This window comes from Cibotium barometz, chromosome 58 (assembly GCF_041138505.1).
Source record: "Cibotium barometz isolate CiBa-2024 chromosome 58, ASM4113850v1, whole genome shotgun sequence".
In the NCBI taxonomy this organism is placed as follows: domain Eukaryota; kingdom Viridiplantae; phylum Streptophyta; class Polypodiopsida; order Cyatheales; family Cibotiaceae; genus Cibotium; species Cibotium barometz.
This window is the reverse complement of record NC_141103.1, coordinates 27,942,175-28,014,263: the sequence shown is the minus strand read 5'-3', so window position 1 is coordinate 28,014,263 and position 72,089 is coordinate 27,942,175. Positions and strand designations below refer to the sequence as shown.

Sequence of the window (72,089 nt, the reverse complement as noted above, 5' to 3'; positions counted from 1 at the left end):
CGAGAGCCAGAAAAAAAGAAAGCTTGAGAGCTTGAATGCACCGAGCAAGAGGCAGGAGAGGCTGGTGGTGAGGTTGCTACAGGAATGCTGCTCAAAGTAAGCTCCATTGTAGGAACAAGGACACAGCCAATGCAAGGCCTGCACCCACCATATTTATAGGGCGCCGCGTGTGGGCGATTCACACGGGGGCGCTCTCCCCCTCTCTGCCTAATGGCCGGGCAGTGTTACGTGTGTACAATACTCTCACACTCTATCAACACAGCTAGCATGATAGCGAGTGACGTGACTCCAGCTAGTTTTCAACTTCTAAAATTCAAAATTACCTTTCAGCGTGAAGGCTGAATTCAAAGCTGGCACGTTCATATCCTCAAATTCAGTGAGGATTCCTTGCATTTTCTATTTACGCAGATTTTTCATTACTTGAGCAGTGCTAGAAAAAACCAGCGCATTTTTCCCATTTGAAATTGAGAAATCTCGGTTGAAATTGCACTTTATCGTTATTTTACAGTGATAGTATTTACGTTATTTAGTTGTTCTTTCTTTTTTTTTTCAAACTGAAGATTGTCCTATTTTAACCTACGCACATTTCACGGAGCCTTATCCAATTAAGATTTCCTAGGTCCAAGGTTTCTTTCGCTAACCTTTTTTCTACATCCTTGCTAGGTACAAGGGAGCCTTATCAAATTAAGATTTCCTTGTTGCTAGGTCCAAGGTTTCTTTCGCTAAACTTTTTTCTACATCCTTGCTACGTACAAGGTTGCTTTTTTCTAACTTTTTTTTTGGGGTCGTAAGTATATTCGTAGAATATTTAAATGTCGAATAAAAAAACCCTAAAAAGACTAAAAACGACTGGTATTTAGGAATCTCCGTCATTTTTGATGTAAAGGTGGGTTGGTAGATATTGAAAAGCTAGAAACTAGAGTGTTGAGTGCACTATAATTTCTAGGGCTAGGTTTCACAATCGACCAGGTAGATAGTAGAGGTGTGGGTCACCTGGCCGTAAGCAGGGTCCTATTAGGTTTCTTTTTTATGGGCCCATTTTTAGGATGTGAATGAATGTGATGTGATGAGATGTGGATATGGGTAGATACGAGTGGATGAGATTTGATGAGGATAAATTGAGAAAAGATGTGATGAGATAAAAATGATGTGATTGGATGAGAATAGGAATACTTATGAAATGGTTGTGGAATTAAATAATGTGGAGTAATGTGGAAAGACGAGAGTTTGTTATAGAAACTATATTCATCATCATAAAAAAATATGTCATGGCCATAAAATACAAACACTTATTTTGAGTGACGGTCAAAAAATAACTTAAATTATGAAAAAAACGGGCCTTATTTATAGGAAACTCGTCATTTTGAAGGGTGGCCCAACTTGTCAAAAATTATCCTTGGTCCTATTGAGCCATGGGGGTGGACAAAGCACATGTCCATGCTCTCCCTAACTAGTAACCATATGATATTCATATGTCGCAAACATCCAGTGTTTGAGAAAGGATAGCCTAAGCTTATCCTTCGCCCAGTTAAGGATTCAAAATCACTACTTAAGAGTTTCTCTAAAGGAATTGAGTCGGTTTTAGAAATTGTGATACTAGCAAAATTTTCCCAAAAGTAACTCTGCTTTTGTCAAATTTTTGGCTACATGAAAAATCGAGGGAATTGTTTATGTTTCCTAACACAAAGTTTCACGAACACTACCATGTCCTATCAGTGCTTTTAAAAAAATGGGTTTTCAACCAAATAAAGTAAAGGTGATGCTTCAAAGTAATTGAGATTTAGCATTGAAAATTGGACAAATACTACTAAAATGTATAATTTTTTAAAGCTTTAAAAACAAGGCAATGCCAAATTCCAATCAAGATTTTTAAATTTCAAACAAGAAAAATATAGTACAAATCGGATTTTTCAAGCATTGTGACCCACTTCAAGAATAGGTGGGGGAGAAAAAGCTTGATGCCAAGCAGAGTAGTTATCAGAGCTTGTGATTAGATGTCGACATTCCAACCATCATCAAGCGGGTTTAAGACAATACTTATTAAAATACCAAACCTAGATATAAGGTCGACAACCAAGTTGGACTTTTGTGTGGGCTATTTGTCCCCTTTATGAATGGTAAGGTGCCCACACATTTGCCTCACGTAATCACAAATGAGGGATCCTTAATCACAAATGAGGGATCCTTAACCACACCAAGTGTAAATTTACTTATGCAAATTTTCATTTTATTTACTTATGAATCTTTTTTAGACCTCAATACATTCTTGTTTTATCTACCATAGGTGAGTTGCAGTCCTTTACAAAAACAGTGGGATTAAGGACTCCTCCTTAAATCGTAGGGGCTTTACAAATCAAGGGCATACCCAAATTTTTGTATGCTTGACCCAATTTCGAGTTGTTTTTCGGATGAGGTTTAAAAATATTCGAACGATCTTCCCCACTCATTCTCGTGGACAGGGAGCAAGCTATTTGATTAGCATCAACATAGTTACTTTTTTTATGCCTATCAAGATGGTTGTGATGCCCGTTATTTAGCATTTTGGTCATAAAATACTTGAAAAATATACAAAAAAAACTTGCTATATTTTACCAGACCAGTCAATTTTGAAGGGCAAGGGTGCCTGTCAAAAATCAAGCTTGGGCATCGAGCACATTTAAAGGATGTTTTGTCCCTATTTTACTAGCACTATTAGAAAATGAATGTTAAAAATCAAGCTTGACGGGGATACTTCGATGTCCATCCCTTGCCCACCCGAGAAATACAAGGATAGCCCGAGATTTTTAGGATAGCCCGAGATTTCCTACTACATATGTGAAAAGCCTCTTAGTTTCTCTTCGCTATTAAGGAGCTTTACACACATGATGCTGATTGGCAATTGCTACATATGTGTAAAGCCTCTTAGTTTCTAAAGCCCCTTAGTTTCTCTTCATAATTCCGCCGGAGTACATTGTAGAGTAGACATCTCTTTTAACACGGTTCTACAAATATCAACGCCGCGTTTCCTTTGAAGTCTACATAGTATTGCGACTCTCCCAAAGTGACTAAAACTCTTCTCCTCGTGATGCACGACAGCAAATGAAAAAGCTCATGGTTTCACATGATGCTTACGATTTGAGCTTTTCCAATGGACCACCGCCACACTCCACAGCCCACTGTTTTCTTTGTTTTCTTTTTTTTTTTTCAAGCAAGAAAAGCACCACGTGATGCCCTTCCGCTGCTAAAATTCTTTTGTGAAGTCTTGCCCCACTACTCAACACCCCTTTAGCGAGTAAGTTGTGAGTTTCTATTAATTCAACTCTCATGGGCCATAGAACTCCTCCTCCTCGTTCCTTTTTTTCCCTTTTAAATATGCAATATCTAACATTTTTCCCCCTTTTAAATATGCAATATCTAACATTTTTCCCCCTTTCAAATATGCAATATCTAATAGCACACTCACATGGGAGTCACTTAGTACTAGGGATCTAGCCTCCAGGGTACTTCAAAATTGAAACATTACAATAGAAAAATGTGTTTATTCGAATGAATCATTTGCTACTATTATAGTATACTACTACTACCACTCTTCTTCTTCTTCTTTTTTGGGACCAATATAGATATGTATTAATATACCAAAAGGCAGTTACATCTCAAATAACAACTTAACAACAGTCACACAAACCCCATTCAACATGCTAAAAATCATATCCCATCTTTCATCTTCAAATACAAAAGAGGAGTTTTCCCAAGAAATCTGAAACCACTATTACTACCACTCTTCTTCTGTACTATACTACTATTACTACTACCACCACTCTTCCTTTATATTTTGTACTACTACTCCTCCTCCTCTTCTTATATAGAATATATACTGGGGCTTCACTCCTCTAATGCCACGTGGGACTTCTATAGGGCTATATGCATGAATAGGTGGTACACTAGCTACCAGATTATTTCAGGGTTGGGAGCTGGGAGGTAGCTCAATTGTTGGTAGCCATAGGAATGTTGGGAATTTTAAAAGACTTCAATAAGTTTTTTAATTTATTCAATTCAGGGTGCAGCAAAATCAAAGGAGTGGGGGCACTACCTTTGCACCACTCGCAACCATCATGAGGAGTTTCCGTCGGTTGTAGCAGCAGGGGCCCTCGTCTGGGGGGAAGCTTGTCACCAGCAGAGCAGCAGCTAGAAATGCTAGAAGCTTGAGAGCAACAAGAAAGCAGTCGAGAGGGAGGCCAGCCAGGAAATCTTCTCCAGAGCCATCCCCAGCCAGGAAATCTTCTCCAGAGCCATCCCCAGCCAGGAAATCTCGCAGGGTGCTAGCTTCCTCCTCTCCTTCCTCAACTGCACCAAAGGCCAAAGGAGCTATAAGAAAGGGGCATTATCCTCTTACACCCAAATCACCTACTACACCAAGCAAGAAGTTCAACATGCAGCTGGGCTCAGATGCCATTCCAAGCACAAAGGTGAGCATCTTTACACATGTTGTTGTGTAGCCAATTTTTGTTCAGGTGCCTGGCTTGTGTAAATTTTTCTAGAGGTGTGTTGCACATGCATGCTAGGGTATTACCATGCTGTTCCAGGGGGTAATGGAGTGAGTGTGCTCACAATGTCATCCATGAAACAATGTCCCTATTGAATACCTTACAAAACAAATTTTTTGCTTCAATGAAGACTCCTCACTTGTCATGTATTGTAATAAGTGTGTTGCATACCAAAACATCCTTTGAAAAATTCAATTTGTGGGCAATAGTGCTTTATTGAGTTTTAGTGACACTACATTGCATATTGCATGCTGACAACACACTGGAGAACACATTTTCTACACCTTTTATACTACCACACTTTCTATACATGCGCACAAGCATTGTTAACATAAGGGCCCCTAAGCAAAAGCCTGCTAGTTAAGCTGTGGCATGCCAAGAGCTTCCAATTTCTAGAGATGTTGACTTGGTTGATTCTTCTCCTCCTTTATTAGCAAGAACACCACATGCTTGAGGAGAAAATACAAACATTAGATGGTCTAACGTTGCTTCTTCTCTATGCATTTGCCTAAATGATTGCATTGCCTTGCTTGCTAGGCCTTTATCAACATATGTCCCAAGCGTAGCATTTCATACTATAGCCTTGTGTTTGAGGTGTGTTGCACATGCATGTTAGGGTATTACCATGCTGTTCCAGGGGGTAATGGAGTGAGTGTGCTCACAATGTCATCCCTGAAACAATGTCCCTATCGAATACCTTACAAAACAAATTTTTTGCTTCAATGATGACTCCTCACTTGTCGTGTATTGTAATAAGTGTGTTGCATACCAAAACATCCCTTGAAAAATTCAAGTTGTGGGCAATAGTGCTTTATTGAGTTTTAGTGACACTACATTATTGCATATTGCATGCTAACAGCACAAAGGAGAACACATTTTCTACACCTTTGATACTCCCACACTTTCTATACATGCGCACAAGCATTGTTAACATAAGCATACTTGTAGCCTCATGCATATATATGGAAGGTGCATGTCCAAAGCAAGCAGATCATATATGAAAATATGTTAGTATAAATGTGTTGGATTGATTCTGGTTGTGCTATGGAATGTTGCAAGGAAAATCGCATTGGTACCCTCCATATGTCCAGTTTGAAAGAAAGTCAGTTTTCTGTATGACCAAAGCCCAAGCACATGAAGTCTACGGTCTTTCAAATTCTGGAGTGGATGCGTGAACATTGGGTGAGGCTAATTTTATAGATGCAGATTGGCTATCATGTTTTGATGAGGTGCCAAGAAGGGGCAGTAAAGTAAAATGCAAGACTTTGAAGCTAGAATTATGGCCCAGGTTTTACACCCTTTTTACTTCGGTATATCAGGAACCTCCTAGCAACTATGGGATGGAGGTGACCAAGGCATTTGCAAGAGGTTTTCTGCATGAGTGTACAAAAGGGTCAGTCGATTGGGCTTTATTTTCTGAGCGCATGATAGCGGCTATGGATGCAAAGAAGCTACAAGCAAAGAAGCACCGATGGTCTATTTTCCATGCTTCCTTTGCACCGCATACCTTTAGGTTTGAAAAGGTGAAGCCTCTTGAGCAATCGGAGACAGTACAAAATATGCATGTGGACTGAGAGGCAATTGCTGTGTTGGACGGAAAGGAAATATGCTCATGCCTTGTCATCAGAGCTCAACGAAGCTACGAGAAAATTTGACAAGTACAAAGCGGATATGCATCGAGATGAAGGGGCACAGCTCCTGGTTAGTAGTTTGAAAAGACAGTTGGAAGATGCGCAATCTGAGTTGCAAAAGGTTGAAAATGCATCAAACCCAGCAGATGCTGGGGAAGTTATAGGAGCTGAGGATGAAAGTGGACAAATTGTCGCTGACCATCTAAACTATGGATGGAGTTGTTATGGGTATTGTTCCTGCTAGTGCGGGCTGTAAAAGTTAAGAGTTTCTAGAAAATGCAAAACAAATAGAGATGCATGTGCGTGCTTAGGTGGATTTTGTGAAAGACATATAGGCAAGAAGGAACAAAGTGTTCCTATCCTTGCCAACACCTAAATGACCACATGCAGATCTGGGCTTATCGGATGCGCACAATATTTGTTTTGCTTGTGGATTGGTCATGTATAATGCAGATGGTCTTTGCATGTTTATACTTCCTTGTGGTCATGCTTATCATATTTATTGTTTTGCTCACCTTGCTACAAGCAAAGAGATTTGCATGGGATGCACGCAAATGATCTCGCCTGCTACAAGGTCTTTGGTGATGCTTGGCGACATTAATGCCCCCGGTTATGCAAGGGACTCACGAAGCATAGTACCCTCCATGCTTCCAAACACTACTGCCAAATCGTGCTTTTCCCACAGTACGTACCATACTATTATACTCTCTAACCCTTGTCTTCATTACTGGTTTTTTTTGTGTACCTTTTTGTAAGGTGGGCGAGGGTAAGATGCCTGTGGATAAATGGTACCACCTAGAGTTGTCATCAGTAGCATGGCAGCTGATTCTAGTAGCAAGGTAGCTATCTTATGTTGCTTGGGAGCTACATTGATGGGCTGGTAGCTAGATTGTGAGCCTAGAAGCTACCACAAATAAGAGTACATGTACAGGTCTATTCCTTTGGTGACGTAACTGCTTATTTGGTAGTTGTGAGTGCCTACCTGGACTGGTAGATACCAGTGTGGCTGGTAGCTTTTACTTTGAAAACTAGTAATAACCCTTGGAAACTTGATAGCTACCTGTTAGCTAGTTTTGAAGCTTGTCAGCCACCTTTAAGAGCCTAATAGCTACCCTAGGAAGCTTGGTATTTTCTTGCTACCTACCCTTGAAGCTTGTCAGCTATCCTTAATAGTGTGAGAGCTACCCCATTGAAGCCTGGTAGGTACCTGGGATCTACCCTTAAAATCCTAGTAGCTACCAAGACTTTGCTGCCAGCTACTAAGGCAAGGCTATAAGCTTTGAATGAAAGCATGGAAACTACCAAGTAGAGCCTAGAAGCTACCAAGGCAAGCCTGAAAGCTTTCAAGTATAGCATGGAAGCTACCAAGGGAATCTTGGTAGCTGCCAATAGAGTCATGGTAGCTACCAATAGAGTCCTGGTAGCTCCCAATGTAGTCATGGAAATTACCATTTGATGCATAGTAGCTACACTTTAAAGATTGCTATTAGCCCTTGGAAGCCTGGTGGCTATCTGGTAAGCCTATCAGCTACCCTTATAAGCTTGAAATCCTGGTAGTTACTTGGTAGCTACCTATGAAATCTTGAGAGCTACTCCATTGAAGCCTGGTGGCTACTTGGTATCAACCCTTAAAAGCCTGACAGCTACCCTTGGAAACCTAGTAGCTGCCTATGAACCTTGTAACTACCAAGACGAGCTTGAAAGCGTTGAATGAAAGCATGGAAACGAATGAAAGCATGGAAACGACCAAGTAAGACCTGGAAGCTACCAAGGCAAGCCTGAAAGCTTTCAAGGATAGCATGGAAGCTACCAAGGGAATCTAGAAGCTGCTAAAATAGAGTCATGGTAGCCACCACTATAGTCCTGGTAGCTAGCAGTGTAGTTAGTTAGGAATTTACCCTTTGATGCCTGATAGGTAGGTTGACCCCTGATGGTCTACTATCCACTTAGCCCAAAGCTCCTCCCCCTATATTTCCCCAACCAACACCCACTCCACCAGCCATGGCAGGGCTACCCCTGAAATGTTAAGGATAGCCCTGGAAGGGGGGTAGCTGCTGTGCTGGCATCACGACCCTAGCACTGGCTCAACCAGTACAAGGACCCAGACAAGAGCGACACAAACCCGCTAAGATCTCTAAACTAATCACTATGTTCGATGGGACTGGAGACCCCATACCACACTTAGAGATGTTTAACCAAATCTGTGAAGCCTTTAGCCCTGACCAAGTCAAGGTGAGTGACTTTAGCCTTACCCTAGATGGCAAAGTCAGTCAATGGTTTAGTTCTTTGAAAATAGAAGACAAGGACACCTTCAAAGCCTTGAAAGAGGCCTTCAAGGTTGGATATTCTCGTCAAGGAACCAGACGGAGTCCCCTTAAATAGTTACATAATGTCAAACACAAGGATGGTGAAACCATCTTGGATTACATCAAGAGGGTAAGGAGATTTTTGGATGGCCTAGATGATGTACCCCTACACAATTCTTTGTATGCCTTGGTCTGTACCTCCGTCAAACAATGTTACAAGAGTGCTATGGACCTCGAGGATAACTTTAAGGGAAAACATTCCCGAAAACTCCACGACCACCAACACTAGATCTGAAGGAAAACGCAAGGAGTCCACCTTGAGACAACGGGTCAAGCAGCTAGCCACCCACTGCATTAATGTAGTAAATGACCCAACATTGGAGAATCGAGATGAGGTTGGTCAACCCCAAATCTACCCCAAGAGGGAGCTAATATGGTGCCCAATTTCTCAAGCTAAACATACTAGCATGGAGTGTCCACATTTGTGACCCCATCCCACCCTCTATTGCACATACTGTCAAAGATGGGGCAATCATGAAATCACAAATTACTATCATCAAAGGGCTGCTCAAGCCTGCGCCCTACCTTAAGCCTTGCCAGCAAACCCAAGGCAACTGCTGGTCTTGCTAGCACTTGCACCTCACAACGTACCTCAACCAAGCTAGAAAGTGGCCCAAAGAGGAATCCTTAGCTTACTAGAGATTCCCTTTCCAGCTAACCCTGACAAAAAAATTTGAACAAGGGAACGAGGCGGAAGTTGCTGAAGGTCCCACCTACAAGCCTCTAGATCCAAACAGTCCACCCTCCCAGGTTTTAAGCCACTACGTGATGGAGGATGACCAAATGTTCCCTATATACTTAGGTGCCTCAATTCCATGGGGTCGGGACATGAATACTATGGCTAAATGACCACCCATGCAATGTTACTATTTTGTAGGACCTCACCAAGTAGCTGAGTGTCCAATCAAAAAAGGGATGGCAAGTACCTCTATAGGCACCCTCTATGCGTTGGGTGCGGGATAGATCACATGTATAAGGATTTTTCGCTGAGATTAGGGGCAACAAGAAAAGCTCATGAAGCTCATCCCAACACCAACATTGACTTGCTGATGGCTTTATCCATATTGTCTCTCTCAATGTGGACCAGATTACAGAATAGACAAAGGGCACAGTAGATGCATTGACCTCACAAAACCAGGGATACGCAAAGGTTTTATCTTCAAAGAATGTCTCAGAAGAACAAGCATGAGCAACTAGATGCTCAAGAAAGAAAACCACGAAAATCAGCAAAGAGGATAGTCCGGTAGTTATTAAAAGAGGTTCAAAAGATGGCACAACCACCCATGCATCAACTTCTTGGTAAGAGGAACATCTTCTACATTCAGCCACCTGAGCTAGGCAACCTATTGAGGCTAACCCACTCCCTAAAAAGCTAGCCAAATACCCTAATCCCATCGAGGAAAAGGAAAGGCTCTTGGCAGCCCAAGAATTGGTCCAAGACTGCCACCAAGCTCAGATAGAAGATGAGACTCCAACTGTTTACCTAGAGAAATGTATCTCGTTCTCCAAAATGCGACCTACCAAAGAGGCTTAGGTATATAATAGAGAGCTCCCAAATCGATCACCCCATAATAGACTAACATAAGCAGCAGCATCCATTGCAACAACTATCCCCCATCAGGGAAATTGGGTAGCTGAATATTGCAAAAACCTGGGGGATGACCATCTCAAAAGAACAAACACAGAGGTCCCAATCCAAGTACCCTATACGAATAAGAGCTTGAGGACAAGCCAAGGTGACCTTCCTCAAGGAACAACCTCTACTCCCCTCGAGACATTACAGGTTTCTCTTCCTTCCTCTCTTCTAAAATCCAAATCCCCATTGGCACCTTGCTTTAAGGTAGCCCAAGCTTATGGAAGTATCTGAAAGATTGGATGGAGGGATGCCTATGGGTAGGAATGACGGAATTTGTGGATCTATATAGCTCTAATGAGACAGAGGAAGATGAACTCATTGAATCCCAATGAGATCACTGGCATCCTCACATTTTGAGTCAATAAACTCAGACAATATTTTGAAGGCAATGAGCTCAATGTTGCATTGCCATAACATTCAATGGCCTCTAGGTCACTACAATCCTAGATGGGGGCCAGGAGTGAGCATTTTTACCAATTAATGCTGGAAAAAAGGGGGGTTGACACGACAAACTAGTAACGTAGCCACCCCGCTAGACCCATTAGTCTATTGAAGGATTAAAAAAAAAAGATCCTTGGAACCACCTTCTGCCACACCTTTGTGGTGTGGCAGAAGGATTAAAAAAAAAGATCCTTAGAACCACCTTCTGCCACACCTTTGTGGTGATGAACTTTGGCCGATAGCCAATTTCATATGACTACATCCTTGCACGACCCTTAATGAGAGAAACAAAAATGATCCACAACTGGGATACCGACCATATCTACATTCGGAGGAAATATCAGATAGTTAAGATCAACCTCCGCATGTGGAAGCTTCATCCCATAAGCAGCCGACCCTTTCCAAAGGACTCATTAACAACTACTAGATCCACTACAGTCCAACATGCCATTAACAACAACCAGATCCACTACAGTCCAATGTGCCATAAAAAAATAGATGAGGAAAAGAATAGCAAGGAATGTGCACCTCTTCCGAAGCCAAAAGACTTTGAGAATTGGATGCATATCCTTGCTACCTTGGACATACTTCCAAGGCACATAGGAACCAGGTTTGTAATAGCCCCCAACAGGTAGGAGATCACATCTCTCTACACATGCTTAGCACTATATACTTACCTGATGTTGCCACTCATGAACCCAAAAGGCTAATAAGTTAGAACCATCATCACGGGGAACACACTCACATAGAACTCACAAACTTGATGGATTCCCTGGGCAAGAACGCTATGTTTTCCCAATCGATTTCAGGTACCACTCGCTAAAATATGTAGGGGCAGTTGAAGCACATGAACATTTCAACAACCAAATATGGCAAAAGGAGTTTACAAATAACCCCCTCTTGGTCCACATGACCACCCCCAAGCCAATGGAACCCATTGACCCCCAACCTAAACCCTAAAAGCTTTGTAGCTCTATGCGTAAAGCATGCAATAAGAAGTTAGCGCTGGAAGAAAAAGAAGCCAAAAAACTGATAGAAAAAGAAAGCGCTAGGGAAGAAGAGACTAAAATTCCCAAACACTTGAAAACCTTCCATATGGCCCGATAGATTTTTACAATATGACTTGGCCCAAAGGTCCCACCAAACAGACAACTAGGGACGTCATACGACGGTCCAGCCAAGGTGAAGGAAATTAACCTGGCAAGCCCGGGCGAAAACCCAAGGTCGATATACATTTGGGATGACCTATCTACCAAGGAAGAGACCAAACTCATCACTCTACTCAAAGACTTCAAGGATTGCTTCGCCTAGAAGTACAAGAATATGAAGTGTGTACGTCCTCAAGAAGTCAAAAATACCATTCTTATGGTCGAGGGAGCAATACCGATCAAGCAAAGGGCTTACCCTATGAATCCAAAGTACTCCAAGATGGTCCGGAGAGAAATAGATTGACTCATTGATGTCAGATTCATCTACGAAATTGAGAACACATAATGGGTATCATCCATAGTGATAGTACCCAAAAATAATGGGAAGGCACGAGTGTGTGTGGACCTCAAAAAAGGTCAATGCCGCCACTATACAGGATCAGTATCCCTTACCCTTCATAGAGCATGTGCTCAAATGAGTCATATGAAAGGAAGCCTACAACTTCCTGGATGAATTCTCTGGCTACAATCAGGTGTTGATTGACCCCAAGGATTAACAAAAAATGGCCTTTAGTACTGAATGAGGAACTTACATATATTGTGTCATGCCTTTTGGGTGACCAATGCCCCCACAACATCTAATGTGTACAACCTAGAAGGATTATCTTTGAAAATTCCTTGAGGTCTTTATGGATGACCTCTGTCAATTCCATGTGGAAAGAACACCTTGAATCACTACTACATGTTAGCCTAATACCGGGGCTTATACCGGCGCTATTTAACGGGGTCTAAAAAAGCCTCGTCATCGGTATAAGCGCCGGTATAAGTGCCGGAACAGTAGCGTCGGTATAAGCGTCGGGTGGTAATACCGACGCCTATACCGGTTAATATACCGACGCTCACCGGGGGTAATACTGACGCATAAACCGACGTCTATACCGCTGCATATACCGTGTTATATACCGGGGTCAATACCGGGGTGTATACCGACTTTAATACCGAGAAAAATACCACTGTATATACCGACGTCAGTACCGGGGTATATACCGACGCTGTAGAGCAGAATTTTTTTTTTTGGACAGAATAGTGCTGCCTGGCTGTTGCCTAGCTGCCTGCAATGAGCAGGATCAACAACAGCAAACAGACAGCACCATTCTGTCTAAAATAGAGCACAAAAACAACCGTGCTCGTTTGCATATTTTTCTGATCGACAAACAAGAAATTAAATTAAACATTAATACTCAAGAATGTTTTGATCATATTTCATTAGTTTGAAGGTCATCTTACATCATGGTAATGCCTCCCAATTTACGGTCTCTCCTTCTTCTTCAAGCATCTCAAACAAGGCCACAAGGCCATGTTTGTGAGCATACTTCTCCTCTCGCCTACTTGGTGGGCGATTCATGGCCAACTCCTGCACACACGATTAACAATTATAACTTTTAGAAATCAACATTTAGCCCACATACATACATCTAAATAAATAAAATTGCTACAAACACTTACGAATTCATGGCGCATGGTTTCGTAACCACCACTCCCGAGATGAGAAGCCCCTACTGTTTGGAGTCTTGCCCTTGCCGCCTCTCTTTGTTGTTGAAACCTATCTGGTGTCTCGGTGAGCTCCTGAGCAATGGCTGCCCACTCCCTGTCATCTAGCCAAACAAGTTTCTCCTTCCCCTCTCTAAATGCGTCCCTCGCCTCTGACCTACGATGCCCCATCAAAATGCGAGCTGTATACTGTATCCACTCATTAGAGACGACATTCATAGGGTCAGATGGCTGGAACTCTTGCTTTATCTTTGTGTTTATATAATTTTTCTTCCCCTTGTCTTGCTGATCCCATTTAGTCATGACAGAGTCATGAAACTGTATAGTGCACAATTGTCGAATGCGTGTCTTCATTGCCTTCCCTGCACTATCCATTATTGGTGCCCCATCCCTAATTGTGTAAATCTTGCTGTTGTCATGGTCATGTGCACCCCAGGGAGTGGAAGGTGACCCTATGGGTGTGCTATCAACAGATGAGAGCGAAGGACGACGCTCACGTGGTGGTGGTGTCACAGCATTTGTGGCACTACCACCACAACAACCTCCCCCTGAAGACCTACTACGTGAGCGCCGTCTATGTGAAGAGGTGGTAGATCGAGCTGTAAGAGGAGTGGAAGGCTGTGTGGTATGAGGTGTGGGAGCTGCTGTCGTACCCACGGGTGTGGGAACTGGCGTCGGGAAGCCAGATGGTGAGGCAGATGTCCCTGCTCCAGAACCCCAATAACTCTGAGCCATGGCTCTCTGCTCTGGAGTCATGGACGAAAGAAAACCATATAACTGCTGGGGACTCATGCCCTGCGGTGTAGGATTAAATGAGAAATCTGGACTGTAGTCGTAGGGCGGTGAGTCACCCATGGCCTGTTGGACAAAAAACATATGACAAACTTGTGCGAAATGAAAATTACACGGTAAACAATGAATGAAAGAACCATAAGACAAACATTAACAATGATAAACAACATTGGTAAAACTATATCAACTTGCTCCTACAGTAGTGATTATGATGGTAAACATTAACAATGGTAAACAATGAAAGGACCTTCAATGTCATAAAACCATTACAAATATGTCATAACTATTTGCATAATCATTAAGATACATCATTTTAAAAATCATTATCTATTCTATCATCCTCATTAAGATCAGTAGCCCCAAAGAGATCTATGTCTATGTACATTTCAGCATCCTCATCATTAAAAGTCCCTTGATGAAGGATGTCTTCATCATCTATGTCTTCTTCCTCAACTTGTTTTTCAGCTTCCTTGGTTTGCACCTCTTCATTTGGATCTTGCTCTAGTTGCTCCTCTTCATTTGCTTGCTCCTCTTCATTGTTGATATCGGCTTGTTCTTGCTGCTCTCCATTACCCTGTGCATCCACATCACCTTGTTGTAGCTCAAATTCTTCAAAAATTTGCTTACTGCGGGGGGCGACTTGAACCACAAACAGCCAGCGTGGATCTTTTGGATCCGCTTTAAAGACAACCTGCTCACAATGCTCTGGGCGCACAAAAGTATCTTGCTGATCGGTCCATTCCTTTGTGGAGTCCACTTGGATGAGGCCACTCTTGTCTCTACGTACAGTTGCATGTGGCCCATTCATGATTACCTTGAACCACTTCACATCAAAGATAAACAACTCAAAACTTCTGAAGCCAACCTTTAATATATCTTGAATGGTTCCAAAGTAATCAAGCATTCCAGTAATTGTGTTATCATCACTTGCACTTGCACGACTTTCTTGAACAAACTGTGCTGTGACACCACAATCTTCTTTGGTCTATTCGTTCTACTCGAAAATGACGTCCATGTGACCAAAACGCCCCATATTTGTGATACTACAAATAGCACAAAAAGTTTGTTGATGGAGAATCAAACACTGAGACATGTAGAGAAAAAAAAGAGAGACATGTAGAACTTAAACACTTACATGCCAATTGCATCCTTTTGTAAGCTCCTCCTCCTCCTCTGTTATAGGTAAACCAGCACGTTTGGCTTCTAAAATTGTAGCTTCTAGCCATCTACCTGTAGGAAAGTCCGGAAGAGCTTGCATACCTTCTGGATATGGGAGATTTCTTGTAGTGCGATTCCTTCTGAAACTTAAACGATCTTGTACTCGCCGCTGTCGCTTGAGAGCTTCATATGTCTCAATCCACTTCTCCATTACATGAGAGTTCAAGATGCAAAATTTGTTGATTTTTTCCCTCAAAGTGTTATCCATCTTTCTCTTAATGCCTTGGCCTTGAGGTTCCTCACCAATGACTCGCCTGTTGGACTCTTGAGACCATAGTCGAGGTATGTCTGGATCTGAGGAACTTAAATATTCAGTGATGTAAACAAGGGACTCTTGTATCAGCCACCCTTCTGACATACTACCCTCTGGGCGAGCCAGTTGGCAAACAAATCCCTTTAATGTCTTCATAAACCTCTCCAAAAAGAACATCCATCTTGAATGGACTGTTCCAGCAACTGCAACCTCATCTACAACATGAACTAGCAGATGCATCTCGATTGTTAATAAACTTGTAGGGAAAAACTTCTCTACCATGCAGACTGCCTCTATGGAGTTTAAACGCGCTGTCTCCAAAGTGTCTCTCTTTATCTCTTTTGAAGAAATCCAGCGCACCAATGTGCCAATCTTATAGATAGTAGCTCTAATGTCTTCAGTGAGGCAATCTTTTATTGCTATGGGTAGCACAAATTGTAGAAACTTGTGCCAATCATGACTCTTGAGACCACTAAGATCATCATCCTTTGTAAATGCACTTTTCAAGCAATGCATACAACCTGTAGGAGTCCGAAACTCTGAAATTGTGCTCTTGAAGAGGCAACAATCATTGCGACAAGCATGAATATTATTGTAATCCATGCCTATGGATTTCAATAACTTCTTCGCATCTGCACGAGATGGAGGCATCTCGTTGCCAGGGGGCAATATCTGATCTTTCAAAAGCCTGCAAGTATGGCAATATCTGATCGTTACTATTAAGATTTTCTCAAATACAAGTTGATAATATATTTATCATTTCAACAGTAGGTGTAATCTCCAAAAAAAGACCTTACTTGAATAGTTCAGTGACACTTGTATTAGACCATCCAAAAATTGACTGCAAATTTAGCATCGTAAGAGATGCACGCAATACAGATATGTTGGCACCATTGTATAATGGAAGACGTGCAAGTTTACGCATGGCCTCTTCCTCTGGTTCATAATTTGACCGTTGAGAATGTCGTGGTTGATGATCTTCATGTTCATGCTCCTCGAAGAGAGCTTCTTGTTGCTCGATGAAGGCATCCAACATTTCTTCCATTGGACCTTCTTCCATTTCCTGACCTTCTTCCATTCCCTCGGGTGCTGTTAATTGAGCTCCATCTGTCACTCCCTCCTGCGATATCCTCATCCTTTGTTGGGGACGAGAATTCACAGGCGCAATGTTATCAAGATGCGGCTGCACACTTGCTTGGTTGTACGATTGAAACCGTAAATTTTGCAAGCGCTCCATTGGAAATATGCCAGCGTCATGAACATGCTCGTTGCAAATCCTTCGTTTTCGAAAGATTTGGTACTTACATCGCATGCATGGACACGCTATTCTCTCTTCAAGATTGAGAGGCTCCATCTAGCAGGATAACATGTATATGCAGCTCATTAAACACAAATCATTATGCATTACACAAAGCACTATGTAAACCATAAAACAGGGCTTCTTTTTCCCAGCCGCGAGGGAGATTTTAAAAAATAACATTTAAAGCGTCAAACGGGCTTCTTTTCCCCAGCCGTTGAGGGAGACTTGACAAATATTTAAAAAAGCTTATCTCCTCTCCATACAAAATTAAATAGAATTTGAACAAGGATGGAGAGAGAAGCTATCTCTATTCATAAATAGCTATTTATAAAGGCCTTATGCAATAATCTAAATGCATAGTATAAGTATAAGCTTGCATAATAAGGCTGCAAGACTTATGCATAAGCTCTATGCATAAGTCTTATGCATAAGCCATATGCATAAGCTCTATGCATAAGCCATATGCAGAAGTCTTATGCACACGCTCTATGCATAAGTCTTATGCATAAGCCATATGCACACGCTCTATGCATAAGTCTTATGCATAAGCCATAAGCTCTATGCATAAACCCTAAACCCTCATTCAAGATGCCCTTGCCTTTTCTTTGCTCATAGTCACCATAATTCCCATGCTTTTCTTGTGCTTGAGACTTCCCAAACTTGTCCTCCATCACACCAATCCGTGAGGATAATGTTTCAAAATGAGAATCAAGCTTGGAGTCTAAGGTCTCCAACCGTTGTACAAGCATTTGCATGAGGTTGTCATGGTTAACCGCCGCTTGTGTCCCTTGAGAAATTTGATTACGTACATTGCTCCCATTGTCTTCATTGATGAATGCATCCCTTGCATCCATATTACCTTCCATGTCCTCATCACCAATGATCATTTCTTGCACAACATCCCCACCCTTGCGTGGTCTTCCCTTCGGCATAGTGAAGAAATGCAAGATGTTGGTAGAATGCCCAAATGATGTCGGAATTGGACAAAAGAAGGTTCTATGGGTAGGTAATGGTGTCTACTATCCTCCCAAATGAACACAGTAAGAATTAGGTGTGGGCAAGTACTCTCTGTTTTAGGGTTTGTGCGGGACAGCTGAAAGTAGTAATTTGGCTCTAAAACGCAAAATATATGTCGGAATTAGGATTTTGACGGCTCTATAGAAAGCTAACGGAAGATAGAACCTACCCCTAAAAGCATTTTCATTCAGTCAAAGTGGAAGTATATTCTGTTTGACTTTGACCAAAAAGTCAACATGACTACTTTGACCGAGATTGTGATATCCAATTAAGGGGTTCTATGGCTCATTTGAAAACTCTCAAGGAGTAGAATAGAGTCGTGTAATCACTCGGACCTAATCCCAAAAACCCTAGGACTGAATTAGGGTTTTGTAAAATCCTAGAAATTCCCAAAATTCGGTCCCAAAGCTCAATCCGGCTACAAATGATTGGTGTTTCTCCCCTTGGTAGTTGTGAATAACTCTTCAAGTGTATCCATGGGGTAAATCTCCAATCAATAAGCTTGTTTGGCTCCCTTGTTGGAAAAATTCCGCCAGAGTCTCCTTTGTAATTGGAACCAAATCTCAAATGAAAATGCAACTTCTCAAATCACAATGCAATACTCTTTGTATCCCACAATGTCATGAAAGATCATATGCACTCTTTGTCCATCAAAGCATTTGCAATATCCACACAATATGACGGAAAAGGGGCCCCATTGCCCAAATGCATCCACAAAGTCGATGGTGAGGATTGTTGAGGACGCGCGTTGAAGCTTGCCGATCTCCCGGCCAAGCTCTTCTCACCCCTTCACCGAGTTTTCCTCCAAGGTGAAGGTTGAGGCCATTTCTTCACACCGGTGTACCTAATCCCCCTTTGTACCGCTTTACCAAGCAATCACGGCACAAAGAGTTCAAGCCATTCTCCCCTTGGCCTCTCCAACCAATGCCAAGGTACCCTCACACATTGCTAGATTCTATAGAAACTTGAAGTGGTAGCAATGGTGAGTGTAGGTACAAAATGATGTGGATAATATCAAATGATAGAACAAGTTTGTTGGCTTACAAGTATTGAGCATGACTCATGCCCTTTTACAATTTAGAACTCATTAATAAAGCATGGACTCATGCCTCAATCCATCATCCAAAAGCTCCAACACAAACCAACAATTCACAATGCCCTCACCATGGCATTTGCATAAGCATTTGTTAACCACAATCAAGGCATTTGCAATTGCATTCCAACAATCCCTTTCACATAAGCCTTATGCACACGCTCTATGCAATTACGCTCTATGCATAAGCCTTATGCACACGCTCTATGCATAAGCCATATGCACACGCTCTATGCATAAGCCTTATGAATAAGCTCTATGCATAAGCCATATGCATAAGTCTTATGCATAAGCCATATGCATAAGTCTTATGCGTACGCTCTATGCATAAGCCATATGCATAAGCTCTATGCATAAGCCATATGCATAAGTCTTATGCATACGCTCTATGCATAAGTCTTATGCATACGCTCTATGCAAGACTTATGCATAAGCTCTATGCATAAGCTCTATGCTATATGCCTTATGCACTATGCTAACCCTTAATCCCATCACCCAATGGTGTAATAAACATGATCTTGTTTTACATGGATAATAGATCTTACCTTGATAACATATATAAACTCTATGAATAAAGAGAATACCTTATGCATAGAAAAACAGAGCATAAGACTTATATGTTATATGTATAAGAGAGTAAAAACATTCAAAAAGCTTTCAACAAGAAGGCTACGCAAGCTCTATGTACAATGTCCATGCAAGCTTTCAAGAAACCTATGCATAGAGATTTTATAAGCTTGTAAGAAACCTATGCATAGAGATTTTATAAGCTTGCAAACTCTATGCATAAAGCCTATGCATAGAGCTTATGCATAGAGATTTCACAAGCTCACAAGCTCTATGAATAGAGCTTATGCATAACGCTTGCAAGAAGGCTATGCATAGAGATTGCAAGCTTATTATAGGTTTTATGCATAGATATTAAATTAATCCTATGTGTAAGCTTACAAGAACCCAAAACTAACCCTAAACCATAAAACAGGGATGCAATAATTCATAGAAAATACCATAAACAAGAAAAATCGAAAGAGGATCTACCTCTTTTTTGCAAAGCTGAAGGAGAGGATTGGTGAAAGATTGGTGAGGTGAAAGAGCTGCAAACAAAATATTAAACAAACTAATTAGTAAATTAAACACAAGAAAAAGAACTAATACAAAACCCTAAAATCTCTATGCATGCATTAGGAGATCTATGCATACATAGAGAGCTCTCAACATGCATAGAGAGCCAAAAAAACACAAAACCCTAAACGTCCTAATTCTTAAATTAAAAAGTAAACACAATTGCAAGAACATATTAGGAGAAGGAGAAGAGGAGAAAAGAAGAAAGAAGGAGAAAAGAGGAGAGAGGAAAAAAGAGGAGAGCGAGAGAAAGAGAAGAGGGAGAGAAAGAGACCTTCTTGACCTGTAACGCGCCTTCTCTGCGAAAAAACCAGAAAATAGGCTCTCGGCTTTGAAAAACTTACGAGCGCCGGTATATGCTACGGAATATGCGTTGAAATATACGTCGGTATATGCTACGGAATGTGCGTCGGTATATACGTCGGTATAGGCGTCGGTATACGCGACGGGACACGAAAATTTGAAAAAACCCCGCCCTACTTGTCTCCTCCAACATTACGACGGACATACCGACGTTCGACATTTGCGTCGGTATTTTAGCGTCGGTATGCCCTCAAGCTCTTGTAGTGAATGTTTACGAAAGGTGCTAGAATGATGTAGGTTGTACTGTATTTCATTAAACCTGTAAGATCCCTGTCCCCACCGCACAACGGATTCGGGGTGCTAGTAGCGGAAGTAGCATATCTTGCACGGGGCAGGGTCCCACACTCGGGGCCTCGCCCACGGATTTCTGGACAGGTGACTAATTCCTCGATTCTTCCAAACCGAACTCGGAAAAACTTCACTTGCTCGGAAAGCACGGGCGATTCCACCAGGATAACTTTTCCCTAACGTAGTCAAAAGCCTTAACTAACTGAGCTCATCTAATCGAACCCGTAAGTCCCATAGTCAGATCAGGGAAAAAGACTGTACTTGGATCATAGAGATCAATGCTTTTTTCCTCATTGAGAGGCACAGCCGTTGATTCTTTTCCATAGAATAATTTTTGTTCGGGATTTTCATCTATCGAACTAAACAAAAATTCAGTCTCGATTTACAGATCCATCAGTCCAGCCTAACCCCATCCAGTCCCATGGGTTAGCCAACCGCCCAACCACTGTAGTGATGGGATCCAATTAGGAATTTGGTTAGGTTTTGTCCCGGGTACCAGGGAAAAGAGTTCCCAGGCCCCCTAGCCGAATTTTCAAGGAAATTTAACTCCATTCATACCACTTACACACCCAATATGAAATTGCCTTTTTCCTAGATTCAAATGTATTTAATTCAGTCATTTAATGAAATCATAGTGTTCACTACAAGAATGGTCTATACATAGCGACCTTCATATAAATATGAAGAAAATAGCGGGGGTCGCTTTCGTGGATGCTTATGCGACCTTTAAAATGCAGTTGTATATGCCACCGTAGTAGCGACCATAGCAAACTGGAAATGAGTGGCATAAGCATCGAACTTGCGATGCATAACGCACGTTTTTTTTTGGGTCATTTATGAGACCAAATCTTTAAAAAAACTTCAACGTGTATTCAATTTCCTTTCGCATTTCACGTGCACTGTAGCAGCTTCAAACATTCACTTCCTCTCACAATCCCAAGCTCATGACGGCCATCACAGGTAACGTGTGTGTGTGTGTGTTGGGGTATCGATGCTCTGTGTGGTGTGTGTGTGTGTGTGTGTGTGGTGTGTGTGGTGTGTGTGTAGTGAGGGGCGAGCTAAGAAGCGGGCAGGCGACCAGCGATGGGGAAAAAAAGGAACGAGCTAAAGGAGGGGACACGCAGGGCAGGCGGAGAGCACTGGGGCGGACAGAAGCGGGCAGCCAAAAGGGCGTGTAGGCAGGGCGCACAGGCAGGGTGCACAGGCAGGGCAGCAGCGGCAACCAGAAGGGCGTAGGCAGGGCGCACAGGCAGGTAGCGGGCAGCAGCAGCTCCAACTCTCCAATTCATGGATAAAGGCTGCTTTTCAAAATCTTTCTTTCAAGGGTTACATGCTTCCAGGGAGGAAGACCTCTTGCCTCAGAGTCTGTAAACTAGATGGTGAATGGACTCGGTCTTTCTCAGAGCTCCAACATGAATGCTTTTCTTATTTTCAGAAACTGTTTGTACCCCCTGCTACCACTTCTTTACACGAATTACAAGCTCGGGATACTCTTTTACAGCATGTTCTTCCCATTCTTAACCCATAGGAAGCTCTCAAACTTGATATGCCTTTCACTGATGTGGAGCTTGATGATGCCTTGTCCCATCTCAGCACTGGTAAGACACCAGGGTATGATGGCCTCACGGTGGAATTTTTCTTACACTTTTGGGAAGACCTTAAAGGTGTTATCCTGCAAATGATTAATGAGGCTTGGCATACAGGAGTACTCCCCCAATCATGGAAGCATGGCATAGTTAAACTCATCCCCAAGCGGAATTTGTGTGAGCATCTCATGGATTGGAGGCCCATCACATTGATGCTTGTTGTTTACAAACTCTTTGCTAAAATGCTGGTGCACCGTCTTCACCAAGTGCTTTATGAGGGTCTGCATCCCTTGCAATATGGCTTTGTTCCTAGGCGGCAGATCCATGATAATATTGGCAATGCTCTCATGGCTATTGAATATGCAAAATATTCTGACCAGGATGTTTTTATTATGCAAGTGGATTTTGCTAAAGCTTTTGACACGGTCAACTGGGATTTTATCTCACAGATAATGGCTCAGATGGGATTCGGGCCAAAAATGGCTAATGTCATCTACTGCTTGTATGTGACTCTACAGCCCAATGCATCCTTGGCAATCATCTTTCTCAATCTTGGTCCTTGGGTCGTTCGGTCAGACAAGGGTGTCCACTTAGTACCCTCTTATATGCCATTGCCACTCACCCACTTCTCAGATACTTAGATCATCTTATCGCGCGGGACCTTCTCATTGGTCTTCAGACTCCTGGAGCCCCTCGCTTTATGGCTCAGGCATATGCAGATGACTCCTTCTTTATGCAGCATAATTCTCCACAGCAGTTGAAGACTCTTATGGACACTCTCTCTATATATAGCATGGCTGCTGCCCTGCATGTCAATTTTGACAAATCCATCCTCATACCTCTGCATTTATATGATTGGCATGTTCTTTTATGGCCCGGACACATTATGCAGCCCTAGGATGTGGTCTGCCATCTTGGTTACCCTATTGGCTGGTACATCACTAGGAAACAACAGTTAAAGTGGATTTGTGACAAACTTCATGCCAAGCTCCACTACTGGAAGCTCTCCACTTGGCCACTCCATGTTAGGCTCCGGATTGTCCAGTCGATTATCATGGCCTATGTTCCGTACTATTTGCCTTTGATACATTGGACCTCTCAGGACACTTTTCTTTCATGTCTCAGGCTGTGGAGCTGTTATGGAAAACAAAGTCTTCTGCTAAAGCCTTAAGACTTATGCGGATGGCAAAAGTTTGTTCCCCGAGGATGCATGGCGGATTGAATGTGCTGAATATTGCGCATCATGTCTTGGCAAGGAAAATTCCTCTCCTACTCACCTTTTTTCGTCAGACGCAGCCATGGACTCATATGCTTGCAACCATGTGCATGGCCTTACACACTTCTGCACATGGTGCATGGATCACTGATCACTGGGAGGTCATTTTGGGCAGTTCTGTAGGTTCTATCCCGAGCTGCCCTTTTGCCACTTCACGTATTTGCGATTGGAAACAGGCCCTTTCGCATGCTCATTGGGCACCCTTCTTTTTGTCTCATGCCAACTCCCTTCGATAGGAAAGCATTTACTGGAGTGCTGTTTTTGATTCTCCATTGGCCCTGCAAGAGCCGATTCGGGCATACAATCTCAGCAAATTGGGGATTAGGTGCATAAATGATGTTGTTGATGCTACTGGTCAAATGCTTTCCTTCCCTCAGGCTATGGCTTCCTATCCCCACTAACCATGCATCACAGGTTCATTTGGGGGAAAATTGCTGACTTGCTGCAGCCTTTTCTTCCCATCCCTCCTTTATCTAACAGGGACAGATTACAGGATTGGCAGTTACACCCGGTGGGCTCAAATTCTTGTCCTGTTATTCTTTCTGACCTAACGGTTAGGACGACATACTCTTTCCTCCAGCCATCACCATGGATTCATTCACATGCTAATTCTCTTAGGCATATGACAAAATCACTTGCTTGGTGGCGAAAGAATCTTCGCAATTTGTGAAGGAGTAAATTGCCTCTCAAGCAAAAGCTTTTCCTATGGCGTTGTCTTACAAGTTCCTTATCTGTGGGGGTCACTCTTGCTAAACAAAGGGTTGCATCTGCTTCTTGTCTTCGATGCATGGCCCCTTCTGAAACGGTGCCTCATTTGTTTTGGACGTGCTCCAGCACTAAGGCCTTCATCCGTAAAATTTCCATGTTACTTCGCCTTCGTTTCCCTAACTCTTTTTTTGGGAAACACTTTTGGCTTTTTGGCAGACTCCCTACAACCACGGTCCATTACTCTTTACTTTTGTACTGGGTCAGATATTGGGCTTTCTGGACCATATGGTAGGATCACAACATGAGATATTTTGGGAAACCGTTTTTGCAATCTTATCAGTATTTTAGAAGCTCCTTATGGCAATCTGTTTATGATGCTTGCCACCAAGGAGATCTTCATCAGTCATGCCTGGAAATAGTTTCTCTTTGCTTCTGATTTCCCGTTGAGGCTCTCTGTTTTGGAGACTCTCATGTAAATTTTATTGATAATATACTGTTCATGGATTTACCAAAAAAAAAAAGTGTGTGTGTGTAATTTTTTGCCCTTTCCTTGTTCATCCCCTGCTGGTCCTTTGCCCGTTGCTCTGTGTGTGTGTTGCGAGTGTTATTTCCTGTTTTATACCCCTTGCCTTCCTTTTCTTGTTCTCTTCTCCCTCATCATGGATTCAGATGCAACCTTGTTAACCTCTTATGTGCGCAAGGAGCGCACTCAGGAGGTCAAAAGACGATGTGCTGATTTGATTTCAGATGCAAGTATGGATGCAGAGGCTCAATATGTTTTTGATACTCTGAAAGAGGACTTCCATCAATCTCGCCAGGATTGGAGCAAGCCTGTTTCTCAGGTTACTTATAAATTGTAGCTACCATCTCTGGTACAACCGCTTAAGAAGCTTGCACAAACTGCGGTCATTATCTTCTTTTCGGGAAAGATACCATCTGCCAATGATGTTGCGCAATGGATTCAGTCTATCCTTGGTGGCTCTTTTGTGGAGGGGGTGTACTTTACCTCCCGTGGGTTTTTTGAAGTTCACCTCACCGATGCCTTACAGAAGCAGCATGTGCTTGAATTTTCTCCTTTATTTTATGGCAGGCAAATGGTACATGCTATGCCATGGTCCCCCAATAAGGACTATCAAAGTCTCATACGATATCATTGTCCTGTCTGGGTGAGGTGGTTAATTTCCCAAACTATATGCGAGAAGAATTGCCAGGATTGGCCGCTGCATTGGGCCAAGTTATCTGCCCCCCTCACCTTGCTGGGAATCGTAATAGATTTTGTATTTTGTGGGACATAGATACCCCTACCCTCCCCTCCATTGCAGTCGAGGTTGAAGGTTTGCCAATGGGCCAAAAGTACTTTGAATTGAAATGGGGAATTTTTGCAAGTGCTTGTTTTTCATGCCATAAGTACGGGCATCTGGCCTCTGAGTGCCCTATTGTCTTGCATCCTCCTCCAGCCCCACTGCTATACCTTCTCCCCTGGTTCAGCCCACTCATAAGCAAGAGACTTTTGGGTCCAAGAATTTGGATAAAAATGCCTCCAAAGTTGGGAAAGTGGCTTCGCAAATGCTAGACATAGCTAAAGGCAAGGACAAAGGTAAAGAGAAAGAGAAGGCCCCTGATAATGATGGTTTTTTATAGCCCAAGAGGGTGTTGAGGCAAAGACCCCTTCAATCTCGCCACTAGGATACATCTACTCCTACTCCAGGCCAAGCCTCTACCTCAGCCACTCCCCCGGTTCTTCTCAATTGGGTTGGAGTTCTCAAAAAACACATTCCTGTTTGTGAGTCTGAGGAAGGGCTATACTTTGACCCAGGGAAGGAAGGGCTACAGCCCATGATGGCTGATGCTTAAGCACTCTTTGGTTGTATATTCTTGGTCTCCTCCTTTGTATATATCCTCATGCTTGACAAACTCCATTGTGTCACTCTTAATGTACATGGCCTCTGCAATCCTTCTAAGTGGAGGCTTGTGTGGAATTATGTTTTAACCAGGCAGCCGGACATTCTCTGTTTGCAAGAACATAACCAACATTCTATGGCTGGCTAGGCTGGCTATTTTGGGGGCTATGATATCCACTTTGCAGGTACTAAGCATTTCTCGGGTCTTTGCATATTGGTTAGACATGAACTGCAGCCCCAGCTTGCCTTCAATGATTGTGATGGCACATGGATGGTGATTCAATGTGATGTCAATGGTGATATTTGGGAATTTGCCTCTGTTTATGCCTCACAAACTTCTGCTTCCAGAGCTTCGATGTGGCATGCCATTGCTTCTTACCCATGGCGATCTTGTGCTCTTCTTGGCGGAGACTTTAATAACTCTCCCATGCCATCAGACAACACTACTCATAGATCTCATATGATCCCTTCTGAAAAGCGATCATGGGAGGAGTTACTTACCACGACACATGCACAAGATTTATGGACAGCCATGCACACTGGAATAGTGGGCTACACCTATCATCATAATGCCTTACTAACTACTGGGCTCGCTTGGATAGATGGTATTTACTGCATGCTCAACAATATACAGATTTCAGTCTTCATATTGAGGTTGATCACTCTCTTGGTCTCTCTGACCATGCTCCTTTATGGCTGAATATTCAGTTTGGTCAGCCCTAGGATGACATGCCTTTACATTCCATTCAGATGAAACATATCAATAAAGGATACATGCAGCATGCACAATTTCAACAATTGATCCGATATGCCATAATTCCTCTTACAGCCCATGTCCATTATGACTGTAATTTTGCATGGCAACGCCTTGTGGATAGGCTTCAGCGTGCTATTCATAAATATGGGAGTAATTTCATGCCTGACTGGAGAGCTAAAGTTCAGCATGCCAAAGCAGTAGTTCAGTCCTTGACTGCACATTCCCAATTGCAGCCCCTCTCCTCTCAACAAATGGACACTCTCTCTCAGTCAACAGCTCTCTTGCAAGCTAATGACCGACGAAAATTGGCCAAGTGGCAGGTTTGGGCAAGGATGACTCAATTCATGGATAAAGGCTGCTCTTCAAAATCTTTCTTTCAAGGGTTACATGCTTCTAGGAGGAAGACCTCTTGCCTCAGAGTCTGTAAACTGGATGGTGAATGGACTCGGTCTTTCTCAGAGCTCCAACATGAATGCTTTTCTTATTTTCAGAAACTGTTTGCACCCCCTGCTACCACTTCTTTGCACGAATTACAAGCTCGGGATACTCTTTTACAGCATGTTCTTCCCATTCTCAACCCACAGGAAGCTCTCATAATTGATATGCCTTTCACTGATGTGGAGCTTGATGATGCCTTGTCCCATCTCAGCACTGGTAAGGCACCAGGGTATGATGGCCTCACGGTGGAATTTTTCTTACACTTTTGGGAAGACCTTAAAGGTGTTATCCTGCAAATGATTAATGAGGCTTGGCATACAGAAGTACTCCCCCAATCATGGAAGCATGGCATAGCTAAACTCATCCCCAAGCGGAATTTGTGTGAGCATCTTATGGATTGGAGGCCCATCACATTGATGCTTGTTGCAAGTGCTTTATGCGGGTCTGCATCCCTTGCAATATGGCTTTGTTCCTAGGTGGCATATCCATGATAATATTGGCAATGCTCTCATGGCTATTGAATATGCAAAATATTCTGACCAAGATGTTTTTATTATGCAAGTGGACTTTGCTAAAGCTTTTGACATGGTCAACTGGGATTTTATCTCACAGACAATGGCTCAGATTGGATTCGAGCCATAAATGGCTAATGTCATCTGCTTGTATGCTGACTCTACAGCCCAATGCATCCTTGGCAATCATCTTTCTCAATCTTGGTCCTTGGGTCGTTCGGTCAGACAAGGGTGTCCACTCATCAGTGCCCTCTTATATGCCATTGCCACTCACCCACTTCTCAGATACTTGGATCATCTTACCGTGCAAGACTTTCTCATTGGTCTTCAGATTCCTGGAGCCCCTCGCTTTATGGCTCAGGCATATGCAGATGACTCCTTCTTTATGCAGCATAATTCTCCAGAGCAGTTGAAGACTCTTATGGAAACTCTCTCTATATATGGCATGGCTGCTGGCCTGCATGTCAATTTTGACAAATCCAGCCTCATACCTCTGCATTTATATGATTGGCATGTTCTTTTATGGCCCGGACACATTATGCAACCCTATGATGTGGTCCGCCATCTTGGTTACCCTATTGGCTGGTACATCACTAGGAAACAAAAGTTAAAGTGGATTTTTGACAAACTTCATGCCAAGCTCCACTACTGGAAGCTCTCCACCTGGCCACTCCATGTTAGGCTCCGGATTGTCCAGTCGATTATCATGGCCTATGTTCAGTACTATTTGCCTTTGATACATTGGACCTCTCAGGACACTTCTGCTTTCATGTCTCGGGCTATGGAGCTGTTATGGAAAACAAAGTCTTCTGTGTGCTAAAGCTTTAAGACTTATGCGGATGGCAAAAGTTTGTTCCCTGAGGATGCATGGCGGATTGAATGTGCTGAATATTGCGCATCATGTCTTGGCAAGGAAAATTCCTCTCCTACTCACCTTTTTTTGTCAGACGCAGCCATGGACTCATATGTTTGCAACCATATGCACGGCCTTACGCGTTTTTGCACATGGTGCATGGATCACTGATCACTGGGAGGTCATTTTGGGCAGATTTGTAGGTTCTATCCCGGGCTGCCCTTTTGCCACTTCACTTATTTGTGATTGGAAACAGGTCCTTTCGCATGCTTATTGGGCACCCTTCCTTTTGTCTCATGCCAATTCCCTTCGGTAGGAAAGCATTTACTGGAGTGTTGTTTTTGATTCTCCATTGGCCCTGCAAGAGCCGATTTGAGCATACAATCTCAGCAAATTGGGAATTAGGTGCATAAATGATGTTCTTGATGCTACTGGTCAAATGCTTTCCTTCCCTCAGGCTATGGATTCCTATCCACTAGCCATGCATCACAGGTTCATTTGGAGGAAAATTGCTGACTTGCTGCTGCAGCCTTTTCTTCCCATCCCTCCTTTATCTAACAGGGACAGATTACAGAATTGGCAGTTACACCCAGTGGGCTCAAATTCTCGTCCTGTTATTCTTTCTAACCTTACGGTTAGGACGACATACTCTTTCCTCCAATCATCACCATGGATTCATTCACATGCTAATTCTCTTTGGCATATGACAAAATCACTTGCTTGGTGACGAAAGAATCTTCGCAATTTATGGAGGAGTAAATTGCCTCTCAAAAGCAAAAGCTTTTCCTATGGCGTTGTCTTACACGTTCCTTATCTCTGGGGGTCACTCTTGCTAAACGAAGGATTGCATCTGCTTCTTGTCTTCGATGCATGGCCCCTTCTGAAACGGTGCCTCATTTGTTTTGGGGACGTGCTCTAGCACTAAGGCCTTCATCCGCAAAATTTCCTTGTTACTTCACCTTCGTTTCTCTAACTCTTTTTTTGGGAAACACTTTTGGCTTTTTGGCAGACTCCCTACAACCATGGTCCATTACTCTTTACTTTTGTACTGGGTCAGATATTGGGCTTTCTGGACCATGTGGCAGGATCAAAACATGAGATATTTTGGGAAACCATTTTTGCAATCTTATCAGTATTTTAGAAGCTCCTTACGGCAATCTGTTTATGATGCTTGCCACCAAGGAGATCTTCATCAGTCATGCCTGGAAATAGTTTCTCTTTGCTTCTGATTTCCCATTGAGGCTCTCCATTTTGGAGACTCTCATGTAAATTTTATTGATAATATATTGTTCATGGATTTACCCAAAAAAAAGTGTGTGTGTGTGTAGTGTGTGTGTAATTTTTTGCCCTTTCCTTGTTCACCCTTGCTGGTCCTTTTCCCGTTGTTGCTGTGTGTGTGTGTTGCGAGTGTTATTTCCTGTTTTATACCCCTTGCCTTCCTTTTCTTGTTCTCTTCTCCCTCATCATGGATTCAGATGCAACCTTGTTAACCTCTTATGTGCGCAAGGAGCGCACTCAGGAGGTCAAAAGACGATGTGCTGATTTGATTGCAGATGCAAGTATGGATGCAGAGGCTCAATATGTTTTTGATACTCTGAAAAAGGACTTCCATCAATCTTGCCAGGATTGGAGCAAGCCTGTTCCTCAAGTTACTTATAAATTGCAGTTACCATCTATGGTACACCGCTTAAGAAGCTTGCACAAACTGCGGTCATTATCTTCTTTCCGGGAAAGATACCATCTGCCCATGATGTTGCACAATGGATTCAGTCTATCGTTGGTGGCTCTTTTGTGGAGGGGGTGTACTTTGCCTCTTGTGGGTTTTATGAAGTTCACCTCACCCGATGCCTTGCAGAAGCAGCGTGTGCTTGAATTTTCTCCTTTATTTTATGGTAGGCAAATGGTACATGCTATGCCATGGTCCCCCAATAAGGACTATCAAAGTCTCATACGACATCATTGTCCTGTCCGGGTGGAGGTGGTTAATTTCCCAGACTATATGCGAGAAGAATTGCCAGGATTGGCCGCTGCACTGGGCCAAGTTATCTGCCCCCCTCGCCCTACTGGGAATCGTAATAGATTTTGTATTTTGTGGGACACAGATACCCCTACCCTCCCCTCCATTGCAGTCGAGGTTGAAGGTTTGCCAATGGGCCAAAAGTACTTTGAATTGAAATGGGGAATTTTTGCAGGTGCTTGTTTTTCATGCCATAAGTACGGGCATCTGGCCTCTGAATGCCCTACTGTCTTGCATCCCCCTCCAACCACTGCTATACCTTCTCCCCTGGTTCAGCCCACTCATAAGCAAGAGACTATTGGGTCCAAGAATTTGGATAAAAATGCCTCCAAAGTTGGGAAAGTGGCTTCGCAAATGCTAGCCATAGCTAAAGGCAAGGACAAAGGTAAAGAGAAAGAGAAGGCCCCTGATAATGATGGTTTTTTACAGCCCAAGAGGGTGTTGAGGCAAAGACCCCTTCAATCTCGCCACTAGGATGCATCTACTCCTACTCCAGGCCAAGCCTCTACCTCAGCCACTCCCGCGGTTCTTCTCAATTGGGTTGGAGTTCTCAAAAAACACATTCCTGTTTGTGAGTCTGAGGAAGGGCTATCCTTTGACCTAGGGAAGGAAGGGCTATAGCCCATGATGGTGGCTGATGCTTAAGCACTCTTTGGTTGTATATTCTTGGTCTCCTCCTTTGTATATATCCTCATGCTTGACAAACTCCATTGTGTCACTCTTAATGTACAGGGCCTTTGCAATCCTTCCAAGTGGAGGCTAGTGTTGAATTATGTTTTAACCACGCAGCCGGACATTCTCTGTTTACAAGAACATAACCAACATTCTATGGCTGGCCAGGCTGGCTATTTTGGGGGCTATGATATCCACATAAAAGCAAGAGTAGTAGGGGAACAGAAAAGGGGCAGTCCACGCATCACTTGAGCATAACCTGGTGTTTGACACATTTTTCTATAGAAGGCATTAAGAATTTTGAGATGAGGAGATAAAAGAAGCTTGTAGGCTAAGTCACCTACTTTCATTGAATTCAGATATAAGGGTCACAATATCTGGGGGATAACTTCTTATACTCCCCAAGAGATAAAGAACTTCTTTTGGGCCGTACTCGAATGAAAGCCAAAACCTTGGTATCCAAAACACCGATTCTCACTTCTGAACTCATTGTTCTAAATCCTTAAAACAGGTGGGACTCCTGAGAAGTATTCTAGGGAAAGGGTCTTCCTTTTTTTTAACAGAAACTTTCTTTTATTTTAGAGAGGGAATAATTATGAGATCAGAAGGGAGATTCTTACTCCTGTATACCTCGAAGGCTGGGGAGGAATCTTACATTCTACCCCACTTAAAAAGTGCGAGATGTCCTCATCTCGCAAGGTAGAGGACAGCTCTTTTTCTTAAGATCCAATTTTATTTTGGGGTTCCTTATATTCTGGTCAGCCCAACAGAACACTGGGATAAATATCCCTTATATAGAACTCATCATTAAATAACAATTCATTCAGATAAGGTCATTCATATCTTTAACATGATAATGGTCCATTAGACCGAAAAGTTTCCTTCGGAACATTCCTCCACGGAAATTTCAGTCAAGCAAGTTCTCAATTTGACATCCCTTAACTTGATCTATCGGTCAAGTATTAACAGTAGCAATCTAACATCACAACCCACTAACCTCATAGTGATTTGCTGAATTCATTATCATCATTCTAGTTATGAATATCATCACAGGGACTCGTCCCATTCCCCCTCATTGAGGTTTCATTATATTTCAACTAATTTTTAGAAATCAACATTTTTCAATCAGCATTTTCAATCAGAATCCAAATCAATTCATCAATTCTCAAACAGAATTAAAATCATATCAATCACATTCGAAATCATCATCTAGATAGCATTAACGCTTATAATTTCAAGTCTTAGATTTACTCATATATACTGTCAGTAAAGAGCTGCAGTATACTCTTGGTATATACGGGTAGTCATGGCCCTTGGAATTATAAGGTAAATACTATCATGTCTAGGCCTCAAGCAAGTCAAGGATTCTATATAATTGCGGTACTTCCATCTGAAGACCCAATTACCAAATTACGAGTTTCAGTTTGAATATCAAATTGTATGAATTATCTCACACAATTATAACCTATTTGTATTTCTTGATAAATTTTTGATATATTTGTCTTCTCAGTTGATCTTTATTAACCAAATGCTCTGATACCAACTGTGAGATCTCCCTGTTCCCACCGAGCAACGGATTCGGTACTAGCAGCGGAACTAGCACTTCTCGCGCGGGACAGGGGTCCCACTTTCAGGGCCTCACCCACGGATATCCGGATAAGAGACTAATCCGTCGGTTGTTGCAAAGCCGAACCCGGAAAAACTTCCTTTACCGGAAAGCACGGGCGATTCCACCTGGATAACTTTTTACTCTAACGTAGTCAAGAACATTTCTGATCGAGCTGAACCAATTGCATCTATAAGATACATGGTCAGATTAAGGAAGAAACTTGCACTTGGATCATTGGGATCAATGCTTTTTTCCCCATTCAAGAGGCACAGCTGTTGATTCCTATCCATAGAACAGTTACTGTCCGGGATTTATTTTATCTATCGTAAAAAACAAAAGTTTGAGTCTCGATTTACGGATCCATCAGTCCAGCCTAACCCCATCCAATCCCATGGGTTAGCCACTATAGTGATGGGATCCAATTAAGAATTTGGTTAGGTTTTGTCCCGAATACCAAGGAAAAGAGTTCCAAGGCCCCCTAGCCAGATGTTCATGCAAAATAAAACTAGTCACACCAATCACACACCCAATATGAAATTGCCTTTTTCACAGATTCAACCAGTTTAAAACAATCCTTTAATAAAACCATAGTATCACTGATCACAATCTTCCAATTTATCCAATTGATTCTTAATTTCCCATCATTCCTTCATCAGAGTATCTATGGCATCATTGGCAACTAGAACGCTCAGGGGCCGTTTCGATAGTTCCTAGCCCTTAATACTCGGTAATATAATCACTTATCAAGATGGATTCTCGTTGAAGATCAGCAAGATCAACCAACAGATTCATATAAAGAGCCATGGACTCATCCATTGAAGACCATCAAGGTCAATCAACCAGATCCATGCCCGATTTCAGAAAATAACTCCAACTCTGTTCCAATATCTTCCTCGACGCACGCGTGGGTATCCTAGGCGACCCAGAGCCTGAGCACCGTATGGTCAGCACCCTCTAGGATCCTTCGGTCGCAGGTGACCTAGCGCTTCACTCATAGGCCGCTTCCTTGGTCCCTCATCCACCGTACAGGAAGCTCACCATTTTAATCGCACCGAGGCTGGTCAAGACCTCGGCCGACCTTGCTACGCGAGACGTCCTTCATTGACTCCCCGTCAGCAGTTGCAACTTTACCATCACGACCTTAATCACAAGACGGTCAAAATGCTCCCCCCAGCATTCTTGACATAAAACAATCATTTACAAACAGCATTTACAAACAGTTTACAATACAATTTCTATTTTAACTTTCATTTTTCCACATTATCCCTCATCAACCTACATTACTTATTCCATATTCCATTTATATGTATACTCATCCCATCACATCATTTCCATCTCATCACTTCAGATTCCCTCACATCACATATCGTATATTCACATCCATACATCCACATCTATATGCGTACATTCACATCTACATGCATACATCTACATCTCTATGCATACATCCACATCCACATTCACATTCACCTCCATACATCTACATCTATATGCATACATCCACCTCCACATTCACATCCACATCTATACATCTACATCTACATACATACATCCACCTCTACATCTATATCTACATCTATACACCTACATCTACATGCATACATCCACATCTCCATTCACATCTACATCTATACATCTACATCTACATGCATCCATCCACCTCCACATCCACATCTACATCTATACATCTACATCTACATGCATACATCCATATCTCCATTCCCATTCCCATCTATACATCTACATCTACATGCATCCATCCACCTCCACATCCACATCTACATCTATACATCTACATCTACATGTATACATCCACATCTCCATTCACATCTACATCTATACATCTACATCTACATGCATACATCCATATCTCCATTCCCATCTACATCTATACATCTACATCTACATGCATCCATCCACCTCCACATCCACATCTACATCTATACATCTACATCTACATGTATACATCCACATCTCCATTCACATCTACATCTATACATCTACATCTACATACATCCATCCACATCTCCATTTACATCCTCATCTACACATCTATTTCTACATGCATACATCCACATCTCCATGCATACATCCACCTCCACATTCACACTCACATCCATACCTCTACATTTACATGCAAACATTCATATCTCCATGCATAATAATATCCACATCCACATCCACATCCATATATTCATTTTCACATCCACATTCATACATCCACATCCACATCCACATTCACATCTACATCCATACATCCATTTTCACATCCACATTCATACATCCACATCCACATTCATACATCCACATTCATATCTACATCCATATATTCATTTTCACATCCACATTCATACATCCACATCGATACATCCATTTTCACATCCATATTCATACATCCACATCCACATCTACATCTTTATTCATACATCCATTTTCACATCTATATCCACATTCATACATCCACATTCACATCTACATCCATACATCCACATCCATATCCACATCCATACATCTATATCATACATTCACATCCGCATTCACATTCATACATCCACATCCATGCATCCACATTCATACATACACATTCACATCCACATTCATACATCCACATTCACATACATTCACATCTACATCCATACATCCATTTTCACATCCACATTCATACATCCACATCGATATATCCATTTTAACATCCATATTCATACATCCATATCAACATCCATACATCCACATCCACATTCATACATCCATATTCACATCTACATCCATACATCCACATCCATACATTTATATCATACATTCACATCTGCATTCACATTCATACATCCACATCCATGCATCCATATCCACATTCACACATCCACATTCACATTCACATACATCCACATTCTTACATCCATATCCACATCCATATCCTTTTCCACATTCTATATCTACATTCATACATCCACATCTACATTCATACATACACATCCATATCCACATCCATACATCTATATCATACACTCACATTTGCGTTCACATTCATACATCCACATCCATGCATCCATATCCACATCCATATCCACATTCACACATCCACATTCACATTCACATACATCCACATTCTTACATCCATATCCAAATCCATATCCTTATCCACATTCCATATCTACATTCATACATCCACATCTACATTCATACATCCACTTCCATACATACACATCCATATTCATACATTCATATCCACATCCACATCCATACATCCATTTTTACATTCTCATTCATATAACCACATACGCTGTAAGATTCCTCCCCCAACCCTTTTTTGATGTCTAGTATCTTCCCCTGTAATCAATCTCTCTTCAGAAATATAAAGACCTTGTTTCTAACTGTTTTAGCCTAGAGAGAAAAAATTATTCTAGAGAGAGAATATTCAGATTATGAATATTTTTGGATAGAGAAATAACTCATCTTATTAAAATAAGTTCCCCTGAAAGAGAAATTCAAAAAGGATTTTCCAATGTGCAATTGGAATTAATTGGAAATAGGTATAAAGAACCTTAGTCTAAGGGTCTAGATTTTCAGAAATTTTTGGATTATGGTCCAATTAAGGTTCCTATGGGCCAATAGCATCAATCCATGTGTAGGGAGGAGATAAATCCAAATTGTAAAAGAAGATACCCAAAAATGAGCAAATGCTCACATAAGATGAAGAGTTGAAAATGTACAAGGTTTATTAGTAAAAAACTATGAACAATAAAATTTTGACACATATGTAAGGAAGGAGAGTTCTTTAAAGAAGGTGCATATTTCACATAAGATGAAGAGTTGAAAATGTACAAGGTCTATTAGAAAAAAACTATGAGCAATAAAATTTTGACACATATGTAAGGAAGGAGAGTTCTTTAAAGAAGGTGCATATTTCACATAAGATGAAGAGTTGAAAATGTACAAGGTTTATTAGAAAAAAACTATGAGCAATAAAATTTTGACACATATGTAAGGAAGGAGAGTTCTTTAAAGAAGGTGCATATTTCACATAAGATGAAGAGTTGAAAATGTACAAGGTTTATTAGAAAAAAACTATGAGCAATAAAATTTTGACACATATGTAAGGAAGGGGAGTTCTTTAAAGAAGGTGTATATTTCACATAAGATGAAGAGTTGAAAATGTACAAGGTTTATTAGTAAAAAAACTATGAGCAATAAAATTTTGACACCTATGTAAGGAAGGGGAGTTCTTTAAAGGAGGTGCATATTTCACATGCTTGAATGAGTTTTAAACTCAAAAATAATGTGATATTTTTATCTCTCATCTCTCTTGAACCAAACCAAATCAAAATGAAACCAAATCGAATCAAAAAGTAACCAAACTAGGTCCAAATCTAGTCCAAATTCAACCAAACTGACTTGGAAAAATCTAGAATCAGTTTGTTTGGTTAGGAGCTCAATTTTTCCTATAAATAGAAGCCTTCCCTTGTTGAAAAAAATATAGTGTCTTATGCATTGTTACTCTACTCCACCTAAGCCAAGAACTATGAATTCTTTAATAATTCACTAGTTTTTGACACTTCTCTCTTTTTCTTAAATCCCCATTGGTGGCTCCATCAACATACTAAACCAATTGATTGGTTGGGGGCCTCTACCGTGATCAAAGAATCAAGCAAATTATAAGATAAGTATAGTGAATTTTGATCTTTTCTATAATTTCTCAATGATTCTCTCTTCTCAACCCCTCTCAAGCTTGAGAAGCTTAATTGATATGGTTTTTGAAATGCTATTCAAGTTAATTAATTAATGATAGTAAAGAATTACATAAGATTCTATTTATATTTAATTCTAATGGTTTTTCTCTCTCTCACTTAAGAAATGGTCATACTCATGACCCTTTTCAATCCAAATGAAGCTTTTCATAAGGCTTTTCCTTAATCCAAGATTAAGCTATGCTTGAGGCCAAATTAATGGCTTTTTTCTATACTTTTAGTTTATGTTTATCGATGATTCAATCCATTATGGATTGATGATCCAATTAGAGACCATTCTAATTATTTCCTTAATGATAAACCTTATCCCTTATAAATAGAAAAAAATTGAGACTTATCAGTCATAGTAGCGGAGCTATGGCGAAATTTTTATAGAAATTACGCATAAAATAATTTCATTCAAAGCATAAAAAGAGGACTTCCTACCATAAAATAATTTCATTCAGAGCATAAAAAGAGGACTTCCTACCATATTCTAGGAACTATCATCCTAGATATGCAAGTATAGACGGAGTCATGAGGATTCCAAGCGATAGCAAAGCATTTAAGCATATCGATGCTACATGGCCAGAGTTTCATTGGGAGCCTCGCCATATAAAATTTGGAGTTGGCTTGGATGGAATCAATCCCTTTTCCATGCAATCAAGCAAGTGGTCAACTTGGCCCGTAGTTCTTATCAACTACAAGATCCCACCATTCATGTCAATTAAGAAAGAGCATTTAATATTGTCTTTGTTGATTCCTGGTATGTGACAAATATTCTCATTTCTAAATAGCACACTCATTTCTATTTGAAAAATGTCAAATTTAAACGATGCATCAATGTAGGGAAGCGGCGGCAAGTTAAAGACATCAACGTATATCTTGCACCGCTCATTGATGACTTGCAACAAATATGGAAAGGAGTAAATGTTATTGATATGTCAAAACCTATGGGTAATAGGAGTTTCAAGGTTCGTGGCATTTTAGCATGGACAATACATGACTATCCTGCCTATGGCTTTGCATCAGGTACAGCAGGGCTCTTTAGTTGTTTGTTTGTTTATACAATCAAAAAATTTGGATGTTGAAAACATAAAAACAATTTTTGTTTCTCTCAGGCCTATCAACAAAGGGTTACAAAGCATGTCCACCATGCGGTGATTGGCTACGCTCTAAATATAGTCAAAGTTTGAGTAAAAATATATACCTTCGACATCGACGTTTTCTGCCTCCAAATCATGTGCTACGTTCCAAAGTGAATGCGAGACATTTCAATGGCAAAGTGGAGAATGGATGTTGTCCAACGCGAATGACTCCAAGAGATTGGTACGTCAAGTGGACAAACGGACCTCTAATAGATCCGGAGGCAGAACTTGCAAGTGATAACGATGACGAATATGATTTGCGGCACTCGTCGAGAGGCAAGAAATTAATGGCATAGAATTCCTCCATATGGTATACGTTGGAGTATTGGACAGATCTAAAAATAACTCATTTGCTTGATCCCATGCACATATTTAAAAATGTTGCACACTCGCTTTGGAATCATCTTGTGTACTATGCGTGTGTGTGTTTTGTCTTACAGGCAAAAGTCTTGTTAAAAGAGCTGATCCTCGTGAAGCTAATGCGCAATGAGCAGTTGACGTGGCTGATGATGTAACTGACGATGCTGATGTGGCATCAAGAGCTGAGGTGGCAAATTAGCAACGACTTCTTTTAAAGCTGAGCATGCACGCTTTTTCTGGGCCAACACTTTCTGTGTTTAGTCGTTATTTTGGGCTAGTGCTTTTTGCACTAAGCTGGCCAGCTTTTATAAAGAAGTTAATAATAGCTTTAAAGTATGGCTCTGGGGCTGTATAAAAGGATACACAAGCTACACACAAAGAGGACCAGAGGTTGGTTAAGCTACGCACATACAGAGGTTTAGTCTGGTTGTCACCAACCTGTATTAATTAACTTTAATACATACATTAATGATAATTACCAGAAGCATTAAAGCTGGACACCACAAGCTCCTAAACTTACTTAGAGAGAGGTTGTCCTGAAGTTACTATAAGCTCTGTATGAGCACAAGTGTAGTACAGTGGTATGATTAGGAGTAGTCAGCATAAGCAAGGATAGCTCCTGGGCTACAGCTCATTCTCTTTCCTACTCAAGCATGGATAAGAGAATACTAATCCTTAACCAGCAAAGCTGGGTGTGCAAGCATCTAGTTAGCAAGGCTGGACTTGAGAGGTTTCCGAGACAAGTAGGGGAGATTAGGTATAAAACTGCTCATACCCTTTATACCTGCTTTATGCCAGAAAGAACTCATTTCTACCAGAAGAAGCTAGCCTTTTTGACCAGTAAAGCTGCCCTTTTCCTCAGATGGCGAGGAAGAGCTATGCACAAAAAGAAGAATTGGTGGGCTGATTTGTGTGTGTGTAAGTGCGAGAGTATGTGAACTTTCAAGAGAACGTTTCAGGTGTTTGATGCTCCAAACTTTCTTTATTTAATTTAACAATAATTCAACCATATTACTCAAAGAAAGAAGTAGACTTGAATAACATAGCAAAGCAAATAATTGTACCGTGCATTGTTCCGTCGATGCTTTAGAAGCGTTTGCATCTCATGCAATACAGCGGTCTCGTCCCAACCAACGCCGAACTCCTGCGCGAGGATTGCCAACACATATTTCTTGTCATTATCATCTTGATCCCTACAATTTGAAAAAAAAGTCACTTTAGTTAGATTTATCATTTGATATTAATGTATATAGAGATTTTAAAAAATACATGAAAGAATTGGACTTACTGCCAGTGGATGTGTATCTTGGGCATGTATGTGTGCACGAGCTACAGAAAAGTGCCCCATCATCTACATACTGCACTCGCCCACTCTTATCCACCTGAATGCTAATGGGCACCGTGCTCGATAGCATGCGAAGCTCCGAGGTGGCAGGTGGAGGTGCAGAAGGAGGCACACATGGTGAAGGGACTCGTGATGGTGATGGTGGCTGACTACTACTACTGCACAAAAAACACATATAATTTTTAAGATTCATTTTGGATGGTTTCATGAAAATTACACCTAGACACGGAGTAGATTAATGCATACCTCGAACGGCGGCGCCTCTGTGCCAAGTGCCCTCGGCCTGTGTCAAAACACTAGGGCCCGGCATCTGTTGCACCTGCGTCTGCACCAAAAGCGTATGCATAGGTCGGGGTGTGCCGCCACCTCCAGGAATAGGATCCCTCAAAGAGCCCTCCCCAAAGGCTACTGGCCGTACTAGTGTCGAGAGGTGAGTGATGATTGACTCAAGCTGGGGTACAGTCATGGCAGCGTACTCAATCATATCCTCCTAGATGGACTCTCTGTCTACCGCCATTTGTCTCAAGATCCTCTTGATGACCATCAAGAGGGGAGCCTTTTCTTGCTCAGCCATAGCTATTTCAAGGAAAAAAATTGTAGTCAACTCATGAGAAAGAGAGAGCCAATAGAGATCATGCATAAAGGACAACACAGTTATGTGCTTGGGCAAGAACTAAGGAAGTGCTGAAAAAGCCAGCACGTACACGTCAACCCCTCTCAAGCTTGAGAAGCTTAATTGATATGGTTTTTGAAATGCTATTCAAGTTAATTAATTAATGATAGTAAAGAATTACATAAGATTCTATTTATATTTAATTCTAATGGTTTTTCTCTCTCTCACTTAAGAAATGGTCATACTCATGACCCTTTTCAATCCAAATGAAGCTTTTCATAAGGCTTTTCCTTAATCCAAGATTAAGCTATGCTTGAGGCCAAATTAATGGCTTTTTTCTATACTTTTAGTTTATGTTTATCGATGATTCAATCCATTATGGATTGATGATCCAATTAGAGACCATTCTAATTATTTCCTTAATGATAAACCTTATCCCTTAGAAAAAAATTGAGACTTATCAGTCATAGCAGCGGAGCTATGGCAAAATTTTTATAGAAATTACGCATAAAATAATTTCATTCAAAGCATAAAAAGAGGACTTCCTACCATAAAATAATTTCATTCAAAGCATAAAAAGAGGACTTCCTACCATATTCTAGGAACTATCATCCTAGATTAATTAAAAGAATATTATTATGCATGGAGATATGGATGTTTGCATGTAAATGTAGAGGTATGGATGTGAGTGTGAATGTGGAGGTGGATGTATGCATGGAGATGTGGATGTATGCATGTAGAAATAGATGTGTAGATGAGGATGTAAATGGAGATGTGGATGGATGTATGTAGATGTAGATGTATAGATGTAGATGTGAATGGAGATGTGGATGTATACATGTAGATATAGATGTATAGATGTAGATGTGGATGTGGAGGTGGATGGATGCATGTAGATGTAGATGTATAGATGTAGATGGAAATGGAGATATGGATGTATGCATGTAGATGTAGATGTGAATGGAGATGTGGATGTATAGATGTAGATGTAGATGTATAGATGTAGATGTGGATGTGGAGGTGGATGGATGCATGTAGATGTAGATGTATAGATGTAGATGGGAATGGAGATATGGATGTATGCATGTAGATGTAGATGTATAGATGTAGATGTGGATGTGGAGGTGGATGGATGCATGTAGATGTAGATGTATAGATGTAGATGTGAATGGAGATGTGGATGTATGCATGTAGATGTAGGTGTATAGATGTAGATATGGATGTAGAGGTGGATGTATGCATGTAGATGTAGATATATAGATGTGGATGTGAATGTGGAGGTGGATGTATGCATAAAGATGTAGATGTATGGAGGTGAATGTGAATGTGGATGTGGATGTATGCATAGAGATGTAGATGTATGCATGTAGATGTGAATGTACGCATATAGATGTGGATGTATGGATGTGAATATACGATATGTGATGTGAGGGAATCTGAAGTGATGAGATGGAAATGATGTGATGGGATGAGTATACATATAAATGGAATATGGAATAAGTAATGTAGATTGATGAGGGATAATGTGGAAAAATGAAAGTTAAAATAGAAATTATATTGTAAACTGTTTGTAAATGCTGTTTGTAAATGATTGTTTTATGTCAAGAATGCTGGGGGGAGCATTTTGACCGTCTTGTGATTAAGGTCGTGATGGTAAAGTTGCAACTGCTGTGACGGGGAGTCAATGAAGGACGTCTCGCGTAGCAAGGTCGGCCGAGGTCTTGACCAGCCTCGGTGCGATTAAAATGGTGAGCTTCCGGTACGGTGGATGAGGGGCCAAGGAAGCGGCCTATGAGTGAAGCGCTAGGTCACCTGCGACGACCGAAGGATCCTAGAGGGTGCTGACCATACGGTGCTCAGGCTCTGGGTCGCCTAGGATACCCACGCGTGCGTCGAGGAAGATATTGGAACAGAGTTGGAGTTATTTTCTGAAATCGGGCATGGATCTGGTTGATTGACCTTGCTGGTCTTCAATGGATGAGTCCATATGCTGAGCCTGACTTGTTTCACTAGTGACTTCCTTGACTTGTTTCACTGGTGACTTCCTTGACTTTAACTTCTCATGATAAGCATGCTTCCTTGACTTGTTTCACTGGTGACTTCCTTGACTTTAACTTCTCACGATAAGCATGCTTCCTTGACTTGTTTCACTGGTGACTTCCTTGACTTGTTTCACTGGTGACTTCCTTGACTTTAACTTCTCACGATAAGCATGCTTCCGGCTTGTTTCGTACTCCCTGATTAATTTTGACTTGCATGGGGTGCACACTTGAAGGAGCCAGCACATGTACATAAGCTGCTTTGAACATCTTCTGCTTCTGCAACTGGAACTGTTTCCATGTTGAAAAAACTCCTTTTGATCAGTTCAACAAGTCAAATGTTCTCACTTTGTGGATAGCATGAGGCTCTTAAGAGAGTCAAACCCGTCCATCAAAACTTCGAAGACACTGTAAGATGAGATGAAGGTAGCTGTCCACATAGCTACTGCAATGCTTCTAATTTCTAAGAAGGGCTGCTTGTAACATTGTCTATTTTTTCGATTTGGCGGGCTGCGCGACTGGTGGCTTTTGGACTGCCCTGGCTTGGCTGGTGCCTTGGCCGAGCCTTGGCTTGTTAGGCCCTCAGTTAAGAAATCCAGGAAACCTGCAATGCAAAAACACACACAGACATGAAGTCGCCGTGGAGGCTTGTTTAAAGCAGAGAGAGAGAGAGAGAGAGAGAGAGAGAGAGAGAGAGAGAGAGAGAGAGAGAGAGAGGAGAGAGATTCTTCTATAGAGGGGAAGGCTTACCACCAGCAATCACAAGACACACACACACACATGTGAAGTCGCCATCGAAGGTTGTTCATGGCAAGAGAGAGAGAGAGAGAGAGAGAGAGAGAGAGAGAGAGAGAGAGAGAGAGAGAGAGAGAGAGAGAGAGAGAGAGAGAGAGAGAGAGAGAGAGAGAGATTCTGCTATAGAGGGTAAGCCTTACCATCAATCACAAGACACACACATAGACATGAAGTCGCCATGGAAGCTTGTTCACACAGCAGAGAGAGAGAGAGAGAGAGAGAGAGAGAGAGAGAGAGAGAGAGAGAGAGGACGTGGGGAGTACCGAACAACAGTTCTTTTTCTTTTTCTTTTTTTAAACAACCCACTTTTGCTTTGTAACCGAAAAATGGTTCTTCTTCTTTTTCTTTTTTTAAACAACCCACTTTTTGCTTTGTATTAGATGGTTACTATCAGTGTACTAGCTGTGTCCCGGACATAGGTATTAAGTCCACCTATTTATGCATACACCCATAAGGATATTGTGGGTTGTATGTACATGGTTAGTAGCTTTAGTTTTGTGATTCATAAGCTTACAAGCTTATGGTTTGGAGTTTGGTAGTATGCACAAGCTTGCTTATGGTTTGGATTTGGTGTGATGTGCTTATGGTTTTCATTTTGGTGTGTTTTGTGTGTATATATGGATAGCTCATTGTTTCGATTTGGTGAGATATGCATAAGTATCCTATGAGCTTGTGGGCCTCATTTTGGTGTTATGTGCATCATGTATATATGCATAGCTCAATTTTTTATTAGTCATTTTGGTGGGCTGCTACATTACATGAATATATAAGGATATTGTGGGTTGTATGTACATAACTATGGTGGTCGGTAGCTTTGAGGTTTTGTAATTCATAAGCTTATAAGCTTATGGTTATGAAAAAGCTCACAAGAAAATGCTCGCAAAAAAATAAAACCCCTTTCTTCAAAGAAAAGTAAGTGCTTCAGGAGCTCCTTTCGTGGAAATGTATGGCAAGTATGGTGTGCTCATATATAGGTAGCCAAGTTTAGAGCTTTCTTAAAGTAGACCATGAGGCCATAAATGGGCTTCAAATATAAGGCTTATCTCTATGGTACCCTTTCCTCTCCCATTTGGACGACGGGTGTGGGGACTAGTATTATATAAAGGAAGAGTGTCACACGAAGCTACCACATGGTAAGAACTTGGAAGTTCTAGAGAGGCAATTTGGAGGTTCAAGGAGAATTAGACTCCTATTACTCTAGAAATTTGAAAAATATCAAGCTAAAAATTATATACGTGCAAAGCACAGGTCAGCCCACTGTCACAACTTGCAAGGCAAATAGGTATTAGGAAAGAGAAACTAAGGGGCTTCACACAATGTAGCAATTGCCAATTATGTATGGAGCTATCCTCGTATTTCTCGGGTGGGCAAGGCATGGGCATGGAAGTATGTAGTGGGAAATTTTGGGCTATCCTCGTATTTCTCGGGTGGTAAAGGATGGACATGGAAGTATCCCCATTAATCTTGATTTTTGATGTGCTACCTTGCCATGTAGTAGGGCAAAAATGACCAGTTTGATGTAATCTTCAACATTCATTTTAAAATAAAATAGGAGCAAAACATCCTAAAATGTGCTTGATGTCGAGGCTTGATTTTTTACGGGCACCCTTGTCCTTCAAAACTAATGGGTTTGGTGAAATATATCAATTTTTTATATTTTAGTGTAATTTGTTTTGGGCATTCTACAAGTATTTTATGACCAAAACGCTAAATAACGAGCATGAAGCCCATCAAAAAGCATTTTGATAGGCAAAAAAAGCAACTATGTTGATTCCTATCAAACAAAAATCATCCTTGCTCCCTGCTTGATGATGGTTGTAATGTCAGTATCTAATCACAAGCTTTGAAAACTACTCCGCTTGACATCAAGTATTTTCTCCCCCACCTATTCTTGAAAGTGGGTCAGAGTGCTTGAAGTTCCGATTTGTACTATTTTTTTATGGGCTGAAATTAGAAAACCCTTGGTTGGAATTTGGCATTACCTTATTTTTTATGCTTTAAAAATTATACATTTTAGTAGTTATCTCAATATTTGTCCAATTTTCAATGCTAAATCTCAATTACTTTGAAGCATAACCTTTATTGTGTGTGGTTGAAAAAACATTTAAAAAAAACCATTCATAGGTATTTCAAGGGCATGGTAGTGTTCATGAAACTTTGTTTTAGGAAACATGCACACTAGTGTGGTTGAAAAAACATTTAAAAAAAACCATTCATAGGTATTTCAAGGGCATGGTAGTGTTCATGAAACTTTGTTTTAGGAAACATGCACACTAGCCAAAAATTTGACAAAAGTAGAGTTGAAATTCCACTAGTATGGCAAATTCTAAAACCAATTCAATTCCTTTAGAGAATCTCTTAACCAGTGATTTTGAATCCTTGACTAGCGGAAGGATAAACTAGGCTATCCTTTCTCAAACACTGGACACAAGTAAGATGTTTGTAGCACACTCGTGTCATAATATGGCTACTAGTTAGGGAGAGCATGGGCATGCACTTTCTCAACGCCCCATGGCTCATTAGGACCAAAATGCCTAGAAATAGGCATAAAAAGCAACCTTGAATAGGACCTTGCCTATGGTCATTTGCCCTGAATCGCGATAGCTCTACTGTGTACCTGCTCGTTTTTGTGAAATCTAACCATAGAAATGATAGTACACTCTAGATTCTAGATTTTCAATATCAACCAACCAACATTTACATCAAAATTGACGGAGACTCCTGAATACCAATGTTTTTAGCCTTTTTAGTGTATTTTTAAATCGACATTTAAATTATTTTTATGACAAAAAAAAAGGTTAGAAAAAAGTAACCTCTTGGACTTTAAAAAAGGTTTGAAAAAAGCAACCTTGTACCTAGCAAGGTTGTAATAAATCTTGATTGGATAAGGCTCCGTGCCATGTGTGTGTGTGTTTTGATTGGATAAGGCTCCGTGCCATGTGTGTGTGTGTGTGTTGCAACAAGGTTAAATAGGACAATCCTCAAAGCCAAAATGTTGCTGGTCTTCGGTAAAAAAAAGAACAACTAAATAATGTAAATATTATCACTGTAAAATAACGATAAAGTGCAATTTCAACCGAGATTTCTCAATTTCAAATGGGAAAAATAAACCAAATGCTAGCACCGCTCGAGTAACGAAGAATCTGCGTAAATAGAAAATGCAAGGAGTTCTCACTAAATTTGAGAATATGAGGGTGTTTATAATTAAACCCCATAAAAAATTATGTCAGCTTTGAAGCCAGGAGTCACTATCATGCTAGCTGTGTAGAATCTGGAGATCGCGAGCGTAATTGTACACACGTGACACTGTGTTTGCAATGGCCGACCATTAGGCAGGGAGGCCTACGGACATGGGGACGGCGCCCCTCGTGGAGAACGCCCACACGCAGCCCCTTATAAATAAGTTGGGTGCAGGCTTGCAGCAGTTGTGTCCTGCTTGCTACAATGGAGCTTAAGTTGAGCTGCATTCCTGTAGTTTCCTCATCCCCAGCTGCCTCTCCTGCCGCTTGCTCATTGCATTCAAGCTCTCAAGCTTTCTACTTTTCTGGTTCTCGCAAGCAGCTTGGCGGTGGTAGGACTACCCGCCACAATGCAATTGCGCGCCGTTTCGCCACACCAAGATGCTCTAGTGAGGAGGAGAATCGCCCCTCTGCAGTGGACCGCCGGCAGCTGCTGCTGGCGTCCACGCTCGGGGCGGCCGGGCTGCCATTTATTGGCCATAATGCAGCCTTCGGGGCGCCCGTGCAGCCTCCGAATTTGAAGCAATGTACCACCCCGATAGATCCAGGCAACGGGGCTCCGTCGGTGGACTGTTGCTTACCCGTCTCTACGACCATCACCGACTACCAGGTCCCCAAGGGCCTGCCACTGCGGGTGAGGGGCGCGGCTCAACAAGCGAGCAAAGAGTACATTGCAAAATACACCAAGGCATACGAGCTGCTGCGCAACCTGCCGTCCACGGACCCGCGCCAGTTCACGCAGCAAGCCAACGTGCACTGCGCCTTCTGCGACGGCGCCTACGACGAGAAGGGCACTACCATAGAGTACCAAGTGCATAACTCCTGGCTGTTCTACCCTTGGCACCGCTGGTTCCTCTACTTCCATGAACGCATGCTTGCCAAGCTCATAAACGACCCCACCTTCGCCCTCCCCTTCTGGAACTGGGACAACGCCCCCGGCAACACCCTGCCTTCCTTTTACACCAGCTCCTCCAGCTCCCTCTACAACGCCAACCGTAACCCCATCCATGCCCCCCCCACCGTTGTCAACCTTGATTACAACTTCACTGAATCTGGCCTCTCCGCCTCCGCCCAATTAGCCGCCAATAACACCCTCATGTATCGCCAGATGGTCTCCAACTCCAAAACCCCGTCCCTTTTCTTTGGCCAGGCATACCGCCAAGGCGGCGCCGCTAGCCCCGGCGCTGGTACCATAGAAAACGTCCCCCATGGCACCGTTCACATCTGGACCGGCAACCCCGCCAACCCCAACGATGAGGACATGGGCGCGCTCTACTCGGCTGGGCGCGACCCCATCTTCTTTGCCCACCACTCCAACATTGATAGGCTGTGGGAGGTGTGGAAGAGCCTGGGTGGGAGGAGGACAGATCTCACTGATCCGGACTGGCTGGACGCCACGTTTCTCTTCTATGATGAGAATGCGAAGCTGGTGAGGGTGAAGATTCGCGATGCATTAGACACCACTAAGCTGGGTTACAAGTATGAAGATGTCCCTAATCTATGGTTGAATTCAAAGCCTACGAAATCGAAGAGTAGCAGCAGCACTGCATCTGCAGCTGTAGTTGGACCTGGAGTCTCTACAGCACCGGCGATTGCTGGGATCAAGGAAGGCTTGAAGGAGTTCAAGGAGAGGGAGTCGAAGAAGCTAGAGAAGGCGCTAAGCGCGTTGGTGAAGAGGCCTAAGAAGGTGAAAGCTGATGACTATGAGGAGGAGATTTTAGTGTTTGAAGGGGTGGAGGTACCCACAGACGAGAAGGTGAAGTTTGATGTGTACATAAATCTGCCTGATGAAGATGAGAGTGTAGGATCAGATGTGTCAGAGTATGCGGGCTCCTTCTTCAATGTGCCCCATATGGGCATGAAGATGGGGGAGAAAAAGAGGCTGCGCAAGTCCAACTTTAAGCTTGGCATTGGTGAAGTGCTCAAAGAGCTTGGAATAGAAGACGATGATAGCTTCAGCGTGACCATAATCTCCAGACGTCAGACCAGCTTCCCCATCTCCATCGATGCTGTCAAGCTAGAATACGAGTGACACCACCTGAACTTTCTTATAAACAAACCAGTCCGGGAAGAGGCAGTGCTTCATGTAGCTCCTTTGTTTTCATCGTGACTTCCTTTGTTTTCATCGTGACTTTTAACAAGCCCTAATAATAAATAACCCTTTCTTCATGTACCTTAGTTAGCCTTTTTGACAAGTTTAGTAGTTGGTTGCAACCTTCAAAATTTCTCAATACATGTCAACATGCCTCAAATTTGAAGGATTATCCTATTTTTTCATTTGAAGGGTAAAATACTCCTCAAGATTTCTTTCCTTATATCAAAGAAGAGCACACCAAAGAATTTTTAATCGAGCTTTTCTTTTGAAAGAGAAAATTTTATGTCCTGTTATCTGAAGGGTAAAATACCTCAAAAAGGGCTCTGAAGGCTTCAAATTTGAGGCTTGCATGATGTCTGTTTTATTTTTGAAATTTTGACAACTTTAATTATAAGACGCCTTCAAATTCCTAGTAAATGTGAATCTCATAAACATGTTGTGACTTTTGAGGTGTGAGTGCTTCTTTAGGCTTTTTTCTTTAGGTGTGTGGTGGTTGGGTGTTTAGCTTGGAAGTGTTGCATTTAGCTAGGACATAGTACTAAAGAAACACCATTTTAGACTTGCACCTTGTGGGTGTGGTGGGCACTGATTTATCCCATGGCTTACACCCCACCACTCATTGATCCCATGGCTTCCACCTTGTGGGTATAGAGGGCATTGATTGATCCCATAACTTTTGCACTCTTGGAGTTCCCCCTTAACCAACCCACCATAATGCGTGTGGTGAGAGCTCCTTAAGTTACAAAACAAACACCATCAAATTTCTCATTATGTGAGAGCTTTAGTTTCAAAAATATCTTCAAACTTCTCATGTCATAAAATTTACCTTCTATTTTAGCCATTGCTTTTAAATTCCTTGGGATAATATAAGACATTTTTATATTTCAAAAAGAAAAATGGGGCCAAAAAACTTTTTAACTGCCTATGAAAAAAGGTTTTATTTGCACAAAGGAGAAAAACTCTTACACATTTGTACACCTTTCCACTAAAGTTTCCACATAAGTTTGAAACATACAATTTTCTTTCACACTATAGAAGCTTTAATTATGCATGTACTATACTTTTCCAAAAAAGTTTCAAACACCACACTATAGGAGCTTTAATTATGCATGGAATACACCTTTTCAAAAAAGTTTGAAACACTCATGAGTCATTTGGACTGACACAAATCCCTTTAACATAAAAAAATTCCCATTTTTTCATATTTACCTTACTTTTTGATGGCCAAATGAAAGGCTTTAGTTGAGATAGTGCTCGCTTTTTACATTTTACCTTTTTTTGATAGCCACTCAAAATTAATGGCTATTATTTCTAATGGCCAAAAAGCCTAAAAATGGGCATGATGCTTGTCAAAAAGTAACCCTAAATACAAGAGACACTATGTGGTCACCCTAGAAAAAAAGTTCAAAACTCCCTTTTCATTTCCTTTTTTAAATCAAATATAAATATGACTATGTTTGTCTTTCTATCCTAAACACGTTGGTAATTGGAGGTCTCTAATAGTTTTGAGAAGTTAAAACACCCATTTATGGATGTGGACTAATTAATGAAAAGATGCCAACTTTTTATTTTGTGCTCCTAAAACTTTTATTGTGAAAACGTTGAAGCTTTTTTGTATAAAAAGACACTAAGTGTCAAACTCATTGAACCTAGCCACAATAAGTGTCTATAAAAAGAGTCTAGGTTCACACAATAATTGGCCACTTGTTTATCCTAGCCATTATCATTTAAGATTTATGGATATCATACTCATGCTATAATGTTCCTTAGAAATAATATAATCTTTACCTACCAAGTGGAAAATTACCAACAAAAAGGCCACAAAACAATAATCAATGTGCTTAGAGTGAAGATTTTTATGTGAGTGATTTTCACACTAATGGTGTGGTGCCCCCACTAATGGTGTGGTGGCAAGGTTTCGTGGGAGAGATGCCATGGAATGTTCTTTCAAACGATCATTGTACTTACTCATTAGGTGTGGCATCAGCTATCATGGATGATTTTGGTTAGACCTTGGTGATGGATTTTGGCATGGTTGAGTACACAGCTACTTAAGGTAAGATGGAAGTATGTTTTAGATGGGTTGGCTAGAACTCTTGAGACATATTGTGTTGATAATAAGATAATAAGAGTGGATTTTGTGTGAAGGTAGCTTCCAAACACACTGGCCTAAATTATTATTATTTGATTAGCATTTGATTGGCATGTAAATGAGAGGTTCCTAATTTTGTTTAGTCGAAAATGCACATACCTTTCATGTGCTTTCAATACACTACAAAAAGACTTGGTTGTCATCCACTTCATCATAGTGTGGAAAAATCAATATTAGAGAATTTGGGGAAATTCCCATTGCTAACCCTTGCCGGAAATCTTTATGGTATTGACGTCGGCCACCGTATTATTTTCACTTCTTTTGGGCCACAAGCATTAAAATGGCCGAAATTCATAGGAAAAACATGTATTGTACATTTTACGTGTGTACTCACCGCTTATCTATTAAAGGCACACCACGGGATCCTAGGTTGAGAGTGCTAGCTTTAGAATAGATGTTTACACTAGCTAAAGTGGCCAAATGAGCAGGAGGACTAGACTTTTTACTTTAGCTTCCCAAGAGTGTGAACCCTAGAGGTCACCTACAAAACCTAAAATGTAACTCTCATCACTCATTCTCTTATGCAACTAATAGAGTGTTCTGATTCTCTACTATCTTTCTCTCTTGTGTCTTTGCTTTCTTAATTCAATTAGAGCTATTATATGCTCATTATGTATGTCAGAGAGAGAGAGAGAGATTGAGTGAGAGGAGGGTCGAGCTTCCTTTAGAGTGCGGTGGTGGAGTGGAGCTTTGGAGTGTGGCTGCGCAGCAACAGCATCTCCCACGAGAATCCGATCATACGTATTCAAAAGGTGAGTGACACACCTTGCCCATGCAATTGGTAGCTAGGTCATGGCATATTGGTTTCTTGGTTTAGTTGTTTTGTGATCCACGAGTGTGCGGTTGGGCAAAGCCCCACGACATTGGTTTGTTCTTGCACTCTTTCTATAGTGGTGACACGAGATCTCCACTACTTTTTGAAGAATAACTTAAAAATCATATAAACATCAAGAACTAAACCATAAAATTGAGTAAAATTTGAAAAGATGCAGGGGAGAAGAGAGCTTGAGCTCTTGCAAGCACACACACACACACACACTCACAAAACCCTAAAAGAGAACACACACACACACACTCACAAAACCCTAAAAGAGAACACACAAGGTGAGAGGCTGAAACTCTTCTTCTTCTTCACATAACACTCAACACACCATATACAAAGATAAGAGTACACACAATATGAAAAGGTACTCAACACCAAATGCATACTAGGATTCTCTATAGTGTGAACCCAACTAAATGAGCTGGCGCTATAACTATGCCTGAGTCTCTAGAATGGCTGTCACACAGCCTCTCATCCCATTGGCCGCATATCACCCATGATCTCACCAACCATGCAAGTGGTGTAAGCGTGGGACCTATCCCCCCCAGGCGGGTCATCAGTGTCCATCACCTCACTAGATGAGCTCGATATCTCAACACTCCCCCTCGAGCTCAACTCCATCTCATGTACACTAAGCGAAGCCCTGAATCTACAAAGCTTCTCTGTATACCCAATGATTTGGTGAAGATGTCAGCAACCTGATCCTGTGTGCTGACATAAACAAGGTCAACGTCTCCTGCCAAAACTGTCTTTCTGACAAAATGGTAGTGGACCTCTATATGCTTCGTGAAAGCTTGAAAAACTGGGTTCCTGGGCAACTGTATACTGCTAATGTTGTCACAAAAAATGACAACTTGTCTATCCACTGATAGACCCAAATTTGTAAGTAGCTTTCTCAACCAAGATACCTCACATGCTGCCATAGCAGCACCTCTGCATCGGCCTCTGTAGTATTGGATAGAGCAACCGTAGGCTACTTCTTGCTGCTCCAAGTTATAGCAACACTCCCCAAAGAAAACATGAAGCCGATAGTAGATCTTCTATCTGAGATATTGCCAGCCCAATCAGCATCTATGTACCCATGTACACATATCTCTGTTTTCTATGAAAAATATGTGGATTTGATGGTGATTTGTGTGAGATTTGGTGTAGAATAGCTATCTTTTTTATTTTTGAAAAGAATACATTTTGCTTAATTTTTAGATTAATTTGTTGTTTTTGTGGTTTTTCATGTTCTTAAGGCTTGCACATAGTTGTATTAGGCTTAGTTTGCATCCATTTCATCAAACAATGCAAGAGAATGCATTTCTTAGTGAATGTTAGCTCTCTTTAGTTTAAACATAGATCTAAGATCATTAATTTTAGTTTAATTGTGTGTTTTTTGTTGAAATTGTTTGGATTAGAGTGTTAGCAAGTATTAGGAGTAGCTTAATCTTTCAAAAATTTTCTTAAAACCATAAAAAAACCCTTGAATTTGACTAATTTCTCTTAATGGATTGGTTTTTGTCATTAAGAGTGATTAATCTTTTTCAAAGAGGCTAAAAATTTAGAAAATGTGTTAATTGGGGTCTAAATTGATCATTTGAGTAGTCGAAAATTGGGGTTTTTCTCAACAGGTCCCATAGCTGTAATAGGCTGGCTTGGTCCATAAGTAAGTCTTCTATCTCCTATAACTTGACAGGCATGACATGATCTACACCAATGCTGCACATCAACATGTATAATAGGACAAATATATCCAATTTACAGAATTTTCTTCACTGTGAGATCATGAGAACAATGACCACTACATACATCATCATGCACACCTTTGAGAATTTTACGAATTTCAGCATTGTTGGGCACCTTCTCAAAATCAAATCTCCCAACCAAACATTGACAGGGCCTTTTTGGCCAACCTATATCTTTCTATTTTTTAGCAATCAACTGGATACTCTCTAGATTGCAAGTACATAACAATGTCTTGAAGCTTTTCCAAGCCTCGATACTTAGGCTCTTGATGAAGAGAAACTTTGGACAGAACACATACATCTGTTGTACCCTGTTCTATGGATTGCTTGGCTAATGAATCAGCCTCTATATTTTCAGTTCTTGGAATATGCATCGATTGAACCTCTTCAAATGAGTTAAATAAGGCTTTAACTCTTCTAACAAGCTGTCTTAAATGGTCAAACTTACATGACCAAACACCCAATACTTGCTTTACCAACAATAATACATCTCCTTTTTGATAATTAGCCTCTGAATTCCTTGTCTTTTACATTCCTCTAAGGCTAAAATTAGAAATGTATATTCAACACTATTTGTTGCTGCTAACATCCTTCAGCAGCACTTGTTTCTCGCATACTAATAAACCTCCTAGATCATACACAAGAAAACCTCCACTTGCCATTTGTGTCACTCTCCCATAGGCTCCATCAAAAAATAGAGTATATGGATTTTCCAAAGGCTAACGGGGTTTCCAAGATGAAATCAGTTGAGATTTTTTCCCATATTTGATCAGTAATTTTTGATGTTTTATAGGTCGACAAATCAGCAAGAGATGCCCTAGTACTATCCTCCACCTAAAACATGTACTCATAGCTCTATAAATCCAAGAACCATTTGGCAATTTTAGTACTTGATTGCATATGTTGATGAATTAAAGTGAATATTGGTTCCACAGCAAATGATGATAGTAAAGGGCTTTGAAAGAAAATAAGATCAAAATTTTCTAATGGCAAAAATCAAAGCTAAGCATACTTCTTCAACCTATCTATAGTGCTTTTCACCTTTTGTCATGACTCTAGAAACAAAATAGATAGACCCTTGACATACATGACATTTTGTCCTTTTGCAATAAGGCTATTCCAACAGTATTAGTACATGTCCTTGGGTTTACCAAAAAGCCTTGAGTCCAATCTGGTGGCATAATAATAGGTAGCTGAGATAACATGTGCTTACATTCCTTAAAAGTGTCCTTAGCCTCCTCATTCTAGTGAAATTCAATCATATGACTAGGCCTTTGCAAGGGATGTAGTAACTCAACCAGCATATGAATGAGCCTAGAAAGATACTTGGTTTTCTATATAAAAGAAATCAGCTCTTTACCTGTGGGGTTGGTGATGGCAAATCCAACACCAGTTTAACGTTAGATGGCTTCCTTTGACAACTTGTGACCCAAAAAATTATCTTTCTTTTTAGCTATATAGCATTGGTCTGGATTCATTGTCCCTTAAGTTCATCTAACCTCATGGGTCCTTCTTCCACCTTTGAACAATGAAGCAAAGCTAAACTCTATAAATGCAGAATTCATCAAGAAAAACTTGAATTCTCTTTCCAAAGAAAGGCTGAAACACCATGTTGGCATATTTCTGAAAGGTTGCAACAGCATTGGTGAGCCCAAAATGCATAACTCTATATGCAAAGCACCCCCATGGAGTAATAAATGTAGTCTTCTACTGATCCTCTGGAGCTATGCTAATTTGGAAATAACCTGAGTAGCCATGACATACAATATACCTTTCATAACCTGCAACCTCTGTCATAATCTCATCTTGGAATGGCAAAGGGTAGTGATCCCTTTTAGTAGCCGCATTCAAGGTCTCATAGTTTACACAAATCGTCCACTTTCCATTCTTTGTAGAAACTATCACCACTGGAGAAACCATGTCACTCTCTTCTACCCAACAATCCAGTCACCTCCTTCCACAAGACATCTTGTTGAATCATAACAAGTCTTCTAAGTTTTTGTGCTACCGGTTTCACATTGGGCTTCAATTCTATGTGATGTTGGACCATTTCTACTCCCCTAATCTGAGTATATTCTATAATGAACAAATCTAGAAATTGGGATAACATCTCCACATATTTATCTCTTTCATGCTTATTCAGATATTTAGCAACAATCATTTTATCCAACAAAACTTTATACTCCTTATTTTTGTCTTCCTATTGAACATTCACGGCACAATAGCCTATTTGTTTAAAAAAATCTTACTCCCATAACCTCCAAATTTGTTTCTTCTTCACTTTCAGCATACGACTCGCTCTCTCCTGATGATTTTGACTCATAATTATACTTCTCTTCTATCTCATCTTCATCCAAGTCACTATACTGCACGTGATCCTTCAAGTCATACACAACCCTATGCTCATCTTTTTTCATGATAAGATGACCTTTCAACCAATCTTGTATAGCTCCCACTCCTCATAGCCAAGGTCTACCTAAAATGAGAGTATAGTCATCCCCCTTGATGGTCATAATATAGAAATCCACTTTCCTCTTGATCCCACACACATCCACTTCTACTTGTCTGATCACACATCCAGACATTTAGCCTTGCGTGTTGTTCACCATCTTAAATTGCCTTGATGTAGGGAATCTCATGGATCTTCAACCCTAATTTATGCATAATAATTTCAGACATGATGCATATCTATGCTCCTCCATCCACCAAGGTATTGGGTACAACTTTACCTTTAATTGCACAGTGCACAATAGAAGCCACATCTTCATCACATTTATAGAAGTAGTATTTACCTCAACCAAGGTTGAGGATTTGACTGTAGAGCGGTTCTTTCTACCGTGCAATATAGTGCTCATAGAGTACTACCGATCAACAAATGTGTTAAGAAACACAATGTCAATCCGAGAACTCGACCCGATTAGTGCATGAAGGCTTATCCCATGAGGGAGAGCTCACATACACGAACCACCACTTGACGATTCAACCATTCAACACCTCAATCAATCTCTCAATCCCTTAAATCCACTACACTAATCAAGAGAACAAGCAATGCATGGCAATCTCTTAATCCCATTTAAACATTGATTAAATTTTAGCTTTCCCTAATACCAGCAAACCCATAAGCGTGCATCCAGTAACCCACAAGCTTAAGCAAGCATAGAATGTAACATTCACAAACCCTCAAGCTCATAGAGAGAGTCTATCCATGAATAACTCATTGCCAATGAAGTGGGCAAGAGCTTGCATCAATGGAGACTACACACACACACACTACAAGCATGCAGCATACACAAGAGGAAGAAAGAAGCATTCAACTAATCATAGATTAATCTACTTCAATGATGCTAAAACAGATTAAGAGAAAGAAGTGGAGCTATACTCATTGGAGCTTGATGCTCATTAGAGTACAATAGAGAGAGAGTTAGAGAGTTGCCATAGCTTGAGAGCTCAAGAGCTTCACTCCAATAGCTTATGAGAATGGCCAAAAACGTCCCCTTTCTTTACCTAACATCTCTTTTATAAAGATGTCACTAACCCTAACCCTAGGCCTCTTTCACACATGGGCGGACAACCCCATAAGTGAGCCTTGCTTAATATACTTAGAACTCTCATTTAGAACCCACATTGGCCTAAAACGATTTACATTGCACTTCGGCACAAAAATATGGAAAAATTATGTGCGTCTTTATGTTTCCATGGCTACAATCCCGCTCCCTCGCATTAATTGCTTCCGGCCTCCTTCCATAATCTGTATTCCCGTGAGTGTTCCCATGGAACATTCCCCCCTTCCTAAATTGCGCATGTCCTCCGGCGCGGTAGAAACAAAAGCTGCAAAAAACAATGGAAGACAAGTAAAGCCTTTTATTGAAAAAAACTAGAAACAACAATCTCATACGTGAGCATGCAAGTGAAAGGCCGATTAGAGTTTTAAAGAGTGCTAAAAGAAGCGAGTAAAGACCATTCAAAGTGAGACTAAGTAGTAGATAGTGCTATGCAAAGGCAAGTGTGTTTGTACACCTGTGTTTGTACACCGCAGGTTATGACCGCAGTCTCAATGTCCTACACTTGTGTTTAAGTTATTCCTAAGCGGAAACCCTACTCCTAAATATAAGCCATGGTGATTTGACCTTTCTTTCTCTCAGAGCAGAAGATTAAAGAGATTTATTATTTTTAGCTTGATAAAGAGGAAGGTTCCATCCCAATGAGACCCAAGCAATGGCCAAGAGACCTCCGCCAAGAGAATCTAAAGGCCACTAAGTATCTCAAGGGCGACAGACCCTTTTCTTTCTTTTTGACATAAGGAGTATCCCATGAAGATGAGGGCATCGGTCTTGAGGGCCCATAATGTACCCAAGAGTCCTACCAGCATCTATCAAGGCGATAGAGTCCTTGTAGGTTTTCTTCTTAATCTTTTAGACATTAGTGTACACCCCATGGAAACCAAGGCATCGGCCCCAAGGTGCTAAAACAACCCAAGGTCCTACCAAGCATTCCACACGACCATAGACACGTCATGTCTCAAGTCACTTCTATATATTTTTTAGGGCATGTGTTTCGTAAATTTTTGTTTATCGTGGCACCTAGCCCATACCTAAGAGGTAGCTACCACTAGGGATAACTAATATACTTCTAGAGCATAAGAACTTGGCATACTCCGTTGGTATATGTCTTACACCGTCTTCAAATAGAAATACCTTCTACTAAGTCCTCTAAGAATCTAGAAATCACTCGCCACATAGTAACAACTAATTTAAAACTTAAACCAGCCAACTGTGTGTATGCAAACAATATATGCAAAAGTGAAAAGCACATAAAGAACAAAAGATTATGATTTGAATACACCTGTTGTAGTGCTCGTTGATGTGGCGCGTTTGTCTTGATGCATTGCTGATGTGCAAATTGCTTCTCTTTGCTCTTTGTAGGCATTGCATATCTCCCCCCTTCCTAATTTTTGTGCACAGTAGGTGGACTGTTGGAGCGTGTTTGTATGCTCTTGTTTAGCTGAGATCTCTACAAAGAATAAAATTTGTTATTGGTGCCAATCACCGAATATAGCCGAGGGAAAAAACCCAGTGGGAGAAAAGTGCCCTCGCTTGTTGATCTTATTGTGGTGTTGATGAGCTTACCCTTGCACTGGCGGTGGATTCGTGTCCACTTCTGCTGGAAAGATGATATCAATCACTTCAGGATGCAAGGACAACCCTGTACAAAAGCCGGCCTCTGGAGAAGGTGGTAGAGGAAGGAGTGCTTCCTCGCTAAAATATGGCATTGGTTCTATGGGAAGGTTAAGTAGACAATTCCGATTTTGGAATTGCTCAATATAGGTGCTCATAGTGATCCAAAATTGACATGTTGAGGTTGGGGGAAGAAGGGCTTGCAAGATAGGTGGTTGCAAGTCATTTATGCATGTATCCCTCCATTGTTGTGCTTGAATCTCCTCAGGTAATCTATGTTGATTTGGTCCTCGGTCTGGTACTCTCACATCAAGAAGGTTATGGCATTGGGGTGTAATTCCCACAATTTGTTTTATTAAGCCCGTGCCATATCGTCGAAAGTAAGAGTGGCATAGCCAGCAAATGTGTGAAGCTTCTCCTAATACGAGTCGTGCACACTCTTGACAATGCGAAAATGGATGATACTGTTGATAGAATAAAGTGACAAAGTGATGCCCACAGCAATTTTCACCTAAGGGAGCATAAAAGTACCTAGAATGAGTTTGAAAAGGAGGAGCACTATAACCCCCGCGATGTTCAGGTTGAGTACTATCAGGGTCAATGCATGGTGGACATGTATCTCGCCAAGTATCCATCAAGAGGTATCTGGGCATAGAACAATGAAATTTAGAAACTTCAAACTTTATACACTCATATCCATCATTACAATCCCTATCAAAAACAATGTAGATAAGATCACCTCAAAAAGAACACAATCCTGTAATGGCAGAAGGAACCACATTAGTAAAAGTGAGACTATTCAAACACTGATCTACCAAAGAGCTTCAATTGTAGTGTTAATGCCTTACCTTTGGTTTTGTGTATGTCCTTCTTAAGAGGTGGGAAGGATAGCAATTGTCGAGGAATTTGAGTAAGATAAGAGGATTAAGGCAGTGAAGTGCTAGAATCTATGCTCAAAGGGTTGGATTTGTCTTAGGTACACAAGTTGATGGCGGAAGTGTGTAACAAGGAGATGTTGGGACAACTGGTGATTCAATACATGTTTTGGAAAGGTCAACACAAGGAGATTTGTAGTTGCTATCACAACCACCTATCCTAGGTTGTGTTGATTTCCTTTGCACCCATTGATATGAAAGTATTTGAGTGCATTTTTCCTGAACTGGACACATCGTCATTGATTAAAATTGACAAAGGAGTTAGGTCTTGGTCAATAGTCTGAATCAGAGTTTGGGTCTGGAAAGGTTCTTCCTAAACTATCTTTCTTGAAAGGTAATATTTCAATTTCTCTTTTTCTAAATTTCATCCGTCAAATATTTGCTTACAGATTTCTAAAACATGAATTTCCTATGAGGAATAAAATAATCATTTATCTCAATCTTCGACTTTGATAGTTTAATGAAATTTTCTCATTACCATCTTAGTGAATATGAAACGGTAGCATTTAGTGAATATGAAACGGTAGCATTTAGTGAATTTTCTATGAGGAATAAAATAATCATTTATCTCGATCTCCGACTTCGATAGTTTAATGGAATTTTCTCATTACCATCTTAGTGAATATGAAACGGTAGCATTTCTTCTCTGAGATTATCTACTTATTCGTTTTTCTAATTTTTACGAAAATTAAACAGAGGATTAAGAGAATCCTTATTTAAATATAAAAATTCTATATGCATCTATTTATGCATAAAATCTAATTCTAATGAAAGTCACACTTTTATCATACAATTTATTTATGATAAAAATCACTCTTTTAATAAAAAAATATCTTTTATGCATACAATTCTGATGAAAATCACTCTTTTAATAAAAAAAAATCTTTTATGCATCCATTTATGCATAAAATCACTTATGATGAAAATAACACTGTTATAATCAAAATAAAAATTTCAATATGATCCCTTCTATGCATAGAATTTAATTCTAAAGAAAGTAACATTTTTTTAATAAAATATTTTTAGTATGCATTTTCTATACTTAGGATGAAAAATAACACTTTAAGAATACCTATACGATGGGAATTACTCTTTTTGAATAAAAAAGTAAAACTTATTTTTCACAATTCTAGAAAAATTTCACCATAACCTCCTTTGTATAGCTGACCATTTTTTAATTTTTAACTCTCTAAAATTAATTAGAAGTTCACCAAGAGTAGTTAAATCATTCTAATGTAAACATTTTCTACTTTATCAAAGAGAAACATTATGAAAAACTTGATTTTATCCATTAATCAATTATCTAGGATAAAGAATGGTTGGATTTACTAAACAAGAGAGGGGAATGCCTTTTTTCAATGAGGCATAACATCATATTCAATTTAGAGAAGACAAAAATCATAAAAAACCATAAAATGAATAGAAAAGAAAAGAATCTCCAACTTACGAAGGAATTTGAGAGCTTTCCTTTGGCTTGATGGTTTGAGGGTTCTACTATTGTTTGAAACAAGAGTGGCCACCAATCTTTAGAAGAGAGAAGATCAAAAACTAATGAATTATGAGTAAATTCACAGTTTTTGGCTCTTGGGAGAAGTAGGGTAACAGTGCAAAAACACTATTAAGCTTCAACAAAGGGGAAGGATTCTATTTATAGGAAAAAGTGAGCTTCTAACCAAGCCAACTAATTCTAGAATTTTCCAGATCAGTTTGGTCAATTCTTGACCATTTTTGGGTCAGTTTAGTCCACTTTTTGGATTTAATTGAAACATGAGAGAGGAGAGATAAAAATATCTCATTATTTGGGAGTTTAAAACTCTCTCACACATGTGAAATAGGCGCCTCCTTCATGAGGGGAATTCCCCCATACTGAGGTGTCAAAAATGCATCATTTCTTCTAAATATCTCTCTTTTTTAACTAATAACCTTGTCCTTAGTCAACTCTTCATCTTATGTGAGTATTTACTCATTTTTGGGGGATTTTCCTTTTATTCTTCCATTTATCTCCTCCCTACATTTGGATGAATCTTATTGGTCCATAGGAACCTTAATTTAAAATTTCAAAAAAATCTTGACCCCTAAGATAAGGCCTCTTGAACAGATTATACTTGATTTCTAATGCACCTTCTGAAAATCTTTTTGAACTTCTGTTTCGGGGGAGCTTATTTTAATAAGAAGAGATATTTTTTCATCCAAAAATATTTAAAAGCTGAATTACCACTCTCTAGAAGATTTTCTTTCTCTAGGCCAAAACTGGTAGAAACGAGATCTTTTATATTTCTGAAGAGGGATTTGATTTTACAGGGGAAGATGCTGGACATCTTGAGAGACTGGGGAGGAATCTTACATTCTCTCCCACATAAGAAACGTGAGATACCCTTATCTCGCAAAAAACTGGGGGATAATCTCGCAACAGATCGGCTTCATTCTCCCAGGTGGCATTTTCAAAAGGATAGAACTTCCATTTTACCAATAATTCTCTGAGAATTCTATTCTTGAGAATCTTTTCTCGAACATGAAGAATTTCTTCAAGTTGGAGTTCCATCTGCCCTTGGGTTGAAGAGGTTAGGATTTCATCATCAAGCACATGATTTGGGCTTGGCACATATTTCTTCAGAAGGCTTACATGAAATACATTATGAACTTTGAGATGAGGAGGCAGAAGAAGCTCGTAGACTAAGTCACCTACTTTCTTTGTAATCAGATATGGCCCACAATATCTGGGGGATAACTTCTTGTACTTCCCAAGAGATAGAGAACTTCTTTTGGGTCGTACTCTAATGAAGACCATATCTGCTTCTTCAAACTTTCTGTCTATCCTCTTCTTATTTGCATACTGCTTTAGTCGATCCTGGGCAGCTTTAATATCTTTACGAATTGATTGCATTTGCTGCTCCATGTCGTCAAGCATCTGTCTAGACATCTCAACCCTAATCAATGGGTCGGACCAAGTTAATGGAGTTAAGCAATCTTGTCCATATAGAGCTTTAAAAGGGTTCATCCCGATACTTCGGTGATAAGAAGCATTGTATGCGAACTCGACTAGGTGCAAATAGCTTAGCCACTTCTTGGGTTCCCTGCCACAGCATGACCAAAGTATATCTTCGATTACTTGGTTTACCCTTTCAGTTTGACCATCGGTCTCAGGGTGATAAGCTGTGCTGAGATCCAAGAAAGTTTCCACTGCTTCGAAAAATGCAATCCAGAACCTTGAAGTAAACTTGGGATCTCGATCAATTACTATTCTCCTAGGTAGGCCATGCAAGCTGAAGATTTCTTTGAGGAACACTCTTGCCACATCCACTGCAGTGTAGGTTTCTTTTACTGGGATCAGATGGGAAACTTTGGTTAGTCTATCAACTACCATGAAAATGGAGTTGTAACTTGATTGCACTGAAGGTAATCCTGTAATAAAGTCCATACTGATACATTCCCACCTCATCTGGGGGATGTCCAATGGATGTAACTTCCTAGGTATTTTTACTCTTTCAGCTTTGACTTTCTGGCATGTCAGACATTGACGTACATGATTCAGTACATCCTTTTTCAGACCAGGCCAAAAGAAGCTTTTCTTTACAAACATGTAGGTTTTGATGAAACCTGGATGTCCTGCTATAAGGTTGTCATGGGCTTCATTCAGAATTTGATCCTTGGTTCCCTCATCATTGGGAATGCATAGCCTCCAGTTATAATACATAATGCCATCATCCAGGCTATACCCTTGAACTCTGTTCAACTCCTGTGGAGTTTTGCTTTCCTGCATAAGTAAGGTAGCAATAGGGATAAAGAATCTATCCTGCATGATCTTCTCTCTTGCTTCAATAATCAAAGGATTTGATACTACAGTAATTGCAAGTAAGGAGGCTTTTCTGCTAAGCGCATCTACTACCACATTTTCTTTGCGTGGGCGGTACTTGATTTCAAAATCAAATTCTTGCAGGGTCTCCATCCACCTTCGAACTCTGTTCAACTCCTGTGGAGTTTTGCTTTCCTGCATAAGTAAGGTAGCAATAGGGACAAAGAATCTATCCTGCATGATCTTCTCTCTTGCTTCAATAATCAAAGGATTTGATACTAGAGTAATTGCAAGTAAGGAGGCTTTTCTGCTGAGCGCATCTACTACCACATTTTCTTTGCGTGGGCGGTACTTGATTTCAAAATCAAATTCTTGCAGGGTCTCCATCCACCTTCTTTGGCGCATGTTGAGATCCTTCTGAGTGAAGATCCACTTTAAGCTCTGATGATCTGTCTCATCAAAGTGAATCTTTGTCCCAGTAGGTAATGTCTCCACAACTTCAAGGCATATACTATTGAAAGTAGTTCGAGGTTGTGGACAACATAATTCCTCTCATGTGTTCTGTATTTTCGGGATTCATAGGCCAGTGCATGACCTTCCTACATGAGTGCACCTCCTAGGGCAAAACCACTTGCATCAGTTATTACTACCTCAAAGGGTAGAGAGAAATCTGGTAGCTTTAGAACGGGATTGGTTACCAAGGCGGTCTTCAGCTTATCAAAAGCACTCTGGCACCTGGCAGACCATTGAAATGGAATATTCTTCTTGAGAAGATTAGTTAGGGGGGAAGCTATGAGAGCATACTTTGGTATAAAAATTCTATACCAACCACTAAATCCCAAGAATCCTCTGACTTCTTTCACTGTCTTTGGTTCAGGCCAATCTATGACTGCTTGGACTTTTGCGGAGTCTAGAGAAATTCCATCTTTGGATACTAGAAAGCCCAATTATTCAACGTGGTCGGTAGAGAAAGTGCATTTTCTCTTTTTGGCAAAGAGTTGGTGCTTCCTTAGAATCTCAAGAACTTTTCGGACATGAGTCTCATGGTCAGCTGCATTCTTTGAGTAAATTAGAATGTCATCAGAGAAAACTAGAACAAAATCATCCAAGCATTCTCTGAGGATGTCCTACATTAGGCGATTGAATGTAGCTAGGGCATTAGTTAATCCAAACGACATGACAGTAAATTAATAATGCCCATAGCGAGTATTGATGGTTGTTTTTGGTATATCTTGATCATTGATACTGATCTAGTAATACCCAGATTTGAGATCTATCTTTGTGAAGATCTGGGCTCCATTTAGCCTGTCCAGAAGCTCATCAATTCTTGGGATAGGATACTTATTCTTAATTGCTGATTTAGACCTCTGTAGTCCACACAGAGTCTAAGCGTTCCATCTTTCGTTTTTTGAAAGAGAACTAGCGCACCCCAAGGTGAAATGCTGGGTCTTACAAACACTTATTCTAATAGCTATCTAAGTTGTTCCTTGAGTTTGATGGCTTCACGAAGTGGCATTTTGTAGGTGCGCAGGCTGAGCTCTGGGGGGTCAATTCAATCACATGATCTACTTCCCGAGTTGGAGGCATTTCAGTTAGCTCTGCTGGGAATAGATCATCAAATTCATTTAACCATTCTGGTTCTTTAGCCTTGAGTCTACTGGGTTCATTTTGACAACATAAATTTGTTGTTTCTTTCTAAGTCCTTTCAGCAACCTAGAAGCTTTTACTAACTAAAGGTCTGGGGATCCGAAAACTCCAGTTCCTTGAACTTTGTTCCTATGAAGATCATGGAAGGAAATGGTTCCATTGTGACAGTGTATGTCAGCTTGATTTTTGTGGAGCCAATCCATTCCAAGGATCCCGTCAAAAACTCCCAGAGGTAAGACTTTGAACTGATAGTCGGTTACATTACCATCTAGATTGAACTGGATAAGATCTGTCTCACCGTGAGTGAAAAGAGTCTTCCCACACTGGCCAATTCAACTTGTGTAGGTTTCCTTGATTTCTGTTCTAAGACTAGCTTACGCAAGCATCTAGGGGAAATGAATGAATGAGAACTGCCTAAATCAATCAAAAGCTTAAAAGGCTTACCCTGATATTCTACTGGAATATGAATGACTGACATCTGACGATTAGGTCCTTGGTTTTCAATTGCAGCATAGATCTGCCCTCCTTTGTCTTCTACTACATCTGAAGTTATGATTGCTTTGGATGCTGCAATCTGAGGTGGAACTCTTTCTCTTTGGTTGCCCCAGTTCTGGGAAGGAGTTCTGAGGTTACTCTGGACGACAGAGGCAGATGGCTGAGCTGGAGTTCTTCTGGGGTTTCCCTGGCTTGGGCGAGACGGATCCTGATTAGACTGGTATGAAGGGATTGGTCTCTGAATTCGGGGTCCTTGACTTCCCTGTCCCCTTGACATGGCAGGAGTCGGGCAGTCTTTTAGTTGGTGACCAAAACCTTGGCATCCAAAACATCGGTTTTCACTTCTGAGTTCATCCCTCTGATTTCTTGAAAGAGGTGGGGCTCCTGAGAAAGTATTCTGGGGGAAGGGTCTTCCTTCACTTCGGAATCTTCCTGTATCCCGATTTTGATTCGGGCCTTGTTGCCTCTTCGGGGGTGGAAAGTTCTTCCCTGGGCTTGGAATCTTTTAAAGTTAGAGGGTGTAGGCTTTGGCGGGACCTTTACTACAAAGGCTTTGGCAAAATCCTTTGCCATTCTTACTGCTTCAGCTATGGACACTGGCTTGGCATTTTTGACCAGTGTGTCCAAGGGTTCGTTCATTCCGCGAATAAACCTAGCCACCATGAGTTGTTCTTCATCTAGAGGTGGTGAATATTTAAGTAGAAGAGAAAAGGCCTGGTGATATTCCTTGATGGTTTTGCTCTCCTTCTTTAGCTCTAAGAATTCGTTCATTTTGATTTCCAAAAATCCAGGGGGTTAAGGGGGGATTCATAAGCCCCAATCCTGAAGTGTTGTAGGCTTGGGCCAGCATACACCTATCCATTCTTTCTACATAGTCAAAGGCGAAAGATCCCTACCCCTCCATGCAACGAATTTGGGGGTGCTAGCAGCGAAAGTAGCACTTCTTGCATGGGCCAGGATCCCTCACTCGGGGCCTCACCCCAAGGATATCCGGTCAAGAGACTAATCCCTTGGTTCTTCAAAAACCAAACCCGAAAAAACTTCCCCCTACCGGAAAGCACAGGTGATTCCACCAGGATATTTGTTCTCTAACGTAGTCAGGGTCATTACTAACCAGACTAATCCGACTGAGCCTATGAGTCACTTGGTCAGATTAAGAAAGAAAATTACACTTGGATCATAGAAACCAACGCTTTTTTTCCCATCGAGAGGCACAGCCATTTTTTCTTTTTCCATAGAACAATTACTATCTGAGATTTACTTCATCTATCATACTATAACAGAATCGAGTCTCATTTTACAGATCCATCAGTCCAGCCATGGGTTAGCCAACCGTCCAACCACTGTAGTGATGGGATCCAATTAGGAATTTGGTTAGGTTTTATCTCGGGTACCAGGGAAAAGAGTTCCAAGGTCCCCTAGCCAGATATTCATGCAAATTTAATGCCAGTCACACCACTTACACACCCAATATGAAATTGCCTTTTTCACAGATTCAGTTATCTTTAAAATAATCATTTAATGAAACCATAGTGTCAATGATCATAATCCTCCAAAATATCCAGTTGAATCCTAATTTCCAATCATTCCTTCATCAGTGTACCTATGGCATCATTCGCAACTAGAACGCTCACCACCTGTCCCTGAGTAGCCTTTTCGATAGTTCCTAGCTCATAGTACCCGACAATATAATCACTTATAAAAATCAAGATGGAATCTCCGTTGAAGATCAGCAAGATCAACCAACAACTCCATATAAAAGAGCCATGGACTCATCCGTTGAGGACCAGCAAGGTCAATCAACCAAATCCATACCCGGTTTCAGAAAACAACTCTTACTCCTTGTTCCAATATCTTCCTTGACGCACGTGTGGATATCTTCGTGTGGTGACCGAGCACCGTATGGTCAGTACCCTCTAAGATTCTTTTTGCAGGTGACCTAGTGCTTCACTCATAGGCCGCTTCCTTGGCCCCTCACCCACCGTACCAGAAGCTCACCATTTAAATCAAGACCTCGGCGGTCAAGACCTCAGCCGACCTTGCTACGCGAGACGTCCTCCATTGACTCTCCGTTAGCTATTGTAACTTTATTAGTTAGGTCACCACGAGCTCATTCACAAGACGGTCAAAATGCTTCCCTAGTATTTTTGACATAAAACAGTCATTTAAAACAGGTCATAAATATAGTTCCTATAATGAACTCTCGTCTTCCACATTGTTTCACATCCATCCACACTACTTAATCCATATCCAGTTCATATGTATACCCATTCTCATCCAACCACATCATTTTCCATCTCATCACATCTTTCCTCATTTATTCTCATCACATCTCAACCACTCGCATCAACCCATATTCACATCCCATCACACCTCATTCATTTCACATCTGTCTCAATTTACATCACATCTCATCTCATTCATTTCACATCTCATCTCATTCATTCTTATCCCGATTCAACATCACATCTCATCTCATTCATTTCACACCTCATCTCATTCATTCTTATCCCGATTCACATCACATCACATCTCATCCATTCACATCCCATATCATACATTTACATTCAATTCGCATGACATCACATCTCATTCATTCACTCACATCGATATCACATCCTTTCACATGCACATCCACATCCATTCTTTCACATACACATCCACATCCATTCTTTCACATACACATCCATATCCATTCTTCCACATACACATCCATATCCATTCTTCCACATACATATCCACATCCATACATACACATCCACATCCATTCTTTCACATACATATCCACATTTGTACTTCCACATTCATTCTTCCACATACACATCTACATCCATTCTTCCATATACACATCTACATTCATTCTTCCACATACACATCCACATACACATCCACATCCATACATACACATATACATCCACATACACATCCACATTCATTCTTCCAGATACACATCCACATCCATACATACACATCCAAATCCATTCTCATCCACATTCATTCTTCCACATACACATCCACATTCAATCTTCCACATACACATCCACATTCATTCTTCCACATACACATCCCCATTCATACTTCCACATACACATCCACATTCATACTTCCACATATACATCCACATTCATTCTTCCACATACACATCCACATCCATACATACACATCCACATCCATTCTCATTACATCACATCTTATCATATCCTATTTTCATCTTATCATATCCTATGCTATTCCCATTTAATAGCTTTTTCTAGGTTGATCCCGATAATGGGACTTTTTCTAAATTTTTACCAATTGCTTGGCCTAATTAAAAGTTCTTTTTCTCGACAATTAGTTTCATATTCATTCTCAATTTCTCAAATGAATTATATTCAATATTCCTCTTTTGGAATCAAAGAATTCATGGGATTTACAGAAATCAATTCTATCCATATTTCCACTTTTGATAAGTAATAAAAAAAATGAATTATACTAAAATTTCCTCTTCTTCCCATTTAATTTCTTGGATCTCAAATACCATGGGAATTCCTCTTTTTGCATTTAATTAATTGCATTCCAATGTCATGGGTATTCCTCTTTTATTCATAAAGTAATTTCATCTAAAATAAAATACCCATAAATTCAATATGCTAGGAATTTCTCTTTTCCCATCTAAATGATGGAATTACAAATGTCATAGGAATTCCTCTTTTAATATTTAAATATTTCTCATAAATAAAATAAATTTATCTAAATTTTATCTTTGAATTTAATTAAAATACTCATTAATTCCAATATGCTAGGAATTTCTCTTTTCCCATCTCAATGATGGAATTTTCAAATGTCATAGGAATTCCTCTTTTAACATTTAAATATTTCTTATAGATAAAATAAATTTATCTAAATTTCATCTTTGAATTTAATTAAAATACTCACTAATTCCAATATGCTAGGAATTTCTCTTTTCCCATCTCAATGATGGAATTTCCAAATGTCACAGGAATTCCTCTTCTAACATTTAAATATTTCTTATAGACAAAATAAATTTATATAAATTTTATCTTTGAATTTAATTAAAATACTCATTAATTCCAATATGCTAGGAATTTCTCTTTTCCCATCTCAATGATGGAATTTCCAAATGTCATAGGAATTCCTCTTCTAACATTCAAATATTTCTTATAGATAAAATAAATTTATCTAAATTTTATCTTTGAATTTAATTAAAATACTAAATAATTCCAATATTCTAGGAATTCCTCTTTTCCCATCTCAATGATGGAATTTCCAAATGTCATAGGAATTCCTCTTCTAATATTCAAATATTTCTTATAGATAAAATAAATTTATCTAAATTTTATCTTTGAATTTAATTAAAATACTAAATAATTCCAATATTCTAGGAATTTCTCTTTTCCCATCTCAATGATGGAATTTTCAAATGTCATAGGAATTCCTCTTTTAACATTTAAATATTTCTTATAGATAAAATAAATTTTTCTAAATTTCACCTTTGAATTTGATTAAAATACTCACTAATTCCAATATGCTAGGAATTTCTCTTTTCCCATCTCAATGATGGAATTTTCAAATTTCATATGAATCTCTTCTAACATTTAAATATTTCTTATAGATAAATTAAATTTTTCTAAATTTTATCTTTGAATTTAATTAAGATACTAATTAATTCTAATATGCTAGGAATTTCTCTTTTCCTATCTCAATGATGGAATTTCCAAATGTCATAGGAATTCCTCTTTTAACATTAAAAATGAATTACTAGAAATTTCTCTTTTGCTAATTACTATTTATGCATAAACATAAAAAATTAAAATTTCCATGATTATAATGAGAATCATTCAATTAATCTAGGATTATTAATCCTAGAATATGGTAGGAAGTTCTCTTTTCATAATATAAATGAAAATTATTTATGTGTTTATTTTTCAAAAATTTTACCATAGCTCCACTGCTATTACTGATAATTCTCAAAAAATTTGAAAGAATAAAGTTTAGTATTATTCATGTGACTAGAATAACCACTAATTGGATCATTATCCAATTATGGATTGATTCTTAATTTTAGCATAAATTAAATAGCATAAAAGTATTAAAAGTCATTGTTTTGGCCTCCAATAAGATAAGCATAGAAATTACTTTTAGATTAGAGAAATGCTTCATGAGAAGCTTCATTTGAATTGAGAATAGGTCATAGAGAAATGCTTCATGAGAAGCTTCATTTGAATTAAGAATAGGTCATAGGAATGACCATTCTTTGGGGGAGAGAGAGAAATGCTTAAAAACCATTATAAATTAAGCATAAATGGAACTTTTTGTATTTCTTCATTACAATACATTAAAGAACTTCAATAGTATTCTGAAGCCATTCAAATTAATGCTTCTCAAGCTTGAGAGGGGTTGAGAAGAGAAACATTTGGAGATTTACGAAAAAGAAGACAATAATCCACACTTTACCTCCTAAATTACTTGATTCTTTGATCACAGTAGAGGCCCCCAACCAATCAATTGGTTTGATATGTTATTGGAGTCACCAAGGAAGATTGAAGAGAGAGAGAAGCTCCAATATTTTCAATTTGTAGAGGATTTTTAGAGGATAATAGAAAATATCATTATTTCAGTATAATACTGGCATGGTATAGTTCTCATATTTTTTTACAAAGGGCTAAGGATCTATTTATAGGTGAGGGAGGCCTCTAACCAAGTCTAACTAGTTTCTAGAATTTTCCAGGTTTAGTTTGGCTGAATTTGGATAAGATTTGGACCTAGTTTGGCTCCCTTTTGATTTGGTTTGATCTAGGAGAGAGGAGAGACAAAAATATCACAATATTTTTGAGGCTTGACCCTTATATCTCTTAGATGGTGGAAGGTTAGAATCACCTTCTGGAGCTAAAAACCTTTTAAAAGGTGATGG

General features: G+C 40.4%; 1 protein-coding gene and 1 pseudogene across 2 annotated transcripts in view; one reads left to right on the top strand and one right to left on the bottom strand.

The window, feature by feature from the left end:
- The window catches only part of LOC147606105 (polyphenol oxidase I, chloroplastic pseudogene), a 1,997-nt pseudogene extending 1,863 nt beyond the window's left edge, over positions 1 to 134 (bottom strand). The window contains exon 1 of the transcript XR_015265012.1: positions 1 to 134. This exon is cut by the window's left edge and continues 1,863 nt beyond it. The product of XR_015265012.1 is annotated as a polyphenol oxidase I, chloroplastic pseudogene (transcript).
- A 47,097-nt stretch (positions 135 to 47,231) lies between these two features.
- On the top strand, positions 47,232 to 49,625 carry LOC147606104 (polyphenol oxidase I, chloroplastic-like). The gene has a single exon (XM_086792370.1). It carries the CDS (start codon positions 47,540 to 47,542, stop codon positions 49,364 to 49,366), a length of 1,827 nt encoding a protein of 608 aa, XP_086648496.1. The 5' UTR covers positions 47,232 to 47,539; the 3' UTR covers positions 49,367 to 49,625.
- Positions 49,626 to 72,089: the final 22,464 nt, after the last annotated feature.

Bases quoted from the DNA above. Each gene is read 5' to 3' on its own strand.
- LOC147606104 (XM_086792370.1), top strand. From the start codon at position 47,540: ATGGAGCTTAAGTTGAGCTGCATTCCTGTAGTTTCCTCATCCCCAGCT.